The following is a 72,089-nucleotide window of genomic DNA, read 5'->3' as shown; positions in this document are numbered from 1 at the left end:
ATATACCCTGCAAAACAACATATCGTGACGCTTTGAAAAGTATTTTCCTGGCCTCGAGCTTGTCGTCGGGTAAGGTTTCGTGTGTTAGGTAGTCGAGGATGGGCTTGGTCCAGCTGTCTGTGTTTGTGGCTGATAGGACGAGGCTGGCATCTTGTGGTATGTCTTTTTCAATAGCGGGTGACAATAGGTGTACTAGGGGTATGGTCGAGAATGGTGATTTTCTGAGTGCGGATCCTAGATTGGCAAGGGCGTCGGCTTGTGTGTTCAAGTCTCATGGCACTTGTTTAATGGAGAGGGGTTTAAATTTGGAGGCTAGCTTTTTTTCTTTTTCGAGGTATAAGGTCATTTTCAGGTCTTTAGCCTCACAGTCGCCGTTGATCTGGTTGACGATTAATTGTGAGTCGCTAAATATGTTGAGTCCGGTTGCCCCCAATTCTTCAGCTAGCGTCAATCCGGCGATTAACGCCTCGTATTCTGCTTCGTTGTTTGTCGCTTTGAAATCGCAGCATATGGCCTGTGCTATCATGTCCCCTTGTGGTGACTTTAGCACGACACCTAGACCTGCACCGCGAAAGTTGGACGAACCGTCGACGAAGAGCGTCCATACCTCTTCTACGTTATTGATGAGTTTGACTTCGTCGTCCGCTATTTTCTCCAAGTCGGGGCTAAAGTCTGCCACAAAGTCTGCTAGGGCCTGCGATTTTACCGCCGTTCTTGGTTGGTATTTGATGTCGAAGCTTTCTAGCGCCATCGTCCATTTCTCCATTCGACCTGTTAGTTCTGGTCTACGCATCACAGACTTGATTGGATAGTTAGTCATCACCACTATTTGGTGAGTTTCGAAATAATGCCTTAGTTTTCGGGCTGCAGTAACGAGTGCTAAAACGAGTTTTTCGAGGGAGGAATACATGGTTTCCGCTTCTAGTAATGACTTACTGATGTAGTAAATAGGTAGCTGTTGCGTTTCTTCTTCTCGAGCTAGGACCGCACTGTTAGGTTATGATACATATGATATTACATAAATCATGCGGAAACAACCATTAACCCAGGATTGCATATTATTTACACATAATCATATAGCATAATTTAGATGCATACTCTTTGTTGCGTGCCCTCCCTAGCTGCGCCCGAACCGAACAAGAACAAGTCTTTAGGACTCCAAGTGTCGTCCCTCCGTAGATAGTCCACAGCACGTCCGGATCCGCCTTAAGATTGACCAACTAGAATCGCCCTTAAGGTACTAGAATTTTCGGCACTTTTGAGCAAGATGTGTGGCTGAATTTTTCTCTCAAAAACTCACTTTGAATACTTTGAAACTCGTTATAAATTGTGAACCCAGGCCACATATTTATAGGGGTATGGAAAGGGAATTGGAATCCTATTCAGATACAAATTGATTAAACCTAGAATCCTACAAGAACTCTAATTTAATTAATTTATCAAATAGAATTAGGAATTTAATCATTAACCGAACTCTGCACGTTTTAGGAAACGTGCACGAACACAAACACTTACACACGCACACACGGCAGCCACGATGGGCCGCCCATGCGTGCGCACGAGCAGCAGCCCACGCAGCGCCCGCGCGCGCTGCGCGCGCTGTGCGCGCTGCCACGGCCTGCTGGGCCTGGCCTTGCGCTGGGCCTGGCGTGGCTGTTTGTGCGGCGCGCTTGGCTTGCTGGGCGATGGCCTGGCTTCGTGCTGGGCCCTCGTCCGGCAGGCCTCGTCCGATGCTTATTCGTACGATACGCTTCCGATTAAATTTCCGATTCCGGAATTCATTTCCGATACGAACAATATTTAACATTTCCGATTCCGGAATTAATTTCCGTTTCGAACAAATATTTAATATTTCCGTTTCCGGAATTATTTTCCGATTCCGGTAATATTTCCGATTCTGACAATATTTCCGTTTCCGGCAATATTTCCGATTCTGGTAATATTTCCATTTCCGATAATATTTTCCGATACGTACCATGTTTCCGTTTCCGGCAACATCTACGACTTGGATAATATTTATATTTCCGATACGATCCATATTTCCGTTTCCGGTAATATCATCGTTTCCGGAGTATTCATTTCTTGCCTGTGACGATCTCAGCTCCCACTGAAACCAAGATCCGTCGATTCCGAATATCCATAGATAGAGTATTTAATGCCATTAAATACTTGATCCGTTTACGTACTATTTGTGTGACCCTACGGGTTCAGTCAAGAGTAAGCTGTGGATTAATATCATTAATTCCACTTGAACTGAAGCGGCCTCTAGCTAGGCATTCAGCTCACTTGATCTCACTGAATTATTAACTTGTTAATTAATACTGAACCGCATTTATTAGACTTAACATAGAATGCATACTTGGACCAAGAGCATTATTTCCTTCAGTCTCCCACTTGTCCTTAGGGACAAGTGTGCATTTCCTAATTCCTTTGTCGCTTGATGCTTGCTCTTGAACATAAGGTAAGAGTTGTCATCCTTATTATGTCCAGAGGTGTTCCTCGGTTTCAGAGTTCAACTGATCAAATAAACAGATAATCATAGCCTATGATTCATCCGAGCACGGCCATGCATTTCTCAGTTTCTAGCTCTCCGAGTGGCCTTGTACAACTTTTAAGCATCTCATCCCGATTTATGGGAGGACAATCCCAATCTTGCGATCTTGAGATTAGACTTCGTTTGATAGGTGATTACCTGAGCGTCGCCTTTATAGCCTCCTTTTACGGTGCGACGGTTGGTCAACGTCAAAGCAACCAGTTCTCAAACAAGTAATCTCAAATCACTCAGGTTTTGAGGATTTAGTGTCTAATAATTTAATGAAATTTACTTATGACAGACTTTCATCTCTTACAGTAAAGTTTCATAGGTCTTGTCCGATACTAGTCTTCCCAAAGTAAGTATCTATGCAAATGATTATGACATTGCCATGTCCACATAGTTCAAGAAACAGAACTACTAGTCATCTTGCATTCTAGTCGTCTAACGTTTTCTATGTGTCCAATTTTATAGAAAACTCCGACTAGGGACCATTTTCAACTTTTGACATTCAAGTTCACTTGATAGACATTTCTTAGTCACAGGACTGGTCCTGACAGTCTATCTTGAATATATTGTCAAATTGAAGGGACTCATCATTTAATACTAAACCAAGATTAAATGGAATATGAAAATACATTTCATATATGATAAATGTTCAACCCCAATGTTTTATAACCATGGGCCTCAAACCCATCTTCTAAAACAATTCATGGAATTCAAAGCTATGCTTGATTTCCAGTGCGACAATGTGAGTGTTGCTTCTCACTTGTTGCATAGGTTTAGTTATTATGCTTTGCCAATCTTAATATCCTTTTTCATCGAATGTTCTTCGAGATATGATGATAAGATCTTTTGAGTATGTTTATTTTGTGATCTAGTCTTTCTTGCTACATTAGTGGTTCTACGCATTTTGCAATGAAGGGCCATCAAGTTAGCAGACGTTTTTCTTGCTTTCAAGAGTGGTTCTGCGCATTTTTCAATGAAGAACCATCATGCCAGCAGATAGGTGATCTACCCAAGTTCAGTGAGGAACTCATTTAATATAAACAACTCTGTTTTATTGCTTCTTAGGCAATAAGTACTTTTACTTCAACTGTATAGGTTGCTAGTGATGCTTTGTTTGGATTTACCTATCCAAGCAGTTCATAGATATGTGGAAGACTCTCCAACTATATCTTAGAACATAGAAATTAATATTTTAATTTCCCACGCAACAACTCATGGTCTCCAATCCATGTTGCCATTTCAAAACACTATGCTCTATAGCTCGTCCTTATCAATGGTTAACTCCAAAGGGTCTTGCTTGATCCTTTGCCAGTGTTTATGCGTGTAGCATCAATATTTAGCATATCTTTATTTCCTTGAATCAAGAAGTAATCCTATGTACCTTTTCAGGTACCATAAGTTTTTCTTGATCTCAATCTAATTGGTCTTCACTTAGATCAATAGAGATTGGTATATGTTCGTCATGCCTAAAGTCATACGATACGTTTTTGGCGATCCTCATATTATATCATACATGATAAATTCTTTTGTAGAATAATTCCCAATTGAATTCTATTCATGTAACTTTAGCTCATTCAATTTCAGTAGATACTGAATCCAGCTAAATTCTTTGACATATAATATAGGTGAAGAATCTCATTAGATTCTTTGATGTTAACTTAGTAAATGCTTATACATAGTTCAAACATCCTTTACTTAGATTTATTCACATGGGTCGAATATCTCCAATGGAGACTTTCGTGTTTGATTTAGTAAATGCCATTACTTAATCCAAAATAATATCATAAGATCTTTGTAAATAGATCTTAATACCCAGTATGTACTAAGTTTCGCCATGGTCCATTATTGATGAATAATTTCAAATCTAAGTCATTAGCATTTGAATGTTATTTCACAATAGAGAGATATGTGTGTGATACACATAGGACCAATTAAGTTTTAAGTACTCCCACTAAACTTCTTATATATCTATAAGAATCATGTACATTTTATGAAACTAAAATACTTATTAGCTTCACTAAAATACATTTCTAATTCTCAATTGCTTGCTTAAATCTGTACTTAGATTTTATAAGCTAGCTTTCCTTTTCAAGCATTTATTTGGATCCACAAACTCTATGACATACCATGTACATATTATATTCCATCATTTGATTGAGGAATACATTTTGTCATCCAATTGCCATATGTACCAATATGCAATCATTGCTTGAATTATAGACTTAAGCATTACGATTTTGCATGAGGTTTCAACACAATCCATGCCATGAATTTGCTTGTAACCTTTAGCAACTAATCTAGCTTTGTGTGTGAACGCAATTCCATGTTTGATGGTTTTTATCCTTAAAACAAACTTGCAACCAATAGGTGTGAAACTATTCTTGCAAATCAACAGAATTTCAATTTTGTCATCAAAACATTGAGTATGTTTTATGGCCTCTAACCATTTAAAACATTTGAGTCTATATATGGCCTCTAACCATTTTAGGGAATCTGGGTTTCGTCATAGCTTTCTTACAAGTCACAAACTCATTAATCTACATGATAATAGTTTGACTGTAAGTTGTAGGTTTCTTCACTATTTAATAGAAGAATCTCATAGTTTCATTGACCTGATCTCTATGTTTCTTCACTATCTAATAGAAGAATCTCATAGTTTCAGTGACTTGAATTCTATGCCTACTTGGGTATAGAACATCAAACAACAGAATATCAATAGCCACTTGAAAGTCCTTTGAATATTCTGTTCTCTTTGAAGCACTTGTAAAGTCTTCTAAGAGAAGTCTATTCTTTAAAGCCACTTCTAAAGTCCTTAAAGAATTAGTTCGGATTTTCTGAAGCACTTCGAAAAGCCTCCGGAATGTCCGTTTATGTTTGTTGTTCGCCTCGAAAACTTTCGAGGTCTATTTTCTCCCACTTATCATTTTGGAAACGAATCTTCAAAAGGACATTATTTCGAGCAAACAAACATTATGTTCTCAAAAATTCGTGGTAGAAACAATACCCTTGTGTCTCATTTGAATAAATCACAATGATACATATATCTATACTTGGGCCTTAGTTTGTTGAATAACAAACACTAAGCTCCCACTGAGTTTAGGAACTCTTTAGATATATTATGAAAAGATATTCTGAAATTACTTTTCAATAGCTTTGACGAATTTGGTTTAGTTTGGTGGTAGTTGAGCATTTTGTTTTAGAAATTATAGGAAAAGTCTTTATGATTCATCATGAATCAAGTACTAATTGACTTCGATCATTCCAACGTAGATATGCCATATCTTATGGAGCTAGATTGTGAAATTACAACACACAATCATTGATGATCATATTTGGTCTCAAGTAATCATTAACATGATCTAACCTAGATCTTTATGATTTCTTACCAAGTGGATTTTATACTTCTGAATCTTTGAACTAGCCAAACAGATTCAACTTATATCACATTTGAGTAAATAAACCTATATTCACTCAAATCCATGTGAAATAATAAAGTCATAAAATCTTTCTTTAGCTTTGAACTCCATTGTCTAGGCGTTCTAACAATAGTTCATATCTTTTGTTACTTTCAACAAGTAAGACTAGTTGTCTTAAAATGATATAGAAATCAATCAACTTTCAGAAGTCCATCAAAATAGAGCTTATGAATGTTAACTTGTTGATATGGTCTAAGCAACAATGCCAAAGATTTGTGGAACTCAAATCAAGGGGTTGATTTGAACCTAGTAAAGTTCTTTAAAGAGTTGTTTGTTTTAATCAAGCATATTGACTCAACCTGTAATTGACCATTTCATTCAAATAAACAAACAAACATTGTTTTTGTTTTTCTTTGAATGTGAGTCTTTCTGTGTTTGAAGCAGAAATTTAGGTATGCTGATTATGGAACAAAATAGCCATTAAGTTCCAGCCTTTGAAAGGACTTAAAACAAACTTAGATGACCCTACAATTAATGTAGCATTGCCATGCTTCATTTCCCACTTGTAGGTCATTAGTGTATCCTAGCTTCCATTGTTTGAGTTATTTACCAAAGTAAGAACCTCAAGCGGTATATGATACCAAGGAAGTTTGATTGCTAGGTCACTTCTCTTTAAACATAAACTTATAGGTAGAAACGGAATCGTAAATTCCTTTCATTGTTCCTCGTTTTCCTATTTCTTGTACCCTTTCTTATAGTCTTAAGAATTGAATTCTTTAGTGTTGACTTTTATACTTTGTTAGACATGTCCAATGTCACCAACAAGGTTCTTTACCATTTATGTTGAATATTTTGTTTCAACTAGATGATCTTACCAGAAGCTTCTAAAGTTCTCTAAGCATCGATCTATTCGAATGTCTAGGGACTAGACTCATTCGAGAATTAAATGGACAAAGATATTAGGTTGTTAACCATTGGTAAAGCTGAGCGTATTAAACTCAATGCTTTATGATCTCAAAACTACAGTGTATTTTGAATTCACAAGCACCAATTGGTTTGCCATTCGATTTTGATATTCGAAAACAACCATAAAAGTCGCTATAAGAAACGTACATTTTAAATTGCTCACTTTCTCTCTTTTCCGTGAATCGTTCTTGGATTCACTACCAATCGAGGAAATTTATTGTTACTTTTCTAAAAGGATTTATTGCAGTGCAAGATATTTAATTATAAACAATAATTAAAACATACATTGAAGCATGCAAAGTCTAAACATTTATCATGAATAATAACTTGAAATTAAAGCAACCATGCAATTCAAACAAGTTATTAGCATTTTATTCGAATTATGTGTTCCGGCAGGTGTGAATAAAATGATTCCAAGACCCTAAAATCATTGAAGAACTAAGCACAGTTTGTCGACTTAATCCTAAAACATCTTAGGTAAGCAAAAGCCTTTTGCTAATAGTCTAGAAACTATTCTTGGTTGATAGGTACGTCTAAGAACTTATTAGGTAAACCTATCGATTTTGCCACGACATAAAAGGACTCCTTACTTATATCGTTGAGTTTCACCAAAACTAACGTGTACTCACAATTATTTGTGTACCTTGCCCCTTTAGGACCAATAAGTAACACCTCGCTGAGCGAAAACTATTACTAGATTGATGTAAAGGATATCCAAGCAAGTGTATATTTTGGTATGGCACCTTTTAACTCAATTTTTAAGTTTGGAACTTAAGCTCTTACTATGTTGGTTAGATTTTAAGTGAACTAAAATCCTTAATCATGCAACATAATCAAGCTTTTGATCTCATGCATTTTAAGACATATTTAAAACAATAAATAACTTAAAGCATGCATAAGATAAATGTGATCTAGTATGGCCCGACTTCATCTTGAAGCTTTAACTTCAAAGTCCGTCTTGAAAATCTCCGTGGGAGGCACCATTTTCTTCAAATAGGATAAGCTATAACTAATTACAACTATTTGATGGTTCGCAGACCATATTTGAATTGAAAAATAACTTTGGTACTTTAGACCAATTACATTCAAATTAATGGTACGCAGACCATATTTTCTATCCTATTTGGGCCATACTAGTCACTTCATAACCTGCAAAACAGTACATATACAATATATACCATTCACCCATTCATTATCATGAATGGCCCACATAGCTGGTTAGTAAAACACATTATGCATCACGTAAACATTTGCAGCAATTAATCAAGGGCACCAATAATCTACCAATTATTCAGTCCTTATTAATTCTAATCAAGTTGTTTTAACCTTAAGGATTTGTAGACCTAATCAAGAGTTTATGACTAAAAGCGCTCCCACTCAAACCAATAAATTCATATGCTTTACTAATTTTAAACATAAAAATGTATTTCTAGTCTAACCGGAAACATACAAATTTAATTAAAATTTAAAGCTCATATAAATTTATAATTGAATCCAAAAGTTTAATTTAATTTCAGTCGTGTTTAAATTAATTCATGATTTTAATTTTAGTAAAATAATTAGAATAAATAACATTTATTATAATTACAATATTCAAAATTAAAATCCAAGAAAATAATTTAAATTATTAATTTTAAAATTAATTAAAATTACGTGAACTGAAATTTTCAAATTAAACATTCAAAACGATCTAATCGTAACGCAAACACCCTACGCGTTGCACGCCCATGGGCCGCACGCACACAGCCATTGCTGGCCATGTGCGCGCAGCCCATGCGCTCGTCGCATAGCTGCTGCATCCCCATCGCAAGCCTCCGCACGCATTGGTGCTCGCTGCGCGCGCCAGCGCTCATCGCACGCGAGCTATCGCTCGCAGTGCGGGCGCGACATCGCTCGCTGGGCGCGCGACATCGCTCGCTGGGCGCGCGAGCCATCGCTCGCTGGGCGCGCGAGCCATCGCTCGCTGGGCGCGCGACATCGCTCGCTGGGCGCGCGAGCCATCGCTCGCTGGGCGCGCGACATCGCTCGCTGGGCGGGCGACATCGCTCGCTGTGCGCGCGAGCAATGCTGGCTGTGCGCGCGAGTCCTCGCTCGTTGTGCGCGCGAGCAATGCTGGGCGCAGCGCTCGTGGCACGCGAGCTTGCGCTCGCTGCGCGCGAGGCTGCGCGCTCTGGTGCGAGGCAGCGCGCGTTGTGGCGCAGCTCGCTTGCTGCCCACACGCGACTGCCTTGGCTCGCCCTTCGCCCATGCCCATTCGTGCATTGCTCGTGGCACACGACACAAGGCAGGGCTGCTGCCTTGTGCTCGTGCACTACGCCCTTGCTCATTGCATTCGTGCCGCACGGGCGACGAGCTCCCTTGCTCGTCGTCGCATGCCCGCATTATACAACACCCCTTAAGGGTAACACGAAGCGTCCATTGCTTCGTGCGTGCAAGTTTTATGAACGAATCGCATAAAAATTTAAAATTTATATTTAAAATTAATGACAAATTAATAAATAATATTAATTTCATAATTTTAGGGCGAAAAATCGAAAATTTATTATCCAATTGATTTCCGATTGTTATGGATTCAAGTCTAGGTCATAAAAATTTAAAATTTATCATAAATTTACAATTTTTATGGTGGTTTTTAATCATAGGTTTCTAATTAAATTACAATTAATTATGAAAATCAAATTAATTCTAAATTATTCTAATTTTCAACAAATTAATCATAATTACAAATTAGATTGCATAATTAACAAGACTAGGCATTCAAACTTGTTAAACATATGCAGTAGGTCAATCAAAAATTCAAGATTTATCAACAAGAATCGCAAATATTTAATTTAACATCTTAAATTTACGAAATTTTGCATTCGAAAAACTAAAACCTTCGAAAAGTCATAGTTAGGCTTCGAATTTGAGAATTCTGGGTTCGGCAGAAAAATACTCTTTTGGTCAAAATTTTAGAATGCCTTTTACATGCGGAATTGACACAAAAATCACTCAATTCGGATGAGTAACGAAGAAACTGCCGAAAACTGCGTACGTATAATTAAATAAACGCAATTTGCAATTAATTAACAATTACGAAAATTAATCACCCCTTTTAATTCTTGCAAATTTGTAATATTTAATATTTAACCATGTTCATGCAATTTAGATTATGAAAATAATAAGGGGCTCGTGATACCACTGTTAGGTTATGATACATATGATATTACATAAATCATGCGGAAACAACCATTAACCCAGGATTGCATATTATTTACACATAATCATATAGCATAATTTAGATGCATATTCTTTGTTGCGTGCCCTCCCTAGCTGCGCCCGAACCGAACAAGAACAAGTCTTTAGGACTCCAAGTGTCGTCCCTCCGTAGATAGTCCACAGCACGTCCGGATCCGCCTTAAGATTGACCAACTAGAATCGCCCTTAAGGTACTAGAATTTTCGGCACTTTTGAGCAAGATGTGTGGCTGAATTTTTCTCTCAAAAACTCACTTTGAATACTTTGAAACTCGTTATAAATTGTGAACCCAGGCCACATATTTATATGGGTATGGAAAGGGAATTGGAATCCTATTCAGATACAAATTGATTAAACCTAGAATCCTACAAGAACTCTAATTTAATTAATTTATCAAATAGAATTAGGAATTTAATCATTAACCGAACTCTGCACGTTTTAGGAAACGTGCACGAACACAAACACTTACACACGCACACACGGCAGCCACGATGGGCCGCCCATGCGTGCGCACGAGCAGCAGCCCACGCAGCGCCCGCGCGCGCTGCGCGCGCTGTGCGCGCTGCCACGGCCTGCTGGGCCTGGCCTTGCGCTGGGCCTGGCGTGGCTGTTTGTGCGGCGCGCTTGGCTTGCTGGGCGATGGCCTGGCTTCGTGCTGGGCCCTCGTCCGGCAGGCCTCGTCCGATGCTTATTCGTACGATACGCTTCCGATTAAATTTCCGATTCCGGAATTCATTTCCGATACGAACAATATTTAACATTTCCGATTCCGGAATTAATTTCCGTTTCGAACAAATATTTAATATTTACGTTTCCGGAATTATTTTCCGATTCCGGTAATATTTCCGATTCTGACAATATTTCCGTTTCCGGCAATATTTCCGATTCTGGTAATATTTCCATTTCCGATAATATTTTCCGATACGTACCATGTTTCCGTTTCCGGCAACATCTACGACTTGGATAATATTTATATTTCCGATACGATCCATATTTCCGTTTCCGGTAATATCATCGTTTCCGGAGTATTCATTTCTTGCCTGTGACGATCTCAGCTCCCACTGAAACCAAGATCCGTCGATTCCGAATATCCATAGATAGAGTATTTAATGCCATTAAATACTTGATCCGTTTACGTACTATTTGTGTGACCCTACGGGTTCAGTCAAGAGTAAGCTGTGGATTAATATCATTAATTCCACTTGAACTGAAGCGGCCTCTAGCTAGGCATTCAGCTCACTTGATCTCACTGAATTATTAACTTGTTAATTAATACTGAACCGCATTTATTAGACTTAACATAGAATGCATACTTGGACCAAGGCCATTATTTCCTTCACGCACTGACTGCTGTGGAGCTAACGGCTAGGTAGAGTTGTAGGACTTCGCCTTCTTTGGGCTTGGACAACAGGGGTGGCGACATCATGTATTTTTTGAGGTTTTGCAAGGCTGTTTCGTGGTCGTCGGAACAGCTAAAACCTTTGTTTTTGCGTAAGACGTCGTAGAATAGACGACACTTGTCCGACGACCGCGAGATAAAACGATTTAGCGCCGTCACTCTTCCTGTCAAGCGCTGTACCTCTTTTATGTTCCTGGGGGATTGAATGTTGATGATTGCGCGCACCTGGTCGGGGCTGGCCTCGATTCCTCTTTGGGTGACGATGTAACCTAAGAATTTCCCTGCAGACACTCCGAAAGAACATTTAGTTGGGTTAAGTTTCATACCGTATTTCCTCAATATGTCGAAGGATTGTCGTAGGTGTTCCACATGGTCGTCAGCCTTCCTTGATTTTTCTAGCATGTCGTCGATGTAAACCTCCATCGTGTCTCCAAGTTGGTCTTTGAACATTTTGTTGACCAATCGTTGGTACGTCGCACCTGCATTTTTAAGACCAAAAGGCATGACTTTATAACAATAAATTCCTCTGTCTGTTACAAAAGATGTTTTTTCCTGGTCGTCTGGGTGCATAAGGATCTGGTTGTATCCGGAGTAGGCGTCCATAAATGTTAGTAGCTCGTGTCCGGCAGTGGCGTCGACCAGGGCGTCGATGTGCGGCAGCGGGAATGGGTCTTTAGGGCATGCTTTGTTGATGTTTGTGAAATCGATACAAACTCTCCATTTTCCGTTCTTTTTACTGACGACGACGACATCTGCTAACCAATCTGGATACTTGACTTCTCTGACTTTCCCGGAATCTATCAGTTTTTGGACCTCTTCGTCTATGATTTTATTTCTCTCTGGTGCGAATTTTCGTCGTTTCTGCTTCACTGGCTTAAAGTTGGGGTCGACATTGAGTTTGTGGGTGATGACGTCTGGACTGATTCCTGTCATGTCCTCGGGCGACCAAGCGAAGCAGTCCGAGTTTTCTCTTAGGAATGACACTATCTGACTTTTGATGTTGTCAGGCAGCGACGCTCCGATCCTTACTACTCGGTCTGGCTTTGTCTGATCTAGTATTATCTCATCGATCTGTTGGTCGTCGGGGTCGTCTACCGTCGACCCTGACTGTAATTGCTAGATGGATGACTTTGATGGTTTCAGCGCCGTTTCATAACATTTCTTTGCGTCCCTTTGTTGTCCTTTGATTTCCATGACTCCCCATTTGGTTGGGAACTTGATTGACTGGTGGTATGTCGATGGCACCGCTTTCATTTTGTGGATCCATGGTCGTCCTAAAATGACGTTGTATGCTGATGGGCAGTCGACGACGTTAAACTTGGTCATCACATTAACACCTTCTGCGTACGTAGGCAGCGATATCTCCCCTACTGTTCGTAGCGATTCTCCACTGAATCCTACTAGGACTGTCGACCTTCTGATTATACTCTTTTCGTCTAGTCCCATTTCTTGCAGAGCCTCTAGGAACAATACTTTTGCTGAACTGCCGTTGTCGATCAATATCCTTTTGATGAGAGCGTTGCCTATTGGGAGCGATATGACTAGCCCGTCATGATGTTCCTGTTGTGCGTCGGTTGAATCTGAGTCGTCGAAGGTTATTATCATCGTTGCTAATGACTTATCGAGTGCTACTTCGTCTTTGGTCTGCCCCTCTTTGACGGCTTCAGATTCGCCTCTGTTGATTTTTTTAGCTGCAGAAGAAGTTAGTCCACATATATCTGAACCACCAGAAATAACGTTTACCACTTTTTCGAACATGGGCGGGGCCGGTCGGTCGCCGCTTGGTGCTGGGTTGGGTTGGGAGTTTCCATCCTTGTTGTACGTCTCCTTTCCTTTGTCGCTCAGTAGGTCCTTCAGGTGGCCTCTTTTCAGTAGATACGCTACCTTCTTTTTGAGGGAGATGCATTCCTCGGTTGTGTGGCCATTGTCGCGGTGGAAGTCGCACCACCTGCTCATGTCCTTCGTAGAGTCTGGTCTGTCGCTCTTCTTAGGCCATCTGACGGTACCACCTACACTTTGAAGGGCGTTCACCACGCCTCCGATGTCGACGTTGAAGCCATACTCGGAGATGGGGGGATAAACGACCCGTTCATTCCTGTAAACATTGTTAGTATCATCATATTGATTGACATTTTGTACCTTGTTCTGGCGGTTGTATGGTTGGTGTCTCCAGCTGTTGTTCCTTGGGGTGTACGACCTCCTGTCGCTGCTGCCCCCTGCTAGTCGCTGAGAAGCCATTCGTGTAATCTCGTCGTCTTCAATCCGCATCTGGGCAGTGGCCCTCGATCTGACCTCTTCGAAGGTTGCACAGGGATATTTGGTTAGTTCACGGTACAGCTCCGAGTTGGGGATGAGACCTCTCTTGAATGCTTCGATGGCTGTCCTGACATCACAGTTTTTTATACTAATTTTCTCACAATTAAAACGGTTAAAATAATCGCGTACCGACTCGGTAGGTCCTTGGACCAACCGATAGAGGTCACTTGTCTGTTTCTCCAACTGGCGACTGCTGGCGAATTGCTGGTAGAAGGCGTTGATGAGGTCGGACAGGCAGAAGATGGATCCAGGTGTTATGTTCATGAGCCATTCCAGGGCTGCTCCGTCGAGGGTTCCTCCGAATGTTTTGCACATGACGGGCTCGACCAGGTCGTAGGGGATGCCGATCTGCCACATTCGCTGCTTGTAGACGTTGACGTGTCTGTATGGATCAGACGTTCCGTCGTACAGGGTGGTCCAGGTAGGGAGTCGGAGCTCGTGTGGTACCGTCACCCTAGCGATCGCTTCACAGAATGGCGACGCTGCATACCTGTCGGTCGGTTCGGTTTCCACGGGCGTGGGTGCCCCTGGCAGTTTGGTCATCAGCTTCAGCATCAACGAGCATTGCTTCTTCATGTGAGTTTCCATCTTATTTAGGCGCTTGGTGACGGGGTCCGGCGTTGCTTCATCCTCTTCTCCATGTGGCTCTTCGCCGTCGGACAGGTCCTCGGAGTCGTCAGTCATCTCGAATATCAACTTCTTTGGTTTTGCACCTGGCTTGTAACGCGGTTGATACTTGGTACTTTTCACAGAGTCGAGCTCCTTCTGGAGGTTTTCAATGGAGGCCCTTTCTTGGGCCAGCTCTGCTTGGGCCTTTTCGTAGGCCGCTTCCATCTTTGCGAGCGTCATCTCTTCAGTAGACATGGTGTGTAGGGTGATTTTGTGTGACACCTAGTTAATGTCCCCACAGACGGCGCCAAACTGTTTATGCCAAATTTCGTCTAGAGGCGACCTTTGGCTTGGGTCGACACTAATTGAGCAAGAATCAAATAAAGAAAGACAAAAGAGACACGACACAGAGAAGTGTTGACGCGGAAAACACATGAATAAGGAAAAAACCGCGGATAGCTATGAGGCTATCAATCCACTAAGTTTCCTATCTGATTGTTTGTGTATTATTCTAAAGATTAATGTAGCAAAATTAAAGAGCGAATACAAGAATAATATGAATGCTTAATAGCTTGAGAGTATGAGTGCTTGAGTTAACATGTGTCTCGCTTGTCCTCGTCTTCATGCTTTTATAGGATATTTCCAACGGTCTAGTTGGTTGAGAGAATCCCCTAAAGATAGGGATCTCCTTGTCACACGTTTCTTTACTCTTCAACCACTTCCGTGCTTCTCGCGCATGTCTTGGACTTATTCCGCTAGTGTGACGGCGCTGCCTATCATGGGCTTTAGGTTAACTTATCTTTACCAACCTGTTCCTTGAGGACACGTCTCTGTTGCTTGCGCGTTGTCGCCAGTCCTTCGTCGTCTATGCCTCGTCGTACGATGCTACGTCAGACGCGTCTCCCTGGAACTATGTTTACCTGCGACACGACAGAACCTGGTTGACATGACATGATCAAACGTTAGAGCGGTTATATCGTTAGTCCAAAAAGTGGGATAACAACTTGTATCCTCAATTACGATGCATTGAGTATTCCAAAGCCACCAATCATTTATGGAGTAGATTAATATTCTACGCCGTATTTTATTTTTTGAAGAACTTTAGCTTAATATTTCGAACTAAATAATGCTATGGTACTAATTACTTCATATGCGGCAACATGGCTAGCTAGACATTATATACGGGTTGAAAATTAGAATAATTTAGTCAAAAATGATCGCGTAGATCGATGTCAAAGTACTTCAATTGGGTAACCTCGCACTCTTAGTGTTATATTACAGATACGTATCAGGATTAATTACACCTATATCACCTACTCGTTGTGTCTCATTTTACATGTTTAAAAATTAATTTACATTAGACATCAATAATCAATTACTCCAAAATTCTAACAAGTTAAGAAAAAAATCGATCATGACCTACACTATAAAAGGTTATCAACATGGATTTTAGTTATTGGATCGATAAAGGAAAACATATTCTTTTTTTACAACTAGAATCATTACAGCATAAAACAAAAAACGACAGCAACTCATTTTATTATTAATCAAACAAAGAACATTAACACGAGATGATCGCTCAAACAACAACACAATATATTTTTTTTCAATAACATAATTAACTGAGGAACTCAATCCTCACATCCTTAATGATCAAACCTTCAGTTCCGGTACGAGGAACAAATATCACATCAACACCTTCATCATCATCAGCTCCCAAATCCTCCAAAACATCAGTTAACCCTAATTTCAAAATAGTCTTCATCATGTTACTAGCATGCTCAGGACCATGCTTGTTATGTTTATGAGGGACATTTACGTAACTTCCTGCATACTCCGTCTGTGTACGGTTCTCCTTTGTAGGACGCTCATCTTCATCGTTGATATACACGTCGAATTTCGAGTACAGGTCGTGCCTCGACTCGACCTCGATTACCAAGATCTCTTCTTCATCTTCTTTCTCCGCCTTGGTCCTTGACTTGAGCGGCCTCACCAAGTTTGTTCTTATGATGTGGTCTAGCGGTTTAGGGAAAACCACCGGCGGCAAGGGTGGCGCCGTCTCTGCAGCCACCGCGTTTTTAACCTTTGAGAACACCGATTTCAATACCTTAGGACCGCGGACGCGAGGAGTTGGACGTGACTTGAGCCAAGGGATGTCAACTTTCTGGTACTTGTACCCCATTTTCTTGGTATCCAAGCAATCTCGAACATAGATCTTTACAAGCTTAGCATTTTCATCATAGAAGTAGAAATAAGAATTCAAGAAATCTTTATCCTTGAAATCCTTATTCTTAGGAGACAAGGATCTCCATATCGCCCATGTCCTATCCACTTGAGCATGGTGGGCATAGAAGATCGGATCCCGCCCCGCGGAGTAAAAGTTACCCATATCCTCCCACATGGGAGTATTCGGTTGCGGGTTACCGGTCCAGTTATGGATAGTCCCATGTGGTTGAACCTCCATAGACCCGGGTCCCGGGTTAGGTGAATCCCCGGTCCGGTAAGGTTCCCCTAAGAACATAGAAGGCTTTTTGGCATTGGAAACCATTTGACGGTACATGATAGTAAGATTAAGGGCCTTCTTTTCCTCGTCGGACATATTGTTGGGTACATCCGGCCCGTCATAGGTAAGATCCATGACCGTGGGTGGAAGATGGCTTTGATCGCGAATAGCGTCAAAGAAAGGGGAATTAGCGTCGTTAAACATAGAAGGCATGACCATGCCATCAGGGTTATCCCAATTCCAATACGGGATGACAAAATCCGGGTCATTAATCAAACTTCCTAGGATCTTTTCATAGAAGTATAAGTATGCCCTATGGAAAGGAAAGAATAACCAAGATCCATGGACTTGAAAGTCGAGATTGGGTAACCCGACTTGATGGTAACCCCCGTTACAATAAGCACAATGCACATTAGCTTGATTCTTAAAGCTACGAGGGTCACTATCAGGGAGAGCTTTCATTAAGGCTAGGGCTTTAGCATACTTGGCTAAGTATGCATCGTCGGCTAAATGGGCTGCGGGCCGGACCCGTAAGTCGTGGCGGTTAAACTTGGGTAGCTTGAAGTCTACAGCCTCAGAGGGCTTGGGTGGACAACAGTTTAAGGCAGTACCATCGTCTAGTTTGGATGGCCCACATTGGGACATATCAGGGGCAGTTGGGGCAGCTAAACTAGCATACCCTCCAGTAAAGGTACTGGCTGCCCCATAAAGACCTCCAAGCCCTAAGAGGATGTTTCTCCTATCAAACTTATTGGTGTCAACATTTTGGGCTGGTTTTGGGGTTTGATTATCATCATTGTTTGTAGCTTGGCAAGAGATTTTGTGTGAAACACGGCGAGTTTGGTTGGACTTATAGGCGGATAGTTGAGATGATTTCGATACCAACGGGTTACGTGGGACGGCGGAGAGGTTGTTGGTGGTTGTAATAGTGGTGGCTGAAGGTGAAAAAGAGGCCATTGCTTGGTGTTTGGCTGAAGAAATGGTAGATCAACTCCTATCAATTTATAGTATCACGAAGGTTAAAAATCTAATTTTTTTTAAAGGAAAAAGATATGGGATTAACTAATTTCTTGATAACATCATTAACAAATTGGAAAAAATCAAACAAAATCGACAAGGACCACGTGATTAGTAGTACTAGTAATAAACTAATATGAAATGTAAGTAAATTCCATACCTACTATTTAATTTAATTCCCACATCCACTGGCCTAATCCTCCACCATAATTATTGATAACTACTACATCTAGACAACTAATTTAATGTACAAATTGCAATTAAAATATGGTTATGTTTGTCTACGTATACTTGATTATTGTTACGGACTAAATCGCGAATGGTAGTACTTAGCTTAAGGTCTTGTTTCGAGTATGGAACTGGGAGAATGATCTAGATGAGCCTTGCCCTATCAAGCAGATCAAACGTAAACTAACCTCGGGTGTTTAACTGAGAAAATTCCCCTCTGATGCTAAGTCAACAAATATATAAGAAATCTTTAGAGAGAGAAAGTAGAGAGAAAGTGGAGCAAGTATCGAGAATATTGTGTGTCTGATATTCCAATAGGAACACGTACAAGAGGGGGGGTGAATTGTAATTCGAACTTTAGTGAAGTTTCTTGCGGAACTTAGAAACATCAAAGGAACTGTGAAACAAAGAGACGAAAGATAAACACTTGAGGAAACTTCTTGATACTAATCAAGAAGGAAAAACTTCAAACTCTTTATATTAATGTAATACCTCAATTACAATAACACTACAACTCGAGTTCCTTACAGTATTCCACTTCGATTGCTGTACTCTTCGTCCTCTCTTTCTCTCAGACTTAACTCTAAGCCTTTACAAGGATCACTAAATCCTATCACACTCAAAAATACAATTTGTTTTATATGAGAACATTTAGTATTAATAAAGCTTAGATATATTAGGAACTTAGGAACATGAATTTAACTAGGACACAAACTGTTTTAAGAAACTCTTTAAAATTCTTTTAGAAAATAAAATACTCCCTCTGTCCCAAATTAGTTGTTACATTTACTTTTGCACAAAGTTGTAGGTGATAATTAAGTGGTTGTTTGGTTATCAATTGTTATTTTATTGAAAAAGTAGATGTGATAAGAGTTAGTGGGGTATTTTTTTAATTGAATGAGAGAGCTGAGGGTGTGGGGACAAAAATAATTTAGTGGGAAGAGAGAGACAATATAATAATTGTGGTGTCATTCCTAATTTAGAAGTGTAACAACTAATCTGGGACGAACGAAGGAAAGTGTAACAACTAATCTGGCACGGAGGGAGTACTCTTGAAATGTTTGTGTAATTTTACCAGAAAACTTCTAGCCTTTATATAGAGAATTATCATTAGGGTTTGTTCCCTTCAAATCTCAATTGCCACTTACAGTGGCCTTGGTCTTCACGTCCCTTGTCTTGAGAAACAAGGGAAGACCACTTCCCACGTACATATGATAATGTTGGTAGTGGTTTGTACCAAGTAAGCTTCCTAAGATATTCTACGAAAACAGTTTGTTATTTTATCAAACTCTTAGGAGAAATTTTAGGAATCTTTAAAAACCGGTTTAACTTGAAGAATAAGATTTAGGAAAATCTGATTTTTATTTAATACGCAAAAAAAATATTTATTTATATATGTAAATAATTTCCATAAAATTTGCAACCAGATATTTTGATAAATATTCTAATAAATCTAAGTTCCCCTAGTCCCTTAATATAACATTAGCAGTATTAATATTTTACACAAATTCTAAGTACAAATAAACTACCAAGTCTTTGTGTCTTGCCTTTTATGGAGCTTGCAACTAATGAGCTTCTGTTGTTCCGACTCTGGAACAGATAAGTTCCTCATTTAGTACAGAGGAACTTAGAACTAGGAACTTCACCATTCTTTGCTAAAAATAGGAATCATCCGATTGTAACTGTTGTTCCTCTGGTTTGTATTAACTTTTGATGTTTTATCTTTGCCACTTCCAACTTAGGAACTCCAGCAGCATGTTAGGTTATGATACATATGACAATTCATAAATCATGCGGAAAAACCATAAAGCCAGGAAAGCATATTATTTACACATAATCATTTAGCACAGTTTAGATGCATACACTTTGTTGCGTGCCTTCCCTAGCTGCGCCTGAACCGAACAAGAACAAGTCTTTAGGACTCCAAGTGTCGTCCCTCCGTAGATAGTCCACAGCACGTCCGGATCCGCCTTAAGCTTGACCAACTAGGATCGCCCTTAAGGTACTTAGAATTTTCGGCTAATATAGGCAATTGTATGACTGAATTTTTGCTCTCAAAAATCACTTTTAATACTTGAATACTCGATGTAAATTGTGAGCATTGATCACCTATTTATAGGGCATGGGTATCGGATATTAGAATCCTACTAGGAAACGATTTAGTGAATCTGAATTAATCTAAAATTCAATCACTTAATTTATCTAGTAGACTTAGGAAATCAATCTTATACGAACCCTAACCGATCAAGGTTTCGTACGCAAGCACAAACACACACGCAGGCGCGACAGCCCACGAGGGGCGCCATGCGCGCGCGCGCGGTGAGCCCAGGCCCAGCAAGTGCTCGCAGCCCACGAGGGGCGCGCGCCTGCTTGCCTTGCTCTCGCGTTTGGGCTTTTCTTGCTTTGGTCGCGCGCGGGCTTTGCTAGGCGTTGGGCCTAGCTTCGTGCTAGGCCTTGCGTCTAGCAAGCTCGTCCGATGTTTATTCGTACGATGCGCTTCCGATTAAATTTCCAGTTCCGGAATTCATTTCCGATACGAATAATATTTAATATTTTCGATTCCGGAATCAATTTCCGTTTCGAACAAATATTTAATATTTCCGTTTCCGGAATTATTTTCCGATTCTGATAATATTTCCGATTCTGACAATATTTCCGATTCCGGCAATATTTCCATTTCCGATAATATTTTCCGATACGTACCATGTTTCCGTTTCCGGCAACATCTACGACTTGGATAATATTTATATTTCCGATACAATCCATATTTCCGTTTCCGGCAATATCATTGTTTCCGGAGTATTCATTTCTTGCCTGTGACGATCTCAGCTCCCACCGAAACCAAGATTCGTCGATTCCGAATATCCATAGATGGAGTATTTAATGCCATTAAATACTTGATCCGTTTACGTACTATTTGTGTGACCCTACGGGTTCAGTCAAGAGTAAGCTGTGGATTAATATAATTAATTCTACTTGAACTGAAGCGGCCTCTAGTCAGGCATTCAGCTCACTTGATCTCACTGAATTATTAACTTGTTAATTAATACTGAACCGCATTTATTAGACTTAACATTGAATGCATACTTGGACCAAGGGCATTATTTCCTTCTGTCTCCCACTTGTCCTTAGGGACAAGTGTGCATTTCCTAATTCCTTTGTCGCTCGATGCTTGCTCTTGAACATAACGTAAGAGTTGTCATCCTTATTATGTCCAGAGGTGTTCCTCGGTTTCAGAGTTCAACTGATCAAATAAACAGATAATCATAGCCTATGATTCATCCGAGCACGACCATGCATTTCACAGTTTCTAGCTCTCCGAGTGGCCTTGTACAACTTTTAAGCATCTCATCCCGATTTATGGGAGGACAATCCCAATCTTGCGATCTTGAGATTAGACTTCGTTTGATAGGTGATTACCTGAGCGTTGCCTTTATAGCCTCCTTTTACGGTGCGACGGTTGGTCAACGTCAAAGCAACCAGTTCTCAAACAAGTAATCTCAAATCACTCAGGTATTGAGGATTTAGTGTCTAATAATTTTAATGAAATTTACTTATGACAGATTTTCATCTCTTACAGTAAAGTTTCATAGGTCTTGTCCGATACTAGTCTTCCCAAAGTAAGTATCTATGCAAATGATTATGACATTGCCATGTCCACATAGTTCAAGAAACAGAACTACTAGTCATCTTGCATTCTAGTCGTCTAACGTTTTCTATGCGTCCAATTTTATAGAAAACTCCGACTACGGACCATTTTCAACCTTTGACATTCAAGTTCACTTGATAGACATTTCTTAGTCACAGGACTGGTCCTGACAGTCTATCTTGAATATATCGTCAAATTGAAGGGACTCATCATTTAATACTAAACCAAGATTAAATGGAATATGAAAATTCATTTCATATATGATAAATGTTCAACCCTAATGTTCTACAGCCATGGGCCTCGAACCCATCCTTAAAACAGTTCATGGAATTCAAAGCTATGCTTGATTTCCAGTGCCACAATGTGAGTGTTGTTTCTCACTCGTTGCATAGGTTTAGTTATCATGCTTTGCCAATCTTAATATCTTTTCATCGAATGTTTTTCGAGATATGATGATAAGATCTTTTGAGTGTGTTTATTTTGTGATCTATTCCTTCTAGCTACAAGAGTAGTTCTACGCATCTTGCAATGAAGAACCATCAAGTCAGAAGACATATGATCTACCCAAGTTCAGTGAAGAACTCTTTAACATAAACAAACAACCCTGTTTTATTGCTTCTTAGGCAATAAGTACTTTTACTTCAACTGTTTAGGTTGCTAGTGATGCTTTGTTTGGATTTACTTATCCAAGCAGTTCACAGATATGTGGAAGACTTTCCAGTTGTATCTTAGAACATAGAAATTAATATTTAATTTCCCACGCAACAACTCATGGTCTCCATTCCATGTTGCCATTTCAAAACACGATGCTCTATAGCTCGTCCTTATCAATGGTTAACTCCAAAGGGTCTTGCTTGATCCTTTGCCAGTGTTTATGCGTGTAGCATCAATATTTAGCATATCTTTATTTCCTTGAATCAAGAACTATTCCTATGTACCTTTTCAAGTACCATAAGTATTCTTGATCTCAATCTAGTTGATCTTTACTTAGATCAATAGAGATTTGTGTATGTTCGTCATGCCCAAAGTCACACGATACGTTTTTGGCGATCCTCATATTATATCATACATGATAAATTCTTTTGCAGAATAATTCCTAATTGAATTCTTTTCATGTAACTTTAGCTCATTCAGTTTCAGTAGATACTGAATCCAACTAAATTCTTTAACATATAATATAGGTTAAGGATCTCACTTAGATCCTTTGATGTTTAACTTAGTAAATGCTTATACATAGTTCAAACATTCATTACTTAGATTTATTCATATGGGTCAAATGTCTCCAATGGAGTTTTTCGTGTTTGATTTAGTAAATGCCATTACTTAATCTAAAACAATATTATAAGATCTTTGTAAATATATCTTAATACCCAATATGCACTAAGTTTCGCCATGGTCCATTATTGATGAATAATTTCAAATCTAAGTCATTAGCATTTGAATGTTATTTCACAATAGAGAGATATGTGTGTGATACACATAGGACCAAATAAGTTTTTATGTACTCCCACTAAACTTCTTATATATCTATAAGAATCATGTACATTTTATGAAACTAAAATACTTATTAGCTTCACTAAAATACAATTCCAATTCCCAATTGCTTGCTTAAATCTGTACTTAGATTTTATAAGCTAGCTTTCCTTTTCAAACATTTATTTGGATCCACAAATTCTATGACATACCATGTACATATTATATTCCAACATTTGATTGAGGAATACGTTTTGTCATCCAATTGCTATATGTACCAATATGCAATCATTGCTTGAATATAGACTTGAGCATTACGATTATGCATGAGGTTTCAACACAATCCACACCGTGAATTTGTTTGTAACTTTTAGCAACTAATCTAGCTTTGTGTGTGAACACAATTCAATGTTTGATGGTTTTTATCCTTTAAAACAAACTTGCAACCAATAGGTGTGAAACTATTCTTGCAAATCAACAAAATTTCAATTTTGTCATCAAAACATTGGTTATGTTTTATGGCCTTTAATCATCTAAAACATTTGAGTCTATATATGGCCTCTAACCATTTTAGGGAATCTGGGTTTCGTCATAGCTTTCTTACAGGTCACAAACTCATTAATCTACATGATAATAGTTTGACTGTAAGTTGTAGGTTTCTTCACTATCTAATAGAAGAATTGCATAGTTTCAGTGACTTGAACTCTATGCCTACTTGGGTATGGAACATCAAACAATAGAATATCAATAGCCACTTGAAAGTCCTTTGAATATTCAGTTCTCCTTGAAGCACTTGTAAAGTCTTCTAAGAGATGTCTATTCTTTAAAAGCCACTTCTAAAGTCCTTAAAGAATACGTGTTCGGATTTTCTAAAGAACTTCGAAAAGCCTCCGGAATGTCCGTTTATGTTTGTTGTTTGCCTCGAAGACTTTCGAGGTCTATTTTCTCCCACTTGTCATTTTGGAAACGAATCCCAAAAGGACATTATTTCGAGCAAACAAACATTATGTTCTTAAAAATTCGTGGTAGAAACAATAGCCTTGTGTCTCATTTGAATAAATCACAATGAAACATATATCTATACTTGGGCCTTAGTTTGTCGAATGACAAACACTAAGCTCCCACTGAGTTTTGCAAATCTCTAGATATATTTTATGAAAAGTTATTCTGAAATTACTTTTCAATAGCTTTGACGAATTTGGTTTAGTTTGGTGGTAGTTGAGCATTTTGTTTTAGAAATTATAGGAAAAGTCTTTATGATTCATCATTGATCGAATCAAGTACTAATTGACTTCGATCATTCCAACGTAGATATGCCATATCTTATGGAGCTAGATTGTGAAATTACAACACACAATCATTGATGATCATATTTGGTCTCAAGTAATCATCAACATGATCTAACCTAGATCTTTATGATTTCTTGCCAAGTGGATTTTATACTTCTGAATCTTTGAACTAGCCAAACAGATTCAACTTATATCACATTTGAGTAAATAAACCTATATTCACTCAAATCCATGTGAAATAATAAAGTCATAAAATCTTTCTTTAGCTTTGAACTCTATTGTCTAGGCGTTCTAACAATAGTTCATATCTTTTGTTACTTTCAACAAGTAAGACTAGTTGTCTTAAATTGATTTAGAAATCAATGAACTTTCAAAAGTCCATAGAGCTTTTGAATGTTAACTTGTTGATATGGTCTAAGCAACAATGCCAAAGATTAGTGGAACTCAAATCAAGGGTTTGATTTGAACCTAGTAAAGTTTTTATTTTTAAAGAGTTGTTTGTTTTAATCAAGCATATTGACTCAACCCGTAAATGACCATTTCATTCAAATAAACAAACAAACATTGTTGTTGTTTTTCTTGAATGTGAGTCTTTCTGTGTTTGAAAACAAAAATTTAGGTATGCTGATTATGGAACAAAATAGCCATTAAGTTCCAGCCTTTGAAAGGACTTAAAACAAACTAGATGACCCTACAACTAATGTAGCATTGCCATGCTTCATTTCCCACTTGTAGGTCATTAGTGTAGCCTAGCTTCCATTGTTTGAGTTATTACCGAAGTAAGAACCTCAAGCGGTATATGATACCAAGGAAGTTTGATTGCTAGGTCACTTCTCTTTAAACATAAACTGATAGGTAGAAACGGAATCGTAAATTCCTTTCATTTGTTCCTTTGTTTTCCTATTTCTTGTACCCTTTCTTATAGCCTTAAGAATTGAATTCTCTAGTGTTGACTTTTATATTTTGTTAGACATGTCCAATGTCACCAACAAGGTTCTTTACCATTTTAATTTATGTTGAATATTTTGTTTCAACTAGATGATCTTACTAGAAGCTTCTAAAGTTCTCTAAGCATCGATCTATTCGAATGTCTAGGGACTAGACTCATTCGAGAATTAAATGGACAAAGATATTAGGTTGTTAACCATTGGTAAAGCTGAGCGTTTAAGCTCAATGCTTTATGATCTCAAAACTACAGTGTATTTTGAATTCACAAGCACCAATTGGTTTGCCATTCGATTTTGATATTCGAAAACAACCATAAAAGTCGCTAAAAGAAACGTACATTTTAAATTGCTCACTTTCTCTCATTTCCGTGAATCGTTCTTGGATTCACTACCAATCGAGGAAATTTACTGTTACCTTTCTAAAAGGATTTATTGCAGTGCAAGATATTTAATTATAAACAATAATTAAAACATACATTGAGGCATGCAAAGTCTAAACATTTATCATGAATAATAACTTGAAAATGAAAGCAATCATGCAATTTAAACAAGTCATTAGCATTTTATTCGAATTATGTGTTCCGGCAGGTGTGAATAAAATGATTCCAAGACCCTAAAACCATCGAAGAATTAATCACAGTTTGTCGACTCAATTCTAAAACATTTTAGGTAAGCAAAAGCCTTTTGCTAATAGTCTAGAAACTACTCTTGGTTGATAGGTACGTCTAAGAACTTATTAGGTAAACCTATCGATTTTGCCACGACATAAAAGGACTCCTTACTTATATCGTTGAGTTTCACCAAAACTAACATGTACTCATAATTGTTTGTGTACCTTTCCCCTTTAGGACCAATAAGTAACACCTCGCTGAGCGAAAACTATTACTAGATTGATGTAAAGGATATCCAAGCAAGTGTATATTTTGGCATGACACCTTTTAACTCAATTTTTAAGTTTGGAACTTAAGGCTCTTACTATGTTGGTTAGATTTTAAGTGAACTAAAATCCTTAATCATGCAACATAATCAAGCTTTTGATCTCATGCATTTTAAGACATATTTAAAAGCAATAAATAACTTAAAACATGCATAAGATAAATGTGATCTAGTATGGCCCGACTTCATCTTGAAGCTTTAACTTCAAAGTCTGTCTTGAAAATCTCCGTGGGAGGCACCATTTTCTTCAAATAGGATAACCTATAATTAAAACTAATTACAACTATTTGATGGTACGCAGACCATATTTGAATTGAAAAACAACTTTGGTACTTTAGACCAATTACATTCAAATTAATGGTACGCAGACCATATTTTCTATCCTATTTGGGCCATACTAGTCACTTCATAACCTGCAAAATAGTACATATACAATATATACCATTCACCCATTCATTATCCTGAATGGCCCACATAGCTGGTTAGTAAAACACATTATGCATCACATAAACATTTACAGCAATTAATCAAGGGCACCAATAATCTACAAATTATTCAGTCCTTATTAATTCTAATCAAGTTGTTTTAACCTTAAGGATTTGTAGACCTAATCAAGAGTTTATGACTAAAAGTGGCTCCCACTTAAACCAATAAATTCATATGCTTTACTAATTTTAAACATAAAAATGTATTTCTAGTCTAACCGGAAACATACAAATTTAATTAAAATTTAAAGCTCATATAAATTAATAATTGAATCCAAAAAGTTTAATTTAATTTCAGTCGTATTTAAATTAATTCATGATTTTAATTTTAGTAAAATAATTAGAATAAATCAAATTTATTATAATTACAATATTCAAAATTAAAATCCAAGAAAATAATTTAAATTATCAATTTTAAAATTAATTAAAATTACGTAAACTTAAAATTTCAAATTAAAAATTTCAAAACGATCTAATCGCAACGCAACAATCCCACGCATCGCACGCCCATGGGCCACACGCACACAGCCATCGCTGGCCACGTGCGCGCAGCCCATGCGCTGCGTCGCATCGCTGCTGCTCCCCATCGCAAGGCATCAACCGAACACGCGAGCCAGTGCTCGCTGCGCGCGCCAGCGCTCGACGCAACAAGCATGCTGCCGCAGCCCATCGCTGGGCGCAGCACTCGTCGCATGTCGCAACAAGCAAGCTGCTCGCCATCGCTGGGCGCAGCGCTCGTCGCACGTCACAACAAGCAAGCTGCTCGCCATCGCTGGGCGCAGCGCTCGTCGCACGTCACAACAAGCACGCTGCACGCCATCGCTGGGCGCAGCGCTCGTCGCACGTCACAACAAGCACGCTGCACGCCATCGCTGGGCGCAGCGCTCGTCGCACGCACACTAGCGCTCGCTGCGCGCGAGGCTCCGCATGCTTGCGCGAGGCAGTACGCGCTGTGGCGCAGCACGCTTGCTGCCCACACGCGACTGCTCGTGCCTTGCTCTCGCCCTTGCCCATGCGCCCATTGCTCACAGCCCACGACACAAGGCAGGGCTGCTGCCTTGTGCTCGTGCACCATGCCCTTGCTCGCTGCATTCGTACCGCATGGGTGACGAGCTCCCTTGCTCGTCGTCGCATGCCCGCACTATACAACACCCCTTAAGGGTCACACGTAGCGTCCATTGCTTTGTGCGTGCAAGTTATATGAGCGAATCGCATAAAAAATTAAAAATTTATATTCAAAATTAATGACAAATTAATAAATAATATTAATTTCATAATTTTAGGGCGAAAAATCGAAAATTTATTATTCAATTGATTTCCGATTAACATGGATTCAAGTCTAGGTCATAAAAATTTAAAATTTAACATAAATTTACAATTTTTATGGTGGTTTTTAATCATAGGTATCTAATTAAATTATAACTAATTATGAAAATCAAATTAATTCTAAATTATTCCAATTTTCAACAAATTAATCATAATTACAAATTAGATTGCATAATTAACAAGGCTAGGCATTCAAACTTGTTAAACATATACAGTAGGTCAATCAAAAATTCAAGATTTATCAACAAGAATTGCAAATATTTAATTTAACATCTTAAATTTACGAAATTTTGCATTCGAAAAACTAAAACCTCTGAAAAGTCATAGTTAGGCTTCGAATTTGAGAATTCTGGTTTCGGCCGAAAAATACTCTTTTTGTCAAAATTTTAGAATGCCTTTTACATGCGGAATTGACACAAAAATCACTCGATTTGGATGAGTAACGAAGAAACTGCCGAAAAACTGCGTACGTACAATTAAATAAACGCAATTTGCAATTAATTAACAATTAAGAAAATTAATCACCCCTTTTAATTCTTGCAAAATTGTAATATTTAACCATGTTTATGCAATTTAGATTATGAAAATAATAAGAGGCTCGTGATACCACTGTTAGGTTATGATACATATGACAATTCATAAATCATGCGGAAAAACCATAAAGCCAGGAAAGCATATTATTTACACATAATCATTTAGCACAGTTTAGATGCATACACTTTGTTGCGTGCCTTCCCTAGCTGCGCCCGAACCGAACAAGAACAAGTCTTTAGGACTCCAAGTGTCGTCCCTCCGTAGATAGTCCACAGCACGTCCGGATCCGCCTTAAGCTTGACCAACTAGGATCGCCCTTAAGGTACTTAGAATTTTCGGCTAATATAGGCAATTGTATGACTGAATTCTTGCTCTCAAAAATCACTTTTAATACTTGAATACTCGATGTAAATTGTGAGCATTGATCACCTTTTTATGTGCATGGGTATCGGATATTAGAATCCTACTAGGAAACCATTTAGTGAATCTGAATTAATCTAAAATTCAATCACTTAGTTTATCTAGTAGACTTAGGAAATCAATCTTATACGAATCCTAACCGATCAAGGTTTCGTACGCAAGCACAAACACACACGCAGGCGCGGCAGCCCACGAGGGGCGCCATGCGCGCGCGCGCGCTGAGCCCAGGCCCAGCAAGTGCTCGCAGCCCACGAGGGGCGCGCGCCTGCTGGCCTTGCTCTCGCGTTTGGGCTTTGCTTGCTTTGGTCGCGCGCGGGCTTTGCTAGGCGTTGGGCCTAGCTTCGTGCTAGGCCTTGCGTCTAGCAAGCTCGTCCGATGTTTATTCGTACGATGCGCTTCCGATTAAATTTCCAGTTCCGGAATTCATTTCCGATACGAACAATATTTAATATTTCCGATTCCGGAATTAATTTCCGTTTCAAACAAATATTTAATATTTCCGTTTTCGGAATTATTTTCCGATTCCGATAATATTTCCGATTCTGACAATATTTCCGTTTCCGGCAATATTTCCATTTCCGATAATATTTTCCGATACGTACCATGTTTCCGTTTCCGGCAACATCTACGACTTGGATAATATTTATATTTCCGATACGATCCATATTTCCGTTTCCGGCAATATCATCGTTTCCGGAGTATTCATTTCTTGCCTGTGACGATCTCAGCTCCCACTGAAACCAAGATTCGTCGATTCCGAATATCCATAGATGGAGTATTTAATGCCATTAAATACTTGATCCGTTTACGTACTACTTGTGTGACCCTACGGGTTCAGTCAAGAGTAAGCTGTGGATTAATATAATTAATTCCACTTGAACTGAAGCGGCCTCTAGTCAGGCATTCAGCTCACTTGATCTCACTGAATTATTAACTTGTTAATTAATACTGAACCGCATTTATTAGACTTAACATTGAATGCATACTTGGACCAAGGGCATTATTTCCTTCACAGCAATCCTTATTTCCTCACAGGAACTCGAGTACTTACCTAAAGAGTCATCAACCTAAACTTAGGGTCAACGGCGTCTGATGTGGGCTGTATTTAAAGGCGTACTATTCTATACTTTTTCCTATTCAGATGTCACCACGTGTGTGGCGGCAATGTACTTACTTTTGTAGCTTAGCTTGCAGGCCTTCTTTCGATCTATGTTATCCATGAGGTATGCTCTACCTCTATCAAGGTTAGTCTGTATCGGGGTCTTGGTCTGCCGGATTGACATTACTTGGCTTTGCCCTTCTGACCTTATCTTGGCTTTGGCCTTTGTTCTGAATTGGTGGCATCGCTCTGCCACCTTTGTGTAAGGGAATACAGTTAAACATAATAACATGCGCGGAACAATCCCCAAAGCCAGGAAACATGTATAAAGCACAGATTAAGCAAACTTACATTCGAAGCGTGTTTTCCACAATAATATGTCAACGAACACGAACAAAGAACTCCATTTGTCGTTCCTCTACTTGGTTCACCGACACGTTCAGATCCGTCTTGATTATCGTAGCTTAGACAATCGATCAAGATACTTTGCCTTTTGGGATGAACACACTATGGAGGCATAGAGAGAATTAGGGTTCTCTGTTTTCTCCTAGGGTTGTGTATATTGTGTATTGATTGTGCTAAGTTGGAAAAATCGGTTATAAGGTTATTTACATAACCTTACTAACCGACCAAGCCATGAGGCAAGGCTGGCTAGCAAGCCCGCACGCCAAACACACGGACACGCACAACCAGTGGGCCGTGGGCTGCGCTGCTGGTGTGTCGTGGTCTTGGCCCGCACGCACGCGCACAGCTTCGCGCCACAAGGGCCTCGCTGCTGCTGCGTTTGCTTTGCTTGCTCGCCTAGTCGTGCGCGCTCCCATGGGCCTTGAGTGCTTCGTGCACTCGGCTCGTGGGCCGCTCCTCGTATTCGCGATTAAATATATTTCCGATATACTATTATCGTTTCGTATACGACGAATCACCGTCGTACGATACAATTTATTCGTCTCGCCTAGCTTACGAATATTCGTGAAACGATATACGATTCCGATGCAAGGTCGTATCGTATAATACATTTCCAACTTAAATCCCGAAAGGCTATTAAATGAATTTCCGATTCATTTAATCTGGTGATCTGTTACGTGTCATTGGTGTGACCTTGTAGGTCCAGTCAAGAGTAAGTTGTGAGTTTAATATCCATTAGAACTCACTGATCGGAAGCATTGCTCCAGCTAGCTGTTCCGATCACTTGATCTCACTGAATTAATTGTTCGCAATTAATCTGAACCTTTGGTATTAGACTTAATGCACCTTGGGTGAAGGACATATTTCCTTCACTTTGGTCTGGCTAAGCTGATAAGACCCCATATACAACTAGTTCCTCAAGAGCTGACTTGACCTTCAGGTTAAATTTTCTCTTTAGTGCTTCTTTACTTCCTCCTGTTCCAGACCGATGACATTTTCTCTGCTGTCTTAGGTCTGCCTTGATAGTTGAACCCCATACAACTAGTCCCTCAAGAGTTAGCTTAGCCCCAAAACTTAGGGTCAACAGTGTCCCTTCATAATTGATGTGGGGTGTATTTAAAGGCGTACTATTCTACACATTGGCCTATTCAGATGTCAACACGTGTGTGGCGGCGATGTACTTACTTTTGTAGCTTAGCATGCAGGTCTTCTTTCGATCTATGTTATCGGTGAGGTATGCTCTACCTCTGTCGAGGTTAGTCTGTATCGGGGTCTTGGTCTGCCGGATTGACATTACTTGGCTTTGCCCTTCTGACCTTATTTTGGCTTTGGCCTTTGTTCTGGATTGGTGGCATCACTCTTCCACCTTTGGTCTGGCTAAGCTGATAAGACCCCATGTACAACTAGTCCCTCAAGAGCTGACTTGACCTTCAGGTTAAGTTTGCTATTTAGTCTTCTTTACTGCCTCCTGTTCCAGACCGACGACATTTTCTCTGCCGTCTTAGGTCTTCCTTGATAGTTGAACCCCATACAAATAGTCCCTCAAGAGTTGGCTTAGCCCCATGGCCTAGTCAGATCTTCCTTGGTTTTGGAAAGTAATCGAGTATTCCCAATGGTGACGTGTGCCTTTTGGTTTTTGGCGATGCTTTGGGTTCGTAGGGGATAAATGGTAATTTCTTAAGGTGGTAAGTTATTAACCATCGTTTCTTTATGAGACGTGCCTTTCATTAATATGGGTTTTTGAATCGTCAATTCATTTGGGTTGTTCGTTCTTGCATGCTTAAGTCTTGCTTTGACTTTGACACGTGTTTGTCATCCGCGCCAAGGGATCTGATTAGTTTCTTTAATCTTGGTCGTTCATTCTTGTCTTATAGGGGCTTTTTACTTTCTATTTTCACTTTTTACTCCTTCACTCTCTCTCCTCACTCGTTCGGACTTTTTGAAACTTGCAAACCGAAATTTCTCTTTTTCCGGCAACCCATTCTTCACAAGGCTTGATTTTGATGTGTTTTTCTTTTTCTGTGGTGGATTCCGGTTCGTTTGCTATTGTTTTTTCTACTTCCGGTGGTTCCTGCTCATTGAGTTTCAACTCGCCATTTTTCGTTCTAGAAACCCTCGAACTGTTCATCTTTTCAATTGTTATTTCTCCTCCATTCCCAGGTAATTTCGCCTTTATTACTTGCTTATTTGCCATTTTTGCTTGTTCTTTCTTTGGTTTTGCTTGAATTTTGCATTTTTTGTGTCTTTTAATTTTTGCTTCCTCCATGGATGTGAGTTGTTTTCAATTTTTTCCATTGTTGTCCTTTTAGAGTTTTTCTGTCTTTTTTCTGCGTTTCTTTTCTTTCTCTTTTTTTTTTATTTTCTTTTCTTCAAAATGCTTATTTTATTTTTCTTTGTTTTTCTGCCTTTCTGCTCTTTCCTCTAGCCTTCGGTTTAAAATGTTTCATGCGTCTGATAGTGAGAATCCTAGGCCCAAAATATGCAAGTCCTTCCTCTACTTCTTACTCTACCTCCTCCCCTTCATCCGTCTCTTTATCCTCTGATGAAGAGGCTATGGCTTTTGCTGAGACTAGGACTAAGTCTGTTCATGATGTCATGTCTCGTTCTGGTCCTGCTGTCATCCATATTTTTTCAGATGAGGAGTCTTCCGATGGCCACCCCTCTTCTCCTGTCAACCCTGGTCCTTGAAGGAAATAATGCCCTTGTTCCAAGTATGCATTCAATGCTAAATCTAATAAATACGGTTCAGTATTAATCAAACAAGTTAATAAATTAAGTGAGATCAAGTGAGCTGAATGCCTAGCTAGAGGCCGCTTTACTTCAAGTGGAATTAATAATATTAATCCACAACTTACTCTTGATTGAACCCGTAGGGTCACACAAATAGTACGTGAACGGATCAAATATTTAAGTGAATATATTAATCATTAAGTACTCTATTTTTGAACATTCAGAAACGACAGATCTCGGTTCCAGTGGGAGCTGAAATCGTCAAAAGGCAGAATAAAAATACTCCGGAAATGATGATATTGCCGGAAACGGAAATATGGATCATGACGGAAATATAAATATTATCCAAGTCGTAGATGTTTCCGGAATGGTTCGTACCGGAAAATATTATCGGAAATAGAAATATTGCCGGAATTGGAAATATTGCCGGAAACGGAAATATTACCGGAATCGAAAATATTGTCGGAAAAGAAAATTATTTCCGGAATCGGAAATATTAACGGAAACGTAAATATTTGTTCGAATAGGAAATAAATTCCGGAATCGGAAAACGAAATGGAAGCGCGAAGTGCGAGAAAGCCCGTGCGGAGCAAGCACGCTTGGGCCGAGCAAAGTCAGCAGCGCCCAGCGAATGGGCCGCGTGCTGTTGCAGGACGCCAAGCACGACACAGCAATGTGGGCTTAGGCAACACGATGCAAGGCCTTGGCTGGCCGGTTGCTTGCAAGATAAGAAAGCTTGTGTGCCAAGCTACTTGCGCGGCAAGTAGTTTGGGCCACAAGTCATAGTTTTCCTAAATCTACTAAAATTAGATATTAAGGGTAAATCTGAAATACTTAGTGTTTGATTGTCCCTAGAATTCTAATATTATTAATTAACTAGAGTCCTAATGGATTTAGTTAATCGATTCCTAATAGGATTACAACTCGTTATTTCCACCCTATAAATATGTGATTCATGATCACAATTTATTAATCTATCCCAACACAATAAATTCAAGGGAGAATTTAATACTTGCCTATCACCATTGTGAGTTTCCTGAGTGCACATAAAACCTTAGAGAATATTCTAGTTGGTTGAATCTAAGGTGGAACCGAATGTGCTGTGGACTATCTACGGAGGGACGACATTTGGAGTCTTGTACTTGTTCTTGTTCGGTTCGGGAGCAGCTAGGGAAGGCACGCATCACATTGTATGTATACTAAATTATGCTTATGTGGCAATTAATTTGGATTCCTGGCTTTATGGGTTTTCCGCATGAATTATATTCTTTATATTTTTCATAACCTAACAGTGGTATCACGAGCCTCTAATTAATTCCATAATCAATTATAGTTAACATGGATTAAATTTTATAAATTTGCAATGAATGAAAGGGGTGATTAATTTCGTGATTGTAATTAATTGCAAATTCGTGTTATTATTTGATTATATGTTCGCAGGGTTTTTCGGCAGTTTTATCAATAATGGTCGAAATCTTATGTTTTATAGTGAATTTTTCATGTAAATGACGTTTTAAAATTTTGACAAAAATAAAAGATTTCCCAAATTCGAAGCCTAACTATGACTTTTCGGAGGTTTTAGTTTTTTCGAATGCAAAATTTGTATTTTTTATGATGTTAAATTAAATATTTGCGAATCTTGTATGTAAATCTTGAATCTATGATTGACCTACTGTATATGTTTAACAATTTTAAGGCCTAATCTTGTTAATTATACAACCTAATTTGTAATTGTAATTAATTTGTTGAATTTCAAATAATTTAGAATTTGTTTTGATTTTCATAATTAATTGATTATTTAATTAGGATCCTATGATTAATAACCACCATAAAATTTGTTAAAATTGAAAAGTTTTAAAATTTTATGACCTAGATTTTAATCCCTAAAAATACATGTAAGCGGAAATTAATTTGAATAATAAATTTTCGATTTTTTGCCTAAATTTAGTGAAATTAATATGGTTTATTAATTTATCATTAAATTTAAAATATAAAAGTTATTAATTTTTATAAAACGATCACCAATCTTGCACGCACGAAGAAATGGAAGCTAAGTGTTAATCTTAAGGGGTGTTGCATAGTGCGGGCATGCAACGACGAGCAAGGGAGCTCGTCGCCCATGTGGTACGACGCAATGAGTAAGCACGAGCATGCGCGGCAGGCATAGGCATGTGCGGTGTGTGTTGTGCAGGTGATCGAGCAAGGCAAAGATGCATTGTAGTGCAAGGCACGAGGCAAGGCAGCAGCACAACGAGCAAAGGAGATCGCGTGCCGCTGCCCAAGCCCCTGCCCAGCGTGAAGCAGCAAGCACAACAAAGGGCTGGTGCGTTGCTGTGGTGCGTCACTCGGCCAGCAACAAAGCAGGCCATGGCCTGACGCTGCCTTGTGCACGCGGCCCATGGGCGCTGCGGCGTGGCTGCTTGGGCGAGGCGTAGGCTTCGGTCTATGGCCTTGCCTTGGCACTTTGGGCCGTTTTTGTTTATGTTTCGGTTGAAAAAAATTTTAATTAAATTTAATTTCGTAATTTAATTTTTTCTTGGAATTTAATTTTGATTACTTTAATTATTATAAATTAATTTATACTAGCAATTGAATGAAGATTGAATGAAGATTCAAGACGATGCCAAGCTAACAAGATGGTGAAGAAGATTTGATGCTTCAAGACAAGTGTTTTGGGCCATACTAGTTTCACCTATTATTTATGCACTTTATATATATTATGCTTGATTGTATGTATATTATGCATGAATATGTTGTTTGTATGACTCGATTAGATTTAGTTCACTAAATAATCGAACCAACATAGAAACAACTAGGTTCAAAGTAATATTGAGTTCAAAAGTTGTCTTCCAAATCAAGCACTTACAAAAATCTAGGGATCTGAGATAGTAGGTTCCCGCCAAAGCGAGGTGCTATTTTAGTAGACTTAGATGGTAAGGCGTCCCAAAGGAGCACGTTGATTGTGGTTTCAACTCAAACAACAATGGCATTATGTTGTGGCAATGGGATAAATTATGGTATTAATTTATTAACCAAGAGTAATTTGGAGATTACTAGCAATAGGTTTTGCTTACCTAGAATCTTAAAATACTTAAGACATGCCAAAGCTGCTTAAGGATTTAGGACTTTTAGGGTCTTGGAATCGTTTCATTCAATTTGGACCATGTTTTATTTTTGCATGAATGAAATGTTTAATAGCTTTAATGATTGCATGAATGTTTTTATTCTAGTTATTAAAGTATGATTAATGTTTTCTTTGCTAGTTCATTTCGTAGAATCGTAAATCTTCAACTTTATTGCGCTCAGATAATAGAACTGTAATATTTCCTCGATCGATTGGTAACTAATTTTGAGAGCGATTCTCAAAGAAAAGGAGAGTGAGAGCGTATCTTGAATGCTATTTTCTTATAGTGATCTTCATGGTTGTTTTCAAACTAAAATTTGAATGGTAGACCAATTGGACCTCATATATTTAGAATACTGGGTAGTTTTGGAATAATAAAGTATTGAGTTTTTTTTTGCTAAGAAAGTAAGGATAATATTAATTTCCACAAAACAGAATACAACCTAGGCTAACTCAAGGGGAACAAACCAACTAGGTTGGACCATTCCTCACAAGAGAAAGCACAAAACAACTAAGTTTCAGGGATTCTGAAACCACAAACTATCCTTCCTACTTACATTCTTTGGCATTACAGCCATCACTCTACTCTTAACAATCTGCTTTAAGAGAGTCATTACATTCAATACAGTAGGGAAAGCTTTATCCCAGAAACTACTACTACTTTTACTCCTCCAGATCAGATAGATCAAAGCAACCATGCTAGCATACATAACACTTTTCCTAAATTTCACTACTACAAAAAAGGGCATAGAGTACTGTTGAAATACACTTTATAGGACGCCTTAGAGGCGTTCTCCAACTCAACGCGCTATAAAGTTTATAAAACGGGTAAAAGAAGCGTTTTATATACCTAGTCATAAAGTACAGTGATAAGAGATAAGCGTCCTCTATTCCCTTCCTAAAATCAGAAAATGAAGAAGGAATATAGAACGGTTAACGTACATAACCGTCTCCTATACTCTATAATAAAGCACGCCTTCCGTACATAACCGTCCTCTATTCCTCCTGTTAAATATTGAGGTGCAGAACATGTTTCGTACATAGGCGTACTATATACTTCCTGTTTAATATTAAGATAGAAAGCAGTTTCCTTACATAACCGTTCTATATTCTACCCCTTTTATTTTTAATATTATTCAAAAATAGCTGCACGCGCATCCCTAAAATAGGATATTACGATTCTAGGTCCTGTATGTAAACCAAATCTAAATAGATAAAATAAAAATGATATCCACACGATCTTTCCAAAAATCCTTTCATTTATTAACAAAATAATATTGTTCATTCAATAACAAAATCCTATTATTCATTGACAAAATACAAATGATCTACACAAGGTACGGCAAAAAAAAATACAATATCAAAAAAAAAATTAAAGAGCTAGCCTCTGCAGCAGTCGCTGGAGCTTCTGTAGCAGCAGCAACATACTGGGGATTGTGTGGCAGCAACAACAGGGGATGGTGTAACAGCAACAATAGCAGCTTCTGCAGCAAGAACATCTTCTACAGCAACATCATGGACCATATTGGTGGAATTGTCTACTGGTGGTAGACTTGGCAGTTCGTCTGCAGGACTAAACTGAGGTAACCGTCTCCTTGAGCTAGCTTAAGTCACACTAGATCATCGTTATCATCATCTTCATTTTCATCGTTATTTGGTTGGTGATATTCGGTAACGTATGAGATCCACCTCTCCCTTACCGCATCAATAGTAGTTTGAGAATACGTGGGAGCTTTGTTAAAATACTACAAGACAAGTTAAAATGCAAGAGTAAGAAATGAACTGATAGCAAGCAGAAATAGTATTTAACAAAGAACGACAAACAATACAACAACAGCAACAGAATCGCAGGGAGGTGCAGACACAAGTCCAGACAAACAACAACTCTAAGCCCATGCCAATAATAATTATTTTCTTGTAAAAACTTAGTCCATTGCTCACGAACCACATCGATTTCCTCATTACTATAAGGCGCATTCCTCGGAGTATAGACCTTTACAAAAATATAGATAACAATTAGGCATTAGATTAAATGAAAATTTGACATTTTAACACTCAAAACCAATGGCAAGGTGTTAGAAATAGGCTATAAATACTACTTAAGATTAGCTCACTTTTTGCAGGGTTCAAAACCAACCTTAAACGAGCCACTTAATATATTGTACTGTTAAACTATATTCGTTAGTCTACCAGCATGATAGATGATAAATGACTTGACATATAATTTAATGACTTACTAAGTTACTAACAATCAGGCGATCTATTACAAAAACATGTAAGATAGTATGGTTCATTATAACTTATGGCTTCGATTTCCTTGAGACATGAATTCTTATGGCTTCGATTTCCTTGCAGGTAACTCTGTTTGTTGTTCATTGTGTTGGATGCTTCATTCTATTATTTGATAGCAGACAGATACAATTTACAAGTCATCAAATGCAGACAGAAAAAGGGACAAGAAAGATACATTTCTGATCCTCTAGCAGCTCTTAACCATTTATAAGTCATCAAATGAAATTCATCACTTCCCAAAAAGAAAAGAATTAGAAAACAAAAGAATTAGAAAAGTTGGTAATATTCTATACAAATTAAAGACATATCAAACAAACAAATTCAGATAGCATATAAAATTTAAACAATCAAGAATTCTTAAATTAACAAAAACGCAGTAACAATCTTGCAGATATGCATAGTCTAAAATCAATTTAAGTTCATAATTAAAAAATAAAAAATGAGAGAGTTACAAAGTGCATTTTGGTCAACGATCGAACTTTGGCGGCCTGATTAAGCAGCAACAACAACAAATATGGAAAATTTTCTAAATTAAACAACTGAAAAATAAATGAACTCATTTGAACTGAGAAGAAGCTGAAGAGATAGAAAAGGCAACTTGAAATCATAGAGGGATCTCCCGTTACAGGCCCACAGCTATTGCACATAATACCATCTAAATCAAGGGTGTATAAAATCCCCCATTTTGCTGGTTGTCTCTCTTTATTTACCATTGTACTCTTCTTCCAAACACCTATCTTTTCAATCTCCCATCTGATCTTTTACTCAATTGATCACTGTTATTAATGGATCATCAAATTTACCATGATTATAATTGTTATCATTATTAACTCTATAAAAAAAATCCCTAATTCGTATTTCCTACTACGACTATAAGTAAAATCTCCCAAATTCCACAAAATTAAACAGCAAAAACAATTGAGAATAGGTGGGAAAACAATAAAATTAAAAGAATAAAGAGGTATTGAGGAAGTACTCATCTGATAGTTGGTGTCAAGGATGAAAAGAGATAGTTTAGATGGAGCGATGTCGGGAGTCCATAATTGGGGAAATATTCTGGGTTTGTGCCACGACCACCAGAACTTAATCATCTTTGTGCACCGTCATAGATCGGATGTTGTACTTGCTTCAGAGTTCGCCGGAGGTGATGCTCCCAACAAGCGTCGCCGGAGGTGATGCGCCCAGCAAGCGTAGATGAAGGGTAGTCAATTACCCACACTCGAGAAAGAGGAGAGATGGAGGAGGGGTTTTACTTTTACTCGTATGAGTGACGACTGCTGGAGTACATTTAGGTTTAAAAGAATCGCAATTCATTTGGTGAAAAAAAGGAGACCAAACGCCCATATGGCCATATTACTATTATTATTATTAAAAAATAATTAAAAAATTTTAAAAGAATATTCTTAAAAAAATAATTAAAATTTGTAAACAGAATACAAAGCTGTTAAGTTGGGGAGTGTTATCTATTTATTCCTTTTATATAGCGGTTATCTAACGGAGGTGTACTATATAGTTTTATAAAGCGTCTATCCAACTTGACTGTTATCCATTATGCGTTCTTTATTCCAACTTTTGTAGTAGTGTTTGGAACTGTTGTAGTTAGACAGTTGTCTAAACCCTCTCTGTAAGGTATTAAGGGAGCTTTGGATCCCCAACCAACTCTTCAAATCAGTGAGACATCTGCTACTGTAAGGACACTTGAAAAACAAGTGTTCATGATCTTCAGGAGCTTGACCACAGAGGAGACAGTCTGAAGTTGAGCTAACTCTAATTCTTGCCATTTTTGCTGTTGTTTGCAGTCTGTGCTGAATTTCCAACCAAGAAATGAATCTATGTTTTGGAACCATAGGCTTGGAAGCAATGAGCTTATTATACACCATTTTCACAGAATATTTAGGCATATTGCATAACTCAGTAGCAGTAAACACTTGCTTAATCTGTTCCTTAGTATCACAGATTTTCTTCCAGTACCAACTAGAAGAACTAGTGGGGACAAAATCCCACCAATCCCCATCCTTAACCTAAACTGAGTTGATCCATTTTATCCAGATATTGTCTTGTTTATTGGCTACAACCCAAACATACTTCCCCAGGTTAGCCACATTCCACACCTCCACATTCCTAAAACCAAGACCACCTTGATTCTTATCACAGCAAGTCTGCTCCCAAGCTATGTAACTTGGCTTAAAGCTATAGGCCTGTCCACTCCATAAGAAGGATCTACAGATTTTGGTAATCTCTTTTAGAACACTCTTGGGCAGAACATAAATCTGGGACCAGTACATATGGATACTAAGCAAAACAACATTGATCAACTGCATCCTAGCTGTATAAGAGAGATTCCTAGAACTCCACACTTTGATTCTAGCAGTCATTTTATCCACCAACATCTCACATTGAGCTACTGTAATTTTCTTTGAACAAATTGGAACTCCCAAATACCTAAAAGGTAAAGTACTTCTAGTGAAACCAGAAGCAGCAATCACTCTAGCTACATCAGATTCAGGCATACCATGACAGTAAACAGAGGATTTTTTAATGTTAGTAGACAAACGAGAGGCTATGGAGAATAATTTGAAAGCTTGCAACAGAAGATAAATGGAAGGAAAGTCACCTTTTCTACACAGGATCAGATCATCAGCAAAACACAAGTGAGTGAGCTTTATATCTCTGCACCTTGGGTGAAACTGAAACTGAGGAAGAGTACTCATTTTCTGAAGAATTCTTGATAAATATTCCATGCAGATGACAAATAACAAGGGTGACATGGGATCACCTTGTCTCAATCCTCTTTTGGATTTGAAGAAACCTTGCATTGAGCCATTCACCATAAATGAAAACATGGGAGTAGTGAAACACTCCATAACAATCTGTACAAAAGAATTGGGGAATCCCAACTGCTCAAGCATAGATTTCAGAAACCCCTAGTCCACTGTATCATATGCCTTCTGTAAATCTATCTTCATCAAACAGCTAGGCTTCACTGATTTCCTACCATACTGCTTAACCAAATCCTGAATCACCATGATATTATGGACAATGTACCTCCCATGTACAAAACCACCCTGATTCTCCTGGATAAGATCAGGCAAAATCTGTCTCAATCTCCCACATAATACCTTGGTAACACATTTATATAAAGTATTACAGCAAGATATAGGTCTGTATTCACTCACATTTTTGGGGCATTTAGTTTTGGGAATAAGAGTAATAACGGTATGATTCAGATCCTTCAACAATTTACCACTCTGCAGCACATCTAAACAGCAGCAATCACATCATCCCCCACTATGTGCCAAGCATCTCTGTAAAAGAAAGATCCAAAGCCATCTGGCCCTGGTGCTTTAACACCTGGTATAGACCATAAAGCATTCTTCACTTCTTCTCTAGTATAAGGAGCATTTAGAATAAAGCTGTGAGCATCTATAACCAGTGGACCTGTTTGAACAACATGAGAAAGAACCTCAGCTCTTTGAGTACCATTTCCTCCCAATAAACATTCATAATACTCCAAGAAAGCATTAGTAACCTCAGCAGGATTATCTCTCTAAACTCCATTCTTATCATGAATACTGTACACTTGATTCTGCAAATTCCTTCTTTTTATACTTTGGTGAAACAATGCAGTATTCTCATCCCCATGCTTAATCCACTCAACTTTAGCTTTTTGCCTCAGAAAATCCAAATAAATCTGATGTTTATCTTTGTATGTCTTAATAGCATCTAGCTCTTCATTAGCAAGTGAATGATCAGAAGGATGGAGATGCATAGCTTCTTGAGCAGCTAATAAGTCATGATAAGCCTTCAAATCTGCAGCATGCACATCAGAGAAACCAGTCTTATTAAGCTCTTTCAAAGCCAACTTCACTCTTTTCAACTTAGACACCACTACAAACATTTTACTTCCAGAGATGGGTCTATCCCATTGAGTTTTAACAATCTCACTAAACTTTGGAGCACTTTTCCACATAGTGAAGTACTTAAAAGGTTTCTTCCCTCCATTATTCTTAGGATATACAGTGAGAAACCCAGGTGAGTGATCAAAAGAACCTTCACTCAGGAAGCACACCTCAGCAGCAGAATAAGAATCAAACCATATAGGGTTAGCAAGAACCCTATCCAATTTAGAAAAGACCCTATTAGCTCCTTCCTGTTTATTGTTCCAAGTAAAGAAATGACCACTACTTTTGATATCTTCCATGCCACAGCAGTGCATACAAGCATTAATGTCAACAATTTCAGATTGTCTAACAGCAGAACAAATTCTCTCCTCTGTGTTCATAACACAGTTAAAATCTCCACATAGAATCCAAGCTTCCTGAGTATTCAGGATTCTCAAATCACTCCATAAACTCTCTATCTGCTTACTATCATTGAAAGCATACAAAAATGTGCAAAAGAAAGCTGGCATACCACTCATAGGAGTGACATGACAGTGAATATGTTGAGCTGTAACAGACAAAATACTGACAGTGAAACTACCAGGATTCCAAGCCACAATTATTCTACCTCCAGTATGGAAGCTTGAGTTACTAGTGAAACACCAACCAGAGAAAATCTTCTGATAAAGTTAACCCAGATTTGGCAACTTTACCTTGTGCTCTAGGAGACCAACCAATCCAATTCCATGCTGCTGAATGAATCTACACACTTCACTCTGCTTCTGGGTTGAATTGAGTCCCCTAACATTCCAACTTAAAATCCTATCCATGAGGAGAAGAAGAGTTCCCTCTTCCAATTAAACTCCCCACTTGTTCACTAACACATCCGTGATCACCAGAACTGTCTTGCAGCTGTGGAGAGGCTTGCTCCTGCTGCTCATCATTAAGTAAATGGAAAGGATTTGCAGTTTGAGTGGGTTCCACAGAAGAAACTCTCACCCTTATTGGTCTAAGTGCCCTCTGAAACCCCTCTTGATCCACTTCCACCACTTGAGATCTCACTGGATGCACAGGTTGTACTTGTTTCTGCACCCACACTTTCTTGACTTTGTTCTGTCTACATTCTGATTCAGTATGCCCTATCAACTGCCATTTCTCACATAGTGTTGGCCTCCATTCATATCTCAATTCCACCTGAGTTATCATGCCATGCTCATTCACAAAAGAAACAAACTCAGGTAATTTCTGATTCATTGGCACTTCCACCATAACTCTAGCAAAATGTAGCTTGTCCCTATTAATAGTGGCTGAATATCTCTTAACTGGTTTGCCAATTTGCCCCACTATTTTAAACAGAGCTTTTTCACCCCAATATTTGAAATTCAATCTCAATTGAATCCAAATAGGGATAACCTGTACTTCTTCCTTTTCCATGTCCATATCCACAGACTAAGGTCTAACAATTAGGGGTTTCTTATCAAAGAAGTAATGACCAGTTAACACTGTATCCCTTGCCTCCGTTGTCATAAATCGAACCAGAAATACTCCTTTCTTCACCATAACCACTTTATCTACTTAAAAATTCCTCCATATTCTCCTAAAATATCCCTCCATCACATGAACAGGAGGATTTGCACCCACTACATAACAAACAACAGCAGAATTCCAGAAATCAATCGCATCCTGTATATCATCTATTTCAATATGAACTGAATTCACTATGGATGGAATCGCATCATTATGATCAGCAGTTGATTCACTATGATTATCACTATGATCAGATTTAGCAGCATCATCAAATTGTTGTAAAATGGGTATTGAGACCATACCAATGTCCAGATTAGATCGAGTAGTACCTGCATTCACCTAGCTTGCTGAACTATGGATGACTTCCATAAATTCATTGAATGAATGCCGAACTTCTGATCGAACTTGGAGATGTCGCAACCCAGATTCTGGAGTGAAAACTTCATTCTCAACTCCAAAATCCAATGCCTCTACGCCCAGAACTTCGTCCATCGAACGAGTTTTCAGCGCTTGGGAATCCGAAGATGGTCCTCGTGGTCTTCCATTACCATTTCCATGCCTGTTTCCTTGAGATTTCGACCCAGTTTTTCTTGCCATGGCTACGGCTCACGTTAAGCTAACGTGCACCGAGAGAGGAAACTTGGGAGAAAAGGAAACTCCACACATACCAGTTTTGTTAGTCTGCTGCAATGTTTTTACAAAAGTCCAATAAAGTATTGAGTTAAAGACTCATGTATAACCAATGGTTAACAACCAATTTTCTTTTGATTCGATGAACTAGACTCATTGGATGCGTTCAATCAAAGTGAATAAAAGAAAGGGACTTTGTAAGCATAACAAAGTAAGAAGATCGAGCAAAGAGTAAAATCTTTAGGACTATAAGAAAACGTGCTAGAAGGGATAGGAAAGGGGAACAAAAGAAATGAATTCAAGATTCAAGTTCTACCTAAAAGTTTGCGTTAAAGAGAAACGACTTAGCAAATAAACTCCTAAGGTATTAGATTACTGCTTGAGGTTCTAACACTTGTTAAGAACTCAAATTCCGGGAGCTAAGTCTTGTTATTGACCTACAAGTGGGAAATGAAGCGAAGTTGTGTTACATTAAATATAGGGTAATCATGTTTGTTTTAAAATCCTTCTAAAGGCTGGAACTTAATGGTATTATGTTCCATTAATCATCATAATCAATATCTGTTTGGACAACGGAAAGACTCATATTCAAAGTAAACAAAAACATTCGTTGAGTGTTTATTTGAATGAAATGGTCATTTAAGGGTTGAGTCATATGATTGAATAATAAACAAACGAATCTCTTCACACTCAAAATTCAGAAGGTTAAAATCAAACATTTTGATTTGTGTTCCACATATCTTTCGCAATGTCATACGACCATATCAACAAGACAACATTCTAAGATTTCATGGCATGGATTTCTGAAAGTTGGTTAATTAAGACACATGGGTCTTGCTTGTTGAACATGACATCGGAATGGACTATTGTTAAGAGAGTCTAGACAATTATGTTCATGGGCCAAAGATGGATTTTATGACTTACCTATTTCACAAGAATTTGAGAAAATATGGCTATATTTACTCAACGTGAAATATGTGAAATGCTTCAATGCGATTCACAAAAGGGTATAAAATCAACTTGGCAAGAATTTTGGAATTGAACATCTAGGCTGGGTCAAAGTGATGTTTGCATGAGCCAAGAAAGATTATCTAGATTGTTTATATGGCATTATGAAAATCGAAGCTTCATAAGAATATGGTATGTCCAAATGGAGAAATCGGAATCTATTCGATTAACGATAATCACGACTATTTTCCTATACAGTTTCTAAATGATACTCTTAAGTGACTATCACACTAAACAAAGTTGTCAAAGCTAAGGATAAGATGTTATAAGGATTGAACTTCGGTTCAGTACATCATTTCAGTACATATATATATCTAGGGTTGTCAAACTCAGTGGGAGTTAGTGTTTACATCAAATAAACTCAAGAATAGATATATGTTTCTTTATGAGCGACTCATAGAAACAAAAGGTATTTATTCTACCACAAATCTGAGAACATATGGTTGTTGCTCTAGATAATGTCTTTTAGGAAACCATCATATTTCCAAAAAGGCAAGTGGGAGAAAATGACCTCGAAGTGACCTCAAAAGGACTTCGAGTCAAGCAACAAACAAATGTAGGATACTTAGGAGTCTTTGGAAAAGCTGCGTACTTAGAAGCCTTTGGACGAGCTTCAGGAAGACTTTAGAAGTGCTTCAAGAGAATCATAATACTCAAAGGACTTGAGTAATGTCTTTATAGGCACTAACGTTTGATGTTCAATACCTAGGTAAATCGTATAAGGAACATAATTCAACCAAGATAGATACATAGATATCTTGAGGAATGAAAACTATCAAGACTTTGGAAAGTGCTTCAAGAACATACGACTTACAGGTTAGCTACGACGAATTAAAAATGGCCAAGTATGGTTTTTGGCCATCAGAAACAACAAGTATGGTTCGAGGCCATACAAAATGGTTTGAGGCCATTTCATCCAAAGTATCTTCATCTTAAAGAATCAAATCTATGATTTGGTTGATTTGCATAAAGGGTTCACTCCCATTAGTTGCAAACATGTTTTCTAAACATACAAGGTTGATTTGCATAAAGGGTTCACTCCCATTGGTTGCAAACATGTTTTCAAAACATACAAAGATGATATTGTATACACATACAAAAGAAAAGCTAGATTGGCGGTTAAAGATTATAAACAACATCACGGCGTTGATAATGTTGAAATCTTTTTCACCAAGTCGGAATGCTTGAAATATTTTGGATAAATCTAGCAATCATTACATATGGAAATATGGCAATTGGAAAACGAAACACCTTCCTCAATTGGACTTGTAAAAAGGAATTGTGTACATTACACAATGTAAAAGTTTTGGATGCTAGATAAAATAGCAAGCTTAAGAAATCTATTCGTAGATTAAAGCATGCAAGTGGGAATTGGAACATATTTTTCAACAAGGCTATTGAGTAATCATGGCTTTATGAAAATATGGATCATCTTGTAGATGAGGAGTTTAATGGGAGCTAAGTCATGTTTATTGGTTCTATATATGAGATACATATCTCTCTATTGAAAATGACATTCAATTTCTAAATGGTTAGATTTGAAAGTATTTGTCCATATTAGAACCATGGCGAAACTTAGAACATACTGGGTTAAAGATCTATTGGATAGGATCTAAAGCGTTGTTTCGATTATGTAAAAGTAATTACTAAATCAAACATAATTGACATATATGAACTATAGCGGCAAGTGTAGGGATCGTCCCATAGAAACGGTGGTTATCGAGTTTAGAGAAGAGCTAGTTTGAACAAGAATTTGGTTTGAATTATCGCTAAGAAACTAAAACTAACAATTATGCGAATTTGAATCAAGAAAGGGAAACGTTAGGGAGTTGGGGATAGGCTAGGGAAATCGGGGGAAATGAACTACTATCTAAATAATCATGAATGATGCAATGACATAGCACATAGGGGAATGAAACCAAATAACGTGCTCGCCACCTCTGGAGCACGCGAAGCAACCTAGCCTATAGAAGAGCTTTCGCCTAATCCTAAGCTAGATAAGCTTGCATATAATAGGAACAATCATTCACTTGCATAAATTAGGTTCACAATGTCTTGCCAAACCTAAATCATACATTACAATCAAGTCCAATCAATTAGCTTTTGCAACTACTACTCAATTGGTCATGAAAATTCCTATCACTAAATCAATTTAATTACATCAATCATTCATCAATTCAATCATTAATTTCCCCTAATTAAGCCCCTAGATTCTCCCCTTTCCCTAACCTAATTCTACTCACTAATCATTCTACAAATCAAGAAATCCATTAATACTAGGCTAGCAAGCATGAAATTGAAGGAGTAAGAGGAGAGAATCAAGAATTCAATCTATATATTATACTAAAAGAGAGGAAATCAATGTGGTGATGACAAATGTCACTCATTGATTGGCCTCTCTTTTAGATATAAAAAAATTAAAAAAATAAAATAATTGATTGTAAATTATTTTGTTACCTTTTTACCCAATAAAGATTTGATTCTATTTTCCTAAAAAAAAGATATCATTCTATACATGAGGAATACTATATAAAATCTGTTTTTATATTTTGGTAACAAATATAACAATATATGCTTATGTTTTATTAAAAAAATTAATCCATTTTACGGATTACGTAGTAGGATATTTACAAAAAATAATTAATGTAATCTACCGATTTGTACTTACATAATTAGAATACAAATAAATTAGAAAAACAACGAAGTATGAATATAGTATAAAAAAGATTACTATAATACTATATAATATTTTAACAACTAAATTTGATAATTATAAGTAATATTTTATTACTTTAAAAAAGAAAGTACGGAGTATTGTAACTTCCTTAAACACGAGAAAAACTTGCGTAACCTTATCTATCTACTACTCTACTATGTAACTCCTCAATTTTTAAAATTTTGCAACTCTTTTGTTTTTACACTAACTACTAAATTCACACATCTCTGTAATTTTAATGTTATTTGGTGAATTTTAATATAGATGATGAACGTAGTCATGTAATCCGTATCATTTTGTTGGATTTGTCTAAATATTTACATAATACTTTAATACCCATATCATAATAAAAATTTAATAAAATGACTAACTGTATGTATATATTGTCAATTTTTATTTAAAATATGTGTCTTATATTGACCGTGGATATGTATAACGAATATTTATCTTTGCTTTAATATTCAAAGTAGTATTTATCAAGGTTTTGTAAAAGATGCTTATTGAAAAAAGAAATTGTTCTATATAAAAATGTCTCTCTCTCTAACTCCCTATCTTATACTTTATTCTATATAAAAAATATTCACTATATCCCATCATACCTATTTTCCTATTAGATTATATAATATAATCTTACAATAATTTATCGCATAAAACTGCGTGAATATACTATTACAACAATTAAATCCGGACGGAGAGAGTATATATTATAATGTTTTGTTTATTTAATCAATTATTCTAATAAGATACTGTAATTGAAGAAGACTCAGTAGTAGAATTTTAAAAATCAAAACTCTCTTACCAAAAAAAATTGAGTCATGGAGTGGGTTTGAGGCAAGTGTGGATACACGTGTAGGTGATAGATTGGGGATGAGTTTTACTTTTAACCCGTTAGAAGGAGATTGGGAGGGGTGAGTACTTTTCCCATCGTGGGTGACGGGAATAGAGATAAGAATTTTGGACGAGTACGAGTGTGGAGACTCCGACCAGCTTCAAAGTCATGACTAGCTGAATAAATAAAATAGTGGAGTAGTTGTTAAGTGCTCGGATAATGATATAAATATGACTATCAAAGTAAAGATGGATGAGAATAACATTATGATTGACACATGTGACCATCAAAGTAAAGGATGGATGAGAATAACACTATGATTGACACATGTGATGAATAAAGATGAAAATAACTTTGTTTATGTACCTTTATTTGACTTTATTTTTATGATAAACAAGATACCGAATTGGGAAATAGAAAAAAATTTCATCATTATTTTTAATTAAGAGAATATCTATAAGGTTGTGTCCAAAGTATAGTGTAACCAGATAACTAAATTGAGATTTGAGTTTTAAAATTCAAAACTCTCTTACCAAAACATAATGTTGAGTTCAGCCGTTTAGGGCTAGGTTTGACACATGTGATGAGTGGGGATGAAAATAATTTGTTCTATGTACCTTTATTTGTTTTTATTTTTTAATAAGTAAGACCAAATGGGCAATAAAAATTTATCCATCATTAGTTTTAATTAGGAGAATGTCCATAAGCTATATGTGTCCAAATTATAATGTAATCAGACAACAATATTGTCAAATACTCTAGAATAGAGTTTTAAAATAAACTCTCCTACCAAAAAATAATGTCGGGTTCAGTCGTCTAGGGGTAGGTTTGACACGTGTGATGAATATGGAGGAAAATAATTTTGTCTATGTACCCTTATTTGGTTCTTTTTTTAAATAAATAAGACACCGAATAGTGAATAAAAAATTTATCCATCATTAATTTTAATTAATTAGGAAAATATCTATATGTTTATTTGTGTCTAAAGTATAATGTAACCAGACAACCAAATTGTCTAATACTCTTAGAGTTTTAAAATTCAAAGCTCTCTTATCAAAAAATAATGTCGGGTCAAGCCGTCCAGGGCTTGGTTTGAGGCGGGTGTAGATACACGGACGGGATGAAGCGGGGTTAATTTTATTTTTTGCTTACGAGGCGGGAATTAGGACTGGGATGAGTATGACACCTATCGTGGTGACGGGCATGTGAATGAGAATTTCAGGTTGTGTTGAGGGACCGGCATCACCCCGCTTCGAAGATATCTCTAGCTGAATAAAATATATGGTGGGGTAGGTGTTAAATGATCGGGTAATGATTTAGATGATTTATGAATTAAGTGGGTATGACTATCGAAGTAAAGAATGGATGCGAATAAATTTATGTTTGACATGGTTTGTTATGAAAGAGGAAGAACGTAAATCTATCTACGTGCCCTTATTTTATTATTTTGAATTTGTTAAATAAATAAGACATGGAATGAGCAGTAACATACCGAGCAATCATTAGTTTAAGAAGAAAATTATCTATAAGCTCTATTTCGATGATGATTGTCTATAGTTATAGTTTAGATATGCAAACACTAGTAGAAAAAACCCCTGTTGCAACCCCCTTGTTGCAGCGTACATGTAATAATACGCTTCAACAACCAGTAGGTCAACGCGGGTCAAACTTTATAAAGGGTTGTTGCAGCGTACAAATTAATTGCCCGCAGCAAGAGAGTTTTTTGCAGCGTACAAAGTAAAAGCCCCCTGCAATAGCCCATTTATTTTGCAGCGTACAGATAAAAGCCCGCTGCAATAAAAAAATTTCGCTGCAAAGCTAATTAAGAAAAACATTTCGGATCTCAAACCTAAGGACGCTCATACTCCCTCTTCTTCCCTCAGCTTTCCCTGCGTACTCTCTCACCTCCTCATTCTTCTTCTTCTTCATCTGCTCTCTTTCTCTCTCCTAAATCCCTTCTTTCTTCGCCATATTCCCCCAATTCTGAGGTCCTTTTCGTGAATTCTCCCCCGTTTTCTCGCCGCGGTTTCTTCCCCAGGTAACTCCCATTTCGACGCTTTTTTCTGAATCCCCCCTTTTTTGTTCTAAGTTTTCTCTAATTCGTGGTTTTTTTGGGTTTTTTGCAAGTAATTGTTGAAATTGGGTGACAATTCGTCTTGGTTTTTGTGAAAATTTGCTCGACTCTTTCTCTCCAAGCATCTGGCCTTCGACCTCAGCCTTCGAACTCAGCCGCCTTCGAAATTGAGGAGGTATAGTTTTCTAACTTTTTGTATTTGTTTTTCCCTAATTTCGTATTTTTAGGGTTTGCTTTCAGTCAATTCTTGATTTTTCCCCTAATTTCGTATTTTGGGGCGTCTGCTGCAGATAATGTTGCAGAGCAGAGTCATGCTTGCAACTCACAGGACTGCTCATCAACTCCTTCTACTTCCACCTCTTCGCCTTTTCCTTCACCCGCTGCTATCAATCAACAACCATTCTTACATGTTCATAGCAGTTTGGGAAACCATTCTTCTTTCATGCCAGGTTTTATTTCTGTATTTGTCTTGTTTGTTCAGTCAGTATTTTCCATTTGTTTCTGTGTTTAGATAATGTTTATGCTTTGTAGAAATGGAGATGATGAAAGAGAGATTTGCGAAGCTGCTGCTTGGCAAAGACATGTCTGGCTCTGGTAAAGGTGTTAGCACGGCGTTGGCTATTTCAAATGCTATTACGAATTTATGTGGTAAGTCTAAAATACTTGCAGATGTCATTACAAACACTCATTTTAATAGAGAAATGAATTCCTGTTCTTGAAATAGAATTTGTGTTTGTAATTTGTTCAAAATGGTAGCCACATTATTTGGGCAACTATGGAGATTGGAACCTGTGCCGCCTGAAAAGAAAGCAATGTGGAGAAGAGAGATGGAATGGCTTCTCTGTGTTGGTGATCACATCGTTGAATTAATTCCCACTTGGCAAACATTTCCCAACGGAAGCAAGCTAGAGGTATAATTAACCAGAATACCACCAATTTTTTAAATTTTCTGTGCATTTCTATCGTACTTAGCTTAAAAAATTACTACTCCCTCTGTCTCTGTTGAATAAGCCACATTTGGTCAGTGGTTGTTTTAAAGAATTCAATTAAACTACCATTACTTTCTTTCTTCCTATTATTTATAGGCAAAGAAATTATTTACTTGTTTGAGAATGGTGAGAGTGCGAATGACAAAGTTCTAGGGATGTTGGAGGGTAACAACGGTACAAAGTTTAGGTCATGAGAAGGATTTCGATTCTCTTTGCTGTATATGAAGCAAGGAAGTTTTGTGATGGGTGGCAATATAAATGGCCTATGAGGTTGTGCTTGAGAAATAAGGATCCCTATCTCCACTTTCCTAAACTCTGGTGGGGATTGAGGCTATCTCCTTGCAACTACCATGTTTGGAGTCAAACTCTACCATGTCAAATCACACATAAAATTGGGAATGCAACCAGTTGACCTCAGTCTTTGTTCATCACCCACACACATGAAGGCTTAGTTTTAGAATCATCCTGTTATGTACTTGATCTTACTGATCATCTACCATTTTTTTTCCGACATGAGATGAAACAAACAAAAAGAAAAGGCTAAGACTTAAAGAACATCCGAATAAGGGAGTTGGTGACGCATCTATCATATGAAGTATGTATACGGTATACCACTATACCCACATTCAATAGTAGAAAAACCCAAATACCCCGGTGAAAATGGGCTTATGCTCCGCTTTCTAAATGTAGAATTTGCATGGGTCACATACTCACATTTGATTGTGTTACAATTACAAATGCTGAGCCTTTATGCCTAAATTTATACTTCCTCGGTTTTTATAAGTTGCATATTAATTGCACTATTTCCTTTTATAGTAACTTTTCAAATACTTTTTGCTGTGTGAAACACACCAAATATCTATTTTACCCATGTACGCATTTCATATTTACTCTTGTTACCTAATCTTTTCTCTCTATTCTTGTTTATTATTGCATGGCTATTTTTTAATTTTTTTTATAATACAATAAAACTATAAAAGAATAAAAGTTGAACATAATGTACATTCTTAACTAAAGTTACATAGTTGTATACAATGATTAACAACTTGCCCTCTAAAAAAATTAACAACAGATTAGCAACAGATTGCTTCCGATGATAAAGTTTAGCAAATGTGCTCGACGAGTCGATGGAGCCTTAGAATCAATCTCAGCCACAATGTCTTTCTCACTGAACTTGTATTTTTCCAATTTCTTCCTGTCTTTCCCCAACTGTTTCTGTTTAGTAGGTTCAGCTTCAAATCTGCTTCATGCACCTTTTCTTGTTGGGTATGAAGAAACTCAGTAAGCTCACTTCTTACTAGATCCACGAAATTAATTTGTACAGCAAAACACTAACCTCCTTCATGGCCCTTTTTTCCTCCGTTGATTTCTTCCTATCTGTTTCTATGCATTAGAATTACCTACACTTTTTGGCTTATGGAGTGCACCTCCTTTTTTTAGTTTGACATTTTCTTTTCCACAATCATGAGCCGGAAAAGGCATCAGACTTGCATTAGCACATGAAGAACATAAGTATGCATTTGGTAGAACATCAAAATGCGTAAAAAGACATTAAAATATATACGAAGTACTTTTTTTGGCAATTAAAAGGAACTTCTATTAATTACCAAAGACAATAAAGCTTAATCCCTAAAACACCAAAACCACCATATAACAAGCAAAAACTTTAGTATTGATAGAAGGCCACTTTCTAGGCAGGGTGCTTAAGCCAACTCTTCATTTGCAGCTAGCTAGAACACCAAACTAAATACACCAAGTCTGTACTCTGTACCAAGCAGGAAACAACAGACTATAACAAAATTACATAAGCAACAGCACTTTCTTATTCTCAGAGGCTCTGCACGCAATTCTAAACAAGACATCCTTTAATGTGACTGCTTCAAGCTTGCATTTCTGATTGAAGATCTTTTCGTTCCTCTGGAGTCAGATTATATAGAGAGTCTCAACAAAGCACATACCATAAAGCTTGAATCTGTCACTGGTTTTCCTACCAAACCTGATGTCTATATGCAGCTCTTCTGAGAAGCTATAAGGACCTATATTAAGTCCCAAGATCTGTAACATTTTTCACCAAACTGCATCAGCAAAGGGGCACTTTTAAAACAAGTGCTCAACTCTGCATCACCACAAAAACATCATTTATATCATTGAGCAACATTCCAAGTTACCAGTCTTTCTCTTCTGTTAATAGCTATCCAAGTAATAAACAAGCTTCTAGGAGAAGCTTTGTTATTACAAATAACCCTACACCAAGGCATTTTCGATCCCAACTTTAAAATAAAGAACCTAAGGAATTATTTTAAACTTATTACATGATTAATATGCTTAGTTTTAAGTTTCTAAAACTTAATCTAACTACTTATACACATTTAAGGCTTGTTTGGTCGTTATAGGACATATTTAGGCTAAAATGACATTTTCGCTCCCAACTATGAACCAAAGAACCTAAGGACTCATTTTAAACTTACTAAATGTTTTATATGCTTATTTTTAACTTTCTAGGACTCATTCCAATCCATTTATGCACATTTAAGGCTCATTGTGTCGTTATAGGTCATATTTAGGCTAAAATGACATTTTCGCTCCCAACTTTGAACTTAAGAACCTAATGACTCATTTTAAACTTATTATATGATAAATATGCTTAGTTTTAAGTTTCTAAGACTTATTCTAATCTACTTATACCCATTTAATGCTTGTTTGATAGTTATAGGTCATATTTAGGCTAAAATGAGGCATTTTCGCTCCTAACTTTAAAATAAAGAACCTAAGCACTCATTTTAAACTTAATACATGTTTAATATGCATAATTTTAACTTTATAAGACTCGTTCCAATCTATTTATGCACCTTTAAGGCTCATTAGGTCGTTGTAGGTCATATTTAGGCTAAAATGACATTTTCGCTCCCAACTATGAACTAAAGAACCTAAGGACTCATTTTAAACCTATTAAATGTTTTATATTCTAGTTTTAACTTTCTAGGACTTATTCCAATCCATTTATGCACATTTAAGGCTCATTGTGTCGTTATAGGTCATATTTAGGCTAAAATGACATTTTCGCTCCCAACTTTGAACTTAAGAACCTAATGACTCATTTTAAACTTATTATATGATAAATATGCTTAGTTTAAGTTTCTAAGACTTATTCTAATCTGTTTATGCACATTTAATGCTTGTTTGATAGTTATAGGTCATATTTAGGCTAAAATGAGGCATTTTCGCTCCTAACTTTAAAATAAAGAACCTAAGCACGCATTTTAAACTTAATACATGTTTAATATGCATAATTTTAACTTTATAAGACTCGTTCCAATCCATTTATGCATATTTAAGGCTCATTGTGTCGTTTTAGGTCATATTTAGGCTAAAATGACATTTTCGCTCCCAACTTTGAACTTAAGAACCTAAGGACTCATTTTTAAATTATTATATGATTAATAAGCTTAGTTTTGAGTTTCTAGGACTTATTCTAATCTACTTATACCCATTTAATGCTTGTTTGATTGTTATAGGTCATATCTAGGCTAAAATAAGGCATTTTCGCTCCCAACTTTAAAATAAAGAACCTAAGGACTCATTTAAAACTTATTACATGTTTAATATGCATAATTTTAACGATCTAAGACTCGTTCCAATCTATTTATGCACCTATAGGCTCATTGGGTCGTTATAGGTCATATTTAGGCTAAAATGACATTTTCGCTCCCAACTTTGAACTAAAGAACCTAAGGACTCATTTTAGACTATTAGGACATTGTCATTAGTTTCTTGAATGTTAAAATGTGATATTTAATTTGTATTTAATCTAATGTTTAATTTAAATTTCTGTTTTTGTAAAGGTCTACACTCCGAGGATTGCGCCTTATGCGAGGAATTTGATGTGGTTCGTGAGCAATGGGCTAAGTTTTTTACCAACAAGTATTTATTATTGGCTTTAGCGCGCTTGATCGAGTTGGTTTAGTTGTTATAGAATAAATTTTATATTAAAATGTATGTTTATGTTGAAATTGGAACATATATTCAAATGTAATATGTGCACTTTGGTTTTGGGATATATAGTATACAAAACTCCAGTTGTTGTTTTTATATTTGTTATACAGGTTGCGTTATTCTATTATTGTTTTGACAGGTTTCTATATTTGGTGCAAGGCACTCTAGGTATCCCTAAACAAAATTAGAATTTTCCCGCCAAAAGTGCTTTTTTGCAGCGTACATATATGTTGTACGCTGCAACAAGGGAAAAAAATTTCGCAAAAATTCAGACTTGTTGCAGCGTACAAATAAATGTACGCTGCAAAAAATTGAGTAATTCAGACTTGTTGCAGCGTACAAATAAATGTACGCTGCAAAAAGTTGAGTCTTTTGCAGCGTACATATATATGTACGCTGCAACAAGTCCAAAATTTTTCCAATTTTTTGGCACTTGTTGCAGCGTACATCTAAAAGCCCGCTGCAACAAATCACTTTTTGCAGCGAACATTGTACGCTGCAACAAGTTCAGACTTGTTGCAGGCCCCCCAGTTGCAGCATACGATGTACGCTGCAACAGGGGTCTAAAAGCCCGTTGCAATAAGGGTTTTTTCTACTAGTGAAATTTAATATTCATATCATAAATCGTGCATCGAATGGGGCGAGTTTGAATCGATTGGATTTGAGAACACTCACCTCCTAATTATGTATGTCACTTTTTTATATTTTCATCAATATTATAGCTAAAACAATCAATTTTAATACTTCGTAATAAACTTATGTCAATATATTTATAAGTTAGTTGAAAGGAAAAGTGGATTATTTATCAAATATGGGGATGTCAGTGGTTTTTTGGGAGATCCCCCCGTGCATCCTTCCTTGGGGCGGGGTTGAAGAAAGTTTGGTGGGTGACGGGGTTAAAAAATGAATTTGTCACAGGTGACGACGGGGCGACGGTGGATTTTAGATTGGACCTGTCTGCGTCGTTAATCTTCATCTAATTGATTATATAAATATTTTAAAAAAACTCTTATAAAAAAAAGAGTTGAACCTAAGGATGGGTTTGAGGCGGGTGTGGGTATACCGGGGGGGGGGGGGTGATGATTGGGGATGAAATTTATTTTGTACCTCCCGAGACGTGGATCGCGAGTGGTGGCTATCGTTCCTATTGTTGATGGAGAAGATGGGGAAGAGAATTGTTGGTGGATACGTGTCTGCAGAGCCAACCCCTCCTCAAGTCATCTCTAAATGAATAAAGTAAGTGGTGTGTGTAGGTGCTAAGTGATCAGGTAATGAGGTTGATGGGGTGACCGTGCGTGTATTAAGTAGGTATTACTATCCAATTAGTAAAGGGTAAACGAAATAATTTTATGCTTGACACAAGTGGGAATAATTTATTTTTTTATATATCTACCCTTATTTGTTTTAATAAATAAGAAATTGAATGAGCAACAACAAATTTATCCATCCTTAGTTTTAATTTGGTTAGTTTTAATTTGGAAAATATCCATAAGTACTATTTTGATGATATTGTCTACCAGATTTCATACAAATTTATATTTAGATGATTATATCGTGCATCGCACGAGTATTATACTAGTTGCAAACTAAAATCAACAACTAGAGAATTGAGAATTAATGGAATTAAAATCAAAGCAAAAGAAATTCAAGAAGTTGAAGAACAATCAAAGAACAATGACAAAATAGCATGAACAAAATACTAAGAACTTAATTAAATTGCAAGGAAAAGAGAAGAGTTGAAGAAATTACAGATTTGAAGCTTGAAATCAATGAGTTTCTCTCTCTAGAACACTAGCTTGAAGAGCAAACCTTCTAAAACTTCCTAAATTCTATTTCTGAAATTCACTATCTAATAAAAATAATTAAAATTCTATTTATACTAACCCCTAAAAATGAGAAGTTTAAACTCGAAAAGGGAATCCCGCGCAGCCGTGCGAACGGGCATACCCAGATGCGATCGCATCAGTGTGAGCGAGCTGTGGTTCGGTGCAAGGGAGCTCAACGACGAATTTCTTCTCCGATCCGTGCGATCGTGCTCACAAACCGTGCGATCGCACGGGCCTGACTTAGCCAATTTCTCATAAATCTTCATTTGCTCGCACGGAAATTCAGTGCGAGCCCACGAAAAATCCGTGCGAGCGGGCTCTTCTTCTGTGCGATCGCACGAAATCCCAAATAGTCCCTGCATCGTTTTTTCGATTTCGTGCGAACACACATTCTTGGAGCACGAGCGCACGAGCCTGCTTGACTTTGGAGACAATTCTGCTGGCCCGTGCGAACACACAGAAATTCTGTGCGATCGCACGGGCTTATTTCGAGCAATCCTCAAGTCTTTTTCATCATTTCCAACATTTTTACCTGAAAAGTTCATAGATGGAATAAGGGGATAAAAATGCAACAAAACTATACAAAACTATCAAAAAGCATAATAAAATTCTATAAAATCCTAGGCCTAGAGCGACATAAATGCCGCTCATCATAGATCGCCAAGATAACTCGTGAACATTGGATCGTGACGATTTTATACCAATCTCTATTGATCTAGATCAAAGATCATTGAACAGTATCAAAGACATCCAATACATTTGAATATGTAGGATGAGCACTTGATAAGAGGAAGTGAAGATAACTAAAGTTTTGATGCTACATGCATTTGCCTAAGCAAAAGTTGAATCTTGTTGTTAGGAAAACCACAAACAAACACGGGCAATTAGGCGTCGTGATTAAAAGGTGGTTACATAGGTTCTAAACCATATGTGATGCATGGGAAACTGAATCAATGATTAGTTTCCAAGTTCTCAGTTGAAAGATGTACCTCCCACATCTCTGCGAACTGGTTGGAGCATTCCAAAAGGGAAGCATCATTTGAAATTCTACATAATTGAAATGAATTCGTTGTTGCCTAAGAAGCAATAAAAGGGAATTGTCTTTAGTGGAAGTTCTTCAATGAACTCAGGTTGATCACAAGTCTGCTATCTGGATAATTTTCAATTTTGAATATGATTATCATTCTAAATAGCAATTAAAGACTAGATCATTCTATAAACATATTCAAAGATCTTTTCATCTTACATCGAAATGCTTTCGATAGAAAAGATGCTAAGAATAGCAAAGTATGATAAACTAAATCTCTGCATTGAATGAGACACAACATTCATATGCAGATATGGAATCAAGTTTGGTATCCATGAATGTTTTAAGTATTGGGTGTAAGGCCTATATCTGTAAAACATTAAATGCTTGATTTTGGGTTAGAGGCCCACAAACTGGTAAGCATTTGGTTTAAACATTTATCATTTATGAAATTACATTTTATAGATCATGAATCTTGGCTTAGTATTAAATGATGAAGTCCAAGTGATTCAAAACATTCAAATGGGATGTCAAGATGGATTCTTCGATAATGAAACACCCATAAGTGAACTTGAATATTGAAATCAAAAAAGGATCCCTAATCCAGGTCATTGAAAGGTTGGACGACCAATGACTAATGAATATTAGATTGCAAGTTGATTTATAGTTCTGTTTCTTGAACTAGATGGACTGGATGTCAGAAATCATTTGCATAGATACTTATTGGATCTTGTATCGGATTGACCATGAGGACACTTTAAGAGATTAAAGTCATGTCATAAGTAGTTCTCATTAATGGTGATTAGAACCATTCCTCAGAACATGAGTGATTATGTATGCTCGTTTGAGAATTAGTTCGCTTTGATGCTAGCTAAACGTCGCACCGTAAAAGGACGCTATAAAAGCAGTTATTGGGCGTACCATGAATCAAATTGAGTGTTCATAGATTGCAAGAATGGATTTTCCTCCTATCTTTGATAGGATATGGTGTTGTTGTGTAACAAGGCCTCTCGGAGAGTTAGATACTGTAAAATGCATGGCCGTGCTCAGAATGGTTAAGGCTTAACCTTCTGTAAAAGTTTAACAGTTGAGCTCTGTAATCCGAGAAACACTTCTAGACCTAATAAGGATGGCTTGGATCTTACCTTATGTTCAGTAAGTAACACTAAGTGACAAAGGAATGTGAATGCACACTTGTTTGAATGACAAGTGGGAGACTGAAGGAAATATGTCCTTCACCCAAGGTGCATTAAGTCTAATACCAAGGTTCAGATTAATTGCGAACAATTAATTCAGTGAGATCAAGTGATCGGAACAACTAGTTGGAGCAATGCTTCCGATCACTGAGTTCTAATGAATGTTAAGCTCACAACTTACTCTTGACTGAACCTACAAGGTCACACCAATGACATGTAACATATCACCGGATTAAATGAATCGGAAATTCATTTAATAGCTTTTCGGGAATTAGTTTTGGAAAACGTATTATACGATACGACCTTGCATCTGAATCGTATATCGTATCGCGAATATTCATAAGCTGGGCGAAACGAATAATCGTATCGTACGACGGTGATTCGCCGGATACGATACGATAAATAATAGCCGTAAGACATTAGTCGCGAATACGAAGAGCATCAGAGCTGCCGGCTCCTCGAGCCAAGCGCGCAAGGCCCAACGAGCCAGCGAGCTTGCGAACAAGCGATCAAGCCAGCGCGCGCACTAACACACAGCAGCAAGGCAGCGTGGCCCAGGGCGCATGCTGCACGGCTGCGCGCTGGGGGCTGTGCGCGGGTGGGTGTCCGTGTGTGTGGTGTGGCCGGTAAAGGCCTCCTGGTCTTGGACGGTTACATCACTTAATACAATTAGATTATTGTATTTTCACACAACTAAGCACACATCTGTTTTCCAATCCTAAACCTAATTCTGAATATTACGTTCTTCAGTTTTCTCTCTGTGAAAAATATTCTTCCCAAAAAGATAAAACCTTGTACTTTGTCTAAGCTACAATAATCAAGGCGGATCTGAACGTGTCGGTGAACCAAGTAGAGGAACGACAAGTGAAGTTCTTTGTTCGTGTTCGTTGACAGATTACTTGGGAAAACACGCTTCGAATGTAAGTTTGCTTAATCTGTGCTTTATACATGTTTCTTGGCTTTGGAGATTATTCCGCACATGTTATGTATGTTTAACTGTATTCCCCTACACTCGACTGTGAAGCCAAAGATGTACTCAAGGCTAAAGGGAGACCCTTCAAGAAAGGTGGAAAGTCCAAGGGCAATGTTGAGTCAGTTCCCAAAAAGAAGACAAGGCAGGACAAGTCCATATCAAGCTGTCTTTATTATGATGGAATCGGCCATTACAAAAGAGAATGTCCCAAATATAAGGAAGATCAGAAGAACGGAACTGTCGTTCCATCTTCAGTTATTTTCGTTATAGACTGTATACTTGAAAATTCAACTTCTTGGGTATTAGATACAGGTTGTGGCTCACACTTATGTTCTAATTCACAGGGACTACGAAGAAGTAGAAGGTTAAGCAAGGGTGAAGTCGACCTACGAGTGGGAAATGGAGCAAGGATTGTTGCATTAGCTGTAGGAACTTATTATTTGTCGTTGCCCTCTGGGCTAGTTTTGGAACTGGAAGAGTGTTTCCATGTTCCTAGTCTTACTAAAAACATCATTTCTGTTTCTTGCTTAGATGCTAAGGGATTTAGCTTTTTAATAAAAGATAATAGTTGCTTGTTTTATTTTAAAGAGATGTTTTATGGATCTGCTATATTAGTTAGTGGACTTTATTTGCTAGATCACAACAAACAAGTTTATAACATAAATACCAAAAAGGCCAAAAAGAATGATTCAGATCTCACCTATCTGTGGCATTGTCGATTAGGCCATATTAACATGAAGCGCATAGAAAGATTTCAAAAGGAAGGAATTCTAGAACCATTTGACTTAGAAGGTTATGGTAAATGTGAATCATGCTTACTTGGCAAAATGACAAAGCAACCTTTCTCTAAAGTTGGAGAAAGAGAAACTGATCTATTGGGTTTAATCCATACAGATGTATGTGGACCAATGAGTTCAAATGTTAGAGGTGATTTCAGCTACTTTATCACTTTCACTGATGACTTCAGTAGATATGGTTATGTCTACCTAATGAAGTATAAGTCTGAATCCTTTGACAAATTCAAGGAATTTGGATTGAAGTAGAGAATCAATTAGGCAAGAAGATTAAAGCACTGCGGTCTGATAAAGGGGGTGAATATCTGAGCTATAAATTTGATGACCATCTGAAAGAATGTGGAATCTTGTCAGAATTGACTCCTCCCGGAACACCTCAATCGAACGGTGTGTCAGAACGGAGGAACAGGACCTTGCTAGACATGGTTCGATTAATGATGGGTCAGGCCGAACTTCCAATAGAATTTTGGGGACATGCACCAAACATAGCTGCACTCACACTAAATAGAGCTCCGTCTAAAGCTGTCGAAAAGACTACATATGAGTTATGGTTTGGAAAGCCTCCAAATGTGTCTTTTCTTAAGATTTGGGTTTCTGAAGTATACGTAAAACGATGAATTTCAGACAAACTTCAACCGGAATCTTACAAATGTATCCTTGTGGGCTACCCAAAGGAAACAAAGGGGTATTACTTCTACAATACATCTGAGAACAAGGTGTTTGTTGCTCGAGATGGTATCTTTTTGGAAAGAGATCACATTTCCAAAATGACAAGTGGGAGAAAAGTAGACCTCGAAGAAATTCGAGTCGAACAACAAACTCTAGAGAATGCTCAAGATGACATTCAGGTTGAAACTCAGAGATCTTTATAAGTATCTGGTGAGAATCAAGAACCAACTAGAAATGTAATCCCGCGTAGATTGCACAGATATAGGTCTCAACCGGAAAGATACATAGGTATTTTGACGAACGAGAGCCATGAAATTCTATTGCTGGAAAGCGATGAACCTGTGATTTACAAACAAGCTATGACGAGCCTAGCTCTAAGAATCCATGTCTGAAAACCAAGTTTGGGATTTGGTCGATTTGCCAGATGGCTACCAAGCCATAGGAAGCAAATGGGTTTTCAAACTGAAAAAGGACAAGGATGGGAAACTAGAAGTTTTCAAAGCTAGATTGGTTGCAAAAGGATACAGGCAAGTCCACGGTGTGGATTATGATGAAACCTTTTCACCAGTTGCAATGCTAAAGTCTATTCGGATAATGTTAGCAATCGCTGCATATTACGATTATGAAATATTACAGATGGATGTCAAAACCGCTTTCTTAAACGGCGTTTTAACAGAAGCTGTGTTTATGACACAACCTGAGGGTTTTGAGGATCTAAAGACTGCTAAAAAGGTATGCAAGCTTAAGAAATCCATTTATGGATTGAAGCAAGCATCAAGGAGCTGGAATATTCGTTTTGATGAAGTAGTCAGTGACTTTGGCTTCATCAAGAATGCAGACGAATCTTGTGTATACAAGAAGGTCAGTGGGAGCAAAACTGCTTTTCCAGTATTACACGTCGACGACATATTACTTATCGGAAATGACATTCCTATGTGAAATCGTTCAAGATTTGGCTTGGGAAAAGTTTTTCGATGACGGATCTAGGAGAAGCACAGTACATATTGGGCATCAAGATCTACAAAGATAGATCTAAAAGGATGATTGGACTTAGTCAAAGCACTTACATCAATAAGGTGCTTGAAAGGTTCAAGATGGCAGACTCCAAGCGAGGCTACCTACCCTTGTCTCAAGGACTGACTCTAAGCAAGACTTAGTGCCCAGAAACACTGGATGAGCGTAGACGAATGAGTGGGATTCCATATGCATCATTGATTGGTTCAATAATGTATTCTATGATATGTACACGCTCGGATGTTGCGTACGCACTCAAGGCTACGAACAGAAACCAGTCAGACCCAGGAGAGGCGCATTGGATTGCTGCCAAGAATATTCTGAAGTACCTGAAAAGGCACCAAGATGATTTCCTGGTCTATGGTGGAGATGATGAATTAATTGTTAAAGGCTATACGGACGCAAGTTTCCAAACCGACAAAGATAATTTCAGATCACAGTCTGGGTTTGGCTTCTGCCTCAACGGAGGTACAGTAAGCTGGAAAAGTGCTAAACAGAGCACCATTGCGGATTCTACAACTGAAGCGAAGTACATTGCTGCGCATGAAGCAGCAAAGGAAGTTATTTGGCTAAGGAAGTTCATATGTGAACTTTGTGTAGTCCCCTCCATTAAAGGACCAAAAAGCTCTAGATTGTGACAATAATGGAGCTATTGCAAAGGCAAAGGAGCCTAGATACCACCAGAGAGTCAAGCATGTACTTCGTAGATTTCACCTTCTACGAGAGTTCGTTCAAAGAAAAGAAGTCGAGATAAGCAAGATTGGAACTGATGACAACATCTTAGATCCATTGACAAAACCACTGCCGCAAGCGAAGCACAACTCCCACACAACAACTATGGGAATCAAGCATATTGGAGAACGACTTTGATGTCCTTAATAAATGTTTTAAAGTTTTAGAGTTTAATACTTTGTAAAACGTTTTGGTTAACCATTCATATAAATAAATAGAATTTATTTTTCTATTTAATTTTGTGGTTTATTAAATGATGAGTCCTTTCAATTTGACAATATATTCAAGATAGACTGTCAGGACCAGTCTTGTGACTAAGAAATGTCTATCAAGTGAACATGAATGCCAAAAGTTCAAAATGGTCCCTGGTCGGAAGTTTTCTATAAAGGTGGACGCATAGAAAACGCTAGACGACTAGAATGCAAGATGACTAGTAGTTCTGTTTCTTGAACTATGTGGACATGGCAATTTCGCAATCACTTGCATAGATACTTACTTGAGAAGATTAGTATCGGACAGACCTATGAAACTTTACTGTAACAGGTGAAAATCTATCATAAGTAAATTTCATTACATTATTAGACACTAATCCTCAATACCTAAGTGATTTGAGATTACTTGTTTGAGAACTGGTTACTTTGACGTTGTCAAGTGTCGCACCGTAAAAGGATACTATAACGGCAACGCTTAGGTAATCACCTATCAAACGAAGTCTAACCTCAAGATCACAAGATTGAGATTGTCCTCCCATAAATCGGGGATGAGATGCTGAAAGTTGTACAAGGCCACTCAAAGAGCTAGAAACTGAAAAATGCATGGCCGTGCTCAGATGAATCATAGGCTATGATTATCTGTTTATTTGATCAGTTGAACTCTGAAACCGAGAAATACCTCTGGACATAATAATGATGACTATTCTTACCTTATGTTCATGACTAGATATCAAGCGGCAAAGGAATTAGGTAATGCACACTTGTCCCTAAGGACAAGTGGTAGACTGAAGGAAATAATTCCCTTGGTCCAAGTATGCATTCAATGCTAAGTCTAATAAATGCGGTTCAGTATTAATTAAACAAGTTAATAAATTCAGTGAGATCAAGTGAGCTGAATGCCTAGCTAGCTAGAGACCGCTTCAGTTCAAGTGGAATTAATAATATTAATCCACAACTTACTCTTGACTGAACCCGTAGGGTCACACAAATATTACGTGAATGGATCAAGTATTTAAGTGAATATATTATTCATTAAGTACTCTATTTATGAACATTCGGAAACGGCGGATCTCGGTTCCATTGGGAGCTGAAATCGTCAAAAGGCAGAATAAAGAATACTCTGGAAATGATGATATTACCGGAAACGGAAATATGGATAATGACGGAAATATAAATATTATCCAAGTCGTAGATGTTGCCGGAAACGGAAACATGGTTCGTATCGAAAAATATTATCGGAAATAGAAATATTGCCGGAATCGGAAATATTGTCGGAAACGGAAATATTACCGGAATCGGTTATATTGTCGGAAAAGGAAATTATTTTTGGAATCGGAAATATTAACGGAAATGTAAATATTAGTTCGAATCGGAAATAAATTATGGAATCGGAAAACGAAACGGAAGCGCGAAGTGCGAATGCTCGACGAACGAGCTTGCGAGATGCAAGGCCCAGCGCAAGCGCCAGGCCCAGCGCCAAGAGAGCAAGCAAGCTTGGGCCGAGCAAAGTCAGCAGCGCCCAGCGCATGGGTCGCGTGCTATTGCTGGACGGCAAACAAGCTTGGGCCGAGCAAGTTAGTAGCGCCCAGATCATGGGCCACGTGCTGTTGCTGGACGCCAAGCACATCGCAGCAACGTGGGCTTAGGACACACGCTGCAAGGCCTTGGCCGGCCGGTTGCTTGCAAGCTAAGCAAGCTTGTGTGCCAAGCTACTTGCGCGCAAGTAGTTTGGGCCACAATTCATAGTATTCCTAAATCTACTAAAATTAGATATTAAGGGTAAATCTGAAATACTTAGTGTTTGCTTGTCCCTAGAATTCTAATATTATTAATTAACTAGAGTCCTAATGGATTTAGTTAATCGATTCCTAGTAGGATTACAACTTCTTATTTCCACCCTATAAATATGTGATTCATGATCACGATTTATTAAGCTATTCCAACACATTAAATTCAAGGGAGAATTTAATACTTGCCTATCACCATTGTGAGTTTCCCGAGTGCACATAAAACCTTAGAGAATATTCTAGTTGGTTGAATCTAAGGCGGATCCGAACGTGCTATGGACTATCTACGGAGGGACGACATTTGGAGTCATGTACTTGTTCTTGTTCGGTTCGAGAGCAGCTAGGGAAGGCACGCATCACATTGTATGTATACCAAATTATGCTTATGTGGCAATTAATTTGGATTCCTGGCTTTATGGTGTTTTCGCATGAATTATATTGTTTATATTTTTCATAACCTAACAGTCCTGCCCCAACTGTGCTTATGTCTGATATGTCGCCTTCCTATTGTCAGACCCTTAAGGATTGCGTCATGCCTGTCTTGCTAGGGCCGTTAGAACTAAACCCCCTAGTGCTCTACATGGGTTGGATGTTCAATTTCCGTTGGAGAGGGCCTGTTTGGATACTTTCACCAACCTTGATGAGGTATCTGAGTCGTTTGAATCTTTGTATGTTTATAAATGTCGTAAGTCTGCTATTAAGACCTTGTTTGAGAATATTCATCAAATTACCGAAGTTATGACCCTAGTGTAAATTGCGAACCTTCGCCCCTACCCATTGTATGTTGAGAGGGATATTCCTCCAGGCTCTACCACCCCTTTCTTATCTGCGGATGGCAGCTATGGTCCTCTGTATGCGGAGTTAATTGTTGACTGGTTGGCTCGCGCGGCCAGACTTGATTATATTGGGGTTGGCAATGAATTTTATGGCATGCTAGAGCGTTATTCACTTGTCTTGCCGGATGCTACTGCTCGTATTACTCACCCCCTTCAGGCCATATTGGGGTGTATACTCATCATTTGGATTATGGGCTCCATTTCCCCCTAGATCCCACCTTTGTGAAGATACTTAAGGCTTTCAATATTTGCCTTGCCCAACTCCATCCCTTCGTTGTGCATGGTCTGATCTGCTATTTGTGGGTCTGTCTCTTCGAGTGGTTTCCTTAGACCCTATCTCTTTGCAAACGTCTTCATCATCTCCACCCTTCTTCGACCACTCTAGAGTATGTGGGTTGGTATTTTCTATATAGCGCGAAGCTGAAGATGACCTCTCTTGGAATTCCCACTTGGGTGCAAAACTGGCAGGACCCCTTCTTCTGGGTCAAGGTGCCCAGTGACTATCCAGTTCCGATTGGGTTTGTTCAGCTTCGCCTACGTATGACAGGTATCGACACGATGGTTGGTCTTCTCCAAGAGGATGATGCTTTCGCTTGGTTTGAGATTGTCCCCACTTTCACGGAATTAGGCAAGGATTACCGTGCTCCGAAGAATTGGCTTCCCCCCTCTAACTACATTTGCGCAACGACATGTTGTCTGGCATGTTCTTGTGAAACACCGGCCCAATGGTGAGAATTCATTTTCTTCCAAGTATTTTCCTCTTTTTGCATGACTTATTGCTTCTATTTTTCTTCTAAATATTTTACTCTACGTGTGACTTACTACTGTTATCTTTATTCAGGGCGGCAATTCGAGAATCTCGAGGCCACTGATTTGGGGCCTAACGAGAAGATTTTGACAAACGAGCCTATTGACGCTCCTCCAGAGGAAGCATATAAAACTCTGGTTGATATGGCCGCCACGGCTAACGGCCCTACTGCACCCAGAATAGGGCGAGGAGGTAGGGTCAGCAGAGGTGGTGGCTCTGTTAGTCGAGGAGCTAGCTCTCTGCAGACCAGCTCTCGTCGTCTCCACCGGGAATGATTCCCTAGTTCTTGATCCTCCGTGTATTACTCCTTCTGGTGATGCGGGTGGGTCAACCTCTCCACGCCGAGCAGACCCGGTAGAGGCGGGGGAATAATTGGCCAGCGTCACCCTCGCATGGTTATGGAGGGTGAAAGGTCTGATGCAGCGGTGAGTCAAGGTGTCTATGTTGAGACCGTTGCAAATAGTCACCAGTCTACTAACTCTGAGCCGATCAGCGAGTCGAAAGATCTGGTGGAAGAAGACCCCTTTGTCCACAGGTCGGGGAAGAGAGTTTGCACTGGGGAGGAACCGAGTAGCGCGGCTGTTGCGCAAGGGTCTGAACGAACTCCGACTCAGAATTCCTCCGAGATTCTACAAAGATATATCGATGAGCAAATGGATATTCCCGCGCCTCCCAGTCGTCCTCCCATTCTTGAGGGGGTAAATGTGAAGCATGGTAACTTTCAGCAGGATGAGTAAATTACTCCAGAGGCGAACCCCGAACTTACTCACGTTTTCCCTACTCCTACTGACTTTTCTTCGGATTTTTTTACTCCGAGGTGGACAGTGCAGGTTGATGAGTTGTGCATGGTCAGTATCTAGAAGATGGTGGGGATCTGGCTATGCGGATATGCAGAGGAATTCCACTGCCAATCGACCTGTAGGGGAATAAAGTTAAACATAATAACATGTGCGGAACAATCCCCAAAGCCAGGAAACATGTATAAAGCACAGATTAAGCAAACTTACATTCGAAGCGTGTTTTCCACAATAATCTGTCAACGATCACGAACAAAGAACTCCACTTGTCGTTCCTCTACTTGGTTCACCGACACGATCAGATCCGTCTTGATAATCGTAGCTTAGACAATTGATCAATATACTTTGCTTTTGGGAAGAACTCACTTTGGAGGCACAGAGAGAATTAGGGTTCTCTGTGTCTCTAGGGTTTGAGTAATATGAATTGTGTGTGTGTTGGAAACTAGGTTGTAAGGTTATATCATTAACCTTACTAACCGACCAAGCAAGAAGCAAGGCCGGCTATCAAGCCGTGCGAGCCAAGCAACGGATACACGCCCGCGTGCCCAGCGACACACTGCAGGCCGAACCCCACAGCGCGCGCGCCGAGCAGCTGGGCTGTGGGCCTTGCTCGCTCGTCGCTGCTGTTGCGCTATTGCTTACTGCTGCGTGCTCACGCCCAATGGGCTTGCCTCGCTTGCCTTGGCTCGCGAGCTTGCTGGCTCGTTGGGCCTTGTACGCTTACGTGCTTGGCTCGACGGGCCGGCAACTCCGATGCCCTTCGTATTCGCGATTTAATATATTTCCGATATATTATTTATCGTTTCGTATACGACGAATCACCGTCGTACGATACGATTTATTCGTGTCGCCCAGCTTACGAATATTCGCGATACAATATACGATTCCGACAAAGGTCGTATCGTATAATACGTTTCCAACTAATTCCCGAAAAGCTATTAAATGAATTTCCGATTCATTTAATCCGGTGATCTGTTACGTGTCATTGGTGTGACCTTGTATGTTCAGTCAAGAGTAAGTTGTGAGCTTAACATTCATTAGAACTCAGTGATCGGAAGCATTGCTCCAACTAGTTGTTCCGATCACTTGATCTCACTGAATTAATTGTTCGCAATTAATCTGAACCTTGGTATTAGACTTAATGCACCTTGGGTGAAGGACATATTTCCTTCAATCTCCCACTTGTCATTCAGACAAGTGTGCATCCACATTCCTTTGTCACTTAGTGTTACTTACTGAACATAATGTAAGATCCAAGCCATCCTTATTAGGTCCAGAAGTGTTTCTCGGATTACAGAGTTCAACTGTCAAACTTTTGCAGAAGGTTAAGCCTAACCATTCTGAGCATGGCCATCCATTTTACAGTATCTAACTCTCCGAGAGGCCTTGTTACACAACAACACCATATCCTGTCAAAGATAGGAGGACAATCCATTCTTGCAATCTATGAACACTCACTTTGATTCATTGTACGCCCAATAACTGCTTTTATAGCCTCCTTTTACGGTGCGACGTTTAGCTAGTATCAAAGCGAACTAATTCTCAAACGAGCAGACATAATCGCTCATGTTCTGAGGAACGGTTTCTAATCACCATTAATGAGAACTACCTATGACATGACTTTAAACTCTTAAAGCGTTCTCATGGTCAATCCGATACAAGATCCAATAAGTATCTATGCAAAAGATTCTGACATCCAGTCACTCTAGTTCAAGAAACAGAACTAAGTAATCTACTTGCAATCTAATCTTCATTAGTCATTGGTCGTCCACCTTTCAATGACCTGGATTAGGGATCCTTTGTGACTTCAATATTCAAGTTCACTTATGGGTGTTTCTTTGTCAAAGAATCCATCTTGACATCCCATTTGAATGATTTGAATCACATGGACTTATCATTTAATTCTAAACCACAATTAAATGAATATGAAATAAATAAATTTCATAAATATGAAATGGTTAAACCAATTGTTTCAAACATAGATCTAACAGATGTTCTAAAACAATACTTAGAAAATCAAAGCCATTCTCCAACATGCTTTATTCCCATGGTTGCTACATGTGCGTTGTGTTTCACTTGTGGCAACGGTTTAGTCAATGGATCCGCGACGTTATCTTTAGTTCCAACCTTGCAAATCTCGATTTCCTTTCTTTCAACGATCTCTCGAAGTATGTGAAATCGCCGCAGTACGTGCTTGGACTTCTGGTGGCTCCTAGGCTCCTTTTCCTGGGCAATGGCTCCGCTATTGTCGCAATACAAAGCCACTGGTCCTTTAATGGAGGGGACAACACCAAGTTCTTCGATGAACTTCTGAATCCAAACAGCTTCCTTTGCTGCTTCCGAGGCAGCAATGTACTCGGCTTCAGTTGTAGAATCCGCAATAGTGCTTTGCTTAGCACTTTTCCATCTTACTGCTCTGCCGTTGAGGCAGAACACAAACCCATACTGTGCTCTGAAATCATCTCTGTCGGTTTGAAAGCTTGCGTCCGTATAGCCCTTAACAATCAACTCATCTGTACCACCATAAACCAGAAACTGATCCTTAGTCCTTTTCGGGAATTTTAGGATGTTCTTGGCAGTAGTCCAATGCGCCTCACCTGGTTCTGACTGGTACCTGCTCGTTGCACTGAGTGCGAACGAAACATCCGGCCTTGTACAAATCATAGCATACATGATGGATCCAATAGCCGAAGCGTATGGAATTCCACTCATCTTTCTACGCTCATCAAATGTTTTGGGACACTGATTTTTCTTAGATATACGCCATGTGACATGGGTATATGGCCTCTCTTAGCTTCCATCATATTGAACCTAGCTAGCACTTTGTCA

At 38.3% G+C, this 72,089-nt stretch overlaps 4 protein-coding genes across 4 annotated transcripts; 1 reads left to right on the top strand and 3 right to left on the bottom strand.

Annotated features, from left to right (window-relative positions):
* Positions 1-12,676: 12,676 nt before the first annotated feature.
* On the bottom strand, positions 12,677-14,725 carry LOC130463124 (uncharacterized). Its single transcript, XM_056832170.1, has one exon. The coding sequence runs from the start codon at positions 14,723-14,725 to the stop codon at positions 12,677-12,679; it is 2,049 nt and encodes a 682-aa protein (XP_056688148.1).
* A 1,270-nt stretch (positions 14,726-15,995) lies between these two features.
* On the bottom strand, positions 15,996-17,974 carry LOC110789071 (polyphenol oxidase, chloroplastic). Its single transcript, XM_021993721.2, has one exon. It carries the CDS (start codon positions 17,943-17,945, stop codon positions 16,104-16,106), a length of 1,842 nt encoding a protein of 613 aa, XP_021849413.1. The 5' UTR covers positions 17,946-17,974; the 3' UTR covers positions 15,996-16,103.
* A 20,286-nt stretch (positions 17,975-38,260) lies between these two features.
* On the bottom strand, positions 38,261-43,631 carry LOC110800927 (uncharacterized). Its single transcript, XM_056832169.1, has 8 exons — positions 43,558-43,631; positions 42,552-43,474; positions 42,208-42,380; positions 41,888-42,061; positions 41,054-41,812; positions 40,478-40,963; positions 38,530-38,643; positions 38,261-38,395 (listed from the first exon to the last, which is right to left on the bottom strand). The coding sequence occupies exons 1-8, from the start codon at positions 43,629-43,631 to the stop codon at positions 38,261-38,263; spliced, it is 2,838 nt and encodes a 945-aa protein (XP_056688147.1).
* A 6,132-nt stretch (positions 43,632-49,763) lies between these two features.
* LOC110779717 (rop guanine nucleotide exchange factor 7-like) lies at positions 49,764-56,641 on the top strand. The gene is made up of 5 exons (XM_056832168.1): positions 49,764-49,824; positions 51,898-52,056; positions 52,139-52,255; positions 52,364-52,518; positions 56,439-56,641. Exons 1-5 carry the CDS (start codon positions 49,764-49,766, stop codon positions 56,535-56,537), a joined length of 591 nt encoding a protein of 196 aa, XP_056688146.1. The 3' UTR covers positions 56,538-56,641.
* The last annotated feature ends 15,448 nt before the right edge of the window (positions 56,642-72,089 follow it).

Source organism: Spinacia oleracea, chromosome 6, assembly GCF_020520425.1.
Source record: "Spinacia oleracea cultivar Varoflay chromosome 6, BTI_SOV_V1, whole genome shotgun sequence".
Lineage (NCBI taxonomy): Eukaryota > Viridiplantae > Streptophyta > Magnoliopsida > Caryophyllales > Amaranthaceae > Spinacia > Spinacia oleracea.
This window is presented reverse-complemented; position numbering and strand designations above follow the sequence as displayed.

Bases quoted from the DNA above. Each gene is read 5' to 3' on its own strand.
- LOC110789071 (XM_021993721.2), bottom strand. From the start codon at position 17,945: ATGGCCTCTTTTTCACCTTCAGCCACCACTATTACAACCACCAACAAC.
- LOC110800927 (XM_056832169.1), bottom strand. From the start codon at position 43,631: ATGTTAGGGGACTCAATTCAACCCAGAAGCAGAGTGAAGTGTGTAGAT. The intron at 41,813-41,887 runs GCATATGATACA...TCTTTTGTACAG, and splicing joins TGAAGATAGATTTACAGAAG to ATTGTTATGGAGTGTTTCAC. The intron at 40,964-41,053 runs GTGTGGAATGTG...AACTCAGTTTAG, and splicing joins TTGGTTTTAGGAATGTGGAG to GTTAAGGATGGGGATTGGTG.
- LOC110779717 (XM_056832168.1), top strand. From the start codon at position 49,764: ATGACTATCAAAGTAAAGATGGATGAGAATAACATTATGATTGACACA. The intron at 49,825-51,897 runs GTAAAGGATGGA...CGTCTGCTGCAG, and splicing joins TGACACATGTGACCATCAAA to ATAATGTTGCAGAGCAGAGT. The intron at 52,057-52,138 runs GTTTTATTTCTG...TATGCTTTGTAG, and splicing joins CCATTCTTCTTTCATGCCAG to AAATGGAGATGATGAAAGAG.
- LOC130463124 (XM_056832170.1), bottom strand. From the start codon at position 14,725: ATGACGCTCGCAAAGATGGAAGCGGCCTACGAAAAGGCCCAAGCAGAG.